Source organism: Arachis ipaensis, chromosome B2 (genome assembly GCF_059453495.1).
Source record: "Arachis ipaensis isolate K30076 ecotype BB chromosome B2, ASM5945349v1, whole genome shotgun sequence".
NCBI classification, from domain to species: domain Eukaryota; kingdom Viridiplantae; phylum Streptophyta; class Magnoliopsida; order Fabales; family Fabaceae; genus Arachis; species Arachis ipaensis.
Window position 1 is genome coordinate 79,523,741 of NC_142437.1, and position 72,089 is coordinate 79,595,829.

The 72,089-nt window shown below is 32.8% G+C and overlaps 2 protein-coding genes and 1 long non-coding RNA gene across 4 annotated transcripts in view; 1 reads left to right on the plus strand and 2 right to left on the minus strand.

The window, feature by feature from the left end:
* The window catches only part of LOC107625429 (ARM repeat superfamily protein), a 12,388-nt gene extending 1,599 nt beyond the window's left edge, over positions 1–10,789 (minus strand). Inside the window, exons 1-15 of the mRNA XM_016328060.3 lie at positions 10,140–10,789; positions 9,374–9,920; positions 7,763–8,014; positions 7,056–7,147; positions 6,330–6,540; positions 4,967–5,148; positions 4,638–4,859; positions 4,146–4,318; positions 2,076–2,169; positions 1,900–1,956; positions 1,690–1,821; positions 931–1,002; positions 715–828; positions 341–502; positions 126–254 (exon numbers count right to left, since the gene is read on the minus strand). Coding sequence (XP_016183546.1) covers positions 126–254; positions 341–502; positions 715–828; positions 931–1,002; positions 1,690–1,821; positions 1,900–1,956; positions 2,076–2,169; positions 4,146–4,318; positions 4,638–4,859; positions 4,967–5,148; positions 6,330–6,540; positions 7,056–7,147; positions 7,763–8,014; positions 9,374–9,920; positions 10,140–10,643 — 2,943 coding nt within the window. The 5' untranslated portion in view covers positions 10,644–10,789. The remainder of the gene's footprint in view (positions 1–125; positions 255–340; positions 503–714; positions 829–930; positions 1,003–1,689; positions 1,822–1,899; positions 1,957–2,075; positions 2,170–4,145; positions 4,319–4,637; positions 4,860–4,966; positions 5,149–6,329; positions 6,541–7,055; positions 7,148–7,762; positions 8,015–9,373; positions 9,921–10,139) is intronic.
* A 20,129-nt stretch (positions 10,790–30,918) lies between these two features.
* Positions 30,919–53,211, minus strand: LOC107627356 (putative 2-isopropylmalate synthase). 2 transcript variants are annotated; one of them, XM_088504918.1, is made up of 12 exons: positions 52,661–53,211; positions 45,848–46,061; positions 45,675–45,755; positions 42,637–42,729; positions 42,437–42,523; positions 35,441–35,541; positions 32,966–32,999; positions 32,813–32,887; positions 32,509–32,592; positions 32,238–32,372; positions 31,123–31,271; positions 30,919–31,006 (listed from the first exon to the last, which is right to left on the minus strand). In XM_088504918.1, exons 1-12 carry the CDS (start codon positions 53,209–53,211, stop codon positions 30,919–30,921), a joined length of 1,692 nt encoding a protein of 563 aa, XP_088361044.1. The 2 variants fall into 2 exon arrangements, with proteins under 2 accessions (XP_088361044.1, XP_088361043.1); XM_088504917.1 differs by lacking the exon at positions 35,441–35,541 and adding an exon at positions 37,384–37,496 and having other exon boundaries at positions 31,123–31,283.
* Positions 34,231–36,071, plus strand: LOC148574541 (uncharacterized). Its single transcript, XR_015905181.1, has 3 exons — positions 34,231–34,313; positions 34,447–34,524; positions 35,886–36,071. It is a non-coding gene; the product is annotated as an uncharacterized LOC148574541 (long non-coding RNA).
* Positions 53,212–72,089: the final 18,878 nt, after the last annotated feature.

Genomic DNA, 72,089 nt, shown 5'->3' on the forward strand with positions numbered 1-72,089 from the left:
TATAAAATCAAGAACATATTCTTTATTTCTAGCAAATTATACAGATGAATTTGTTCATGTGCATGTGTATGTATCTGACCACACCATGTGTACATTGGAATTTAACATTAGAAATTGCACCATGCCTTTGATCTAAAATGATGTCTAGAAACAGATGACCAGGGGACGATTGCAGTAATGATGTCTGAGACAAATTGCTGCAACTCGTTTGCTTGTAAAGAAGATACCATGACTTTTACAAAGCCCAAGACAGCCTGTTGCAGTTATAAGATTAAATTCAACAATAACGGAAAGATGACCAAAGCACAAACTGATCTTGAAAAAATAATAGAACACTTACCTTTATTATTTCCACGTCTTTGGTTTGCAGCAAAGATAAGAAAGAAGGGACAAGTTCAGGAACAGAGAGACAAAGATTTGTATCCTTATATACCAATACAGAGAGCGCAGACACTGCTCCGCTTTTAATGTGAGGGGAAGAACCAGAAAGATACCCCATGATCTGTATATTGTTGAGTATTATGTCAATATATATTCCATAAAAAAATGCACTTACTCAACTCCAACTCTTGCATCATAAAATTTTGTGAATGCAACAATTTCATCCAGCACACACAGTATGAAGGCTACATTGGCTGCTTTAAACTTTTTACGCAAGTGATTTTCTAATAAAATAAGCAAAACAAAAGTATCACTTGTATAATATGTACTTACCATGTTGACCAGTTTCTGATATGGTTCAATAGGATCAACACCTGATGTGTCCCTCAAGCTAGAACTAATATTCAAGAGTAAATCATAGGCTGCTTTTCTAGCTTCATCACTTCCCTACAGGGTTCAATTGGATGAGTTAGCACAACAGCTACCACCCCTGCTCATTGACTCAATACTGAAGTCAATAAATGTGTATGCCATGTACTTTATACTTACATCTTTCAATGTGAGAATGATTTCATTAAGAATAAGGAAAGCCTTTGAGTTCTCATCTTCCTCTAAACTAATCTGCATAATACATATATAGAAAAATCAATTTGATTCAACGAAAGTCAAAAAGAAACTTTCTCAATATGCAAGCATGACTCAGGCTTATTGGTTAAGAAATTTTCTTTATATATATATATATGCATCATGCCAATAAGGAAATAAATGTCGTCTATATCAGTTACCATTAACCAGACAAATAAACAGGGTAATTGAAAGATTAGAACTTGGTTATGAACAGAACCCAACCAACACTCTACAAATTTTATTTTCTTTTGGTTTTATTTTATTTAACTTTTTTTTTGCGTGTGTGTGGATACGTGCTTTCTTTTTTCTTTTTCTTTATCCTTTTTTTTGTGGGAAGGGTGTGGTGGGGGATTAAAAGATAAATATAATTAACAGAAGATGACAACAAATCCTTTTAATAACAGCAGAAATAAAAGCCTACATTATACATGTGGAGCCATTCAAACCAACTAACTGATGCTCTGTTCAATGTTGACTCCTTAAGATAACTTTGACATTACTGGTATATACATCCACAAGATACTAGAAGCATAACATACAAATTTTGAATAAAAGCACTATTAATAGCGAAAATTGGATAGAAGTTGGAAAAATATCATTTAGACACATCTTGAATGCCGTGCTATAATTGAACAAAACCATGAAGCCGATGATAGAAAAATAGAAAAAAGGGATTCTCACCTTCATTGTGCGAACCATCAGAGAGTGGAAACAAGTATATCGACTTCTAAGATATACAATATCAGTTGAAGGCTTTAGACTGATCAATAAATCGATCAGCTCTGTATATCGAGAAGAAGAAAAGGCATGATCCTGTGTCATGTATCAACAACACTCAGATACATAAAATAAAACATAAATGAAACAGAAAAATCTTGGGCAAATGCAGACCTCCAAAATTTTGCTCAAAGTGTTGTATGCTTCACAATGAACGCTCTCATCAGTTGCCTGCATATTAAAAGTGGATTTCCCTTTGTTCAGAAAATTATATAGGATAGTCAAATGAATAACTAAGACGAATAATAATGGAAGAAAGATTATAATGTACTGCTAAATCTGAGAATTACCTGGAACGACTGTACTGCTAAATTATATATTAACTCTATAAGATCATCCTTGGCTCCTTCAACAAGACAGGATGCTATTTCCAAAATCAAACACCTGAGCAAATAAAGAATTCTTGACTTTTACCAGTTATATAATAATAAATTGAAAAACAGGAGCTAATTTGAAGTGTATGCACTTAAGGATTCCTAAATTCTGCAATTGAAATAACAATAGTTCAATATTTCGTAATTAAACATTTTCAGGAAATGTAGCAGCTCAATGACATTCTCATCAGAAAACATATCAGGTTAAGAACAACTCCTGTTCATTCAATCCAGTTGATAGCATAAATATTGCTACAAACTGCAAAGGACAGATAACGGACGGAGTTCTTGGATCAGTATTACCAATCAATCACTCCATTGATTTCCTATGTGTTTCCATGGCATGATTCTCAGTTTCAAAATGGTTCATACATAATCTTCTTCAAAAGGGAGTATTTAACCTTTGTGGTCAACAGGACAATTGCTAGTTCATCTAGTGAACTAATTCTACAGAAAAATCTAGCTGAGAAGGACAAAGCCTTGTTTTGTGGTGGAAAAAAGAGAGGGGGGATTAAACAAGAAACACGTGAAAAAATACAATGACAAGAGATCCTCCTTATGAGAGGAGAGTAGGAGAAAAAAATTGAAATGTAATTCTCATCCAGTTAAAAGGATTCTGAGCTTTAAGATTTTGTAACCAAGCCCCGATAGTATACAAAAAAATTCAATCAAATTCATATGGCTTAATTATTTAAAATATTCTAAATTCTAATCAAGTTTCTATACTATACAAATCCAGCAAGGCTAGTCACCAAAAAAATAAAAATAAAAATAATAAAAAAATCAAGCAAGGCTAATCTATAAGAACTAGTCTAAGTTACAAGGGACACCCAGAACTTAATAATATATCAAATGAAGTACTCCAGAAAAAGTCAACAATCACAGGACAATGCTAGAAAAAAGTGATAGTAACTATGAGTTCACCCCAAACATAGCAGACATTAGGGCAAACAGCCCTTTTATGGCGTTCAAATCAGCAAAATGTCAATGATATTAATTATGTAAGGGTGTGTTTTGAACAAAATATTTTTAGAATTGATTTGATTTTATTTGAAATGAATTGAATTTAAAATGAATTATTGTGTTTGGAATCAATTATGTAAAATAGGAATTCATTTGATTTACAAATAGATGTAATGATCTGATTTTACCTCTTTATCCTTTATTTACCACACAATCATCACAACCAATAACCGCCGCCGCCAACATGGCGATAACCAGACCTCTACCACCTCTTCCCGTCTCCAAACCCTTCTATTTTATATTAATACCTAAAGGGTTTAAAATGACTACTTTTTTAACAAACCAAATCATTTTAACTCCAACCAAATTATCTCAAAAATAAGAAGATTTGAGACGTGTTATAAAGCGAATTCATAGGATTTACAAATCAGTTCAATTCCTGTTTGTTTATTAATTCCAAACCAAGAATTTAATTTTGACATCAAATTAATTCTAATTCCATTGTGTTCCAAACACATCTAAGCAAATCTGTACAGGTAAAAGATTTGTCTTTACTCATTAGAGGGAACTTTGGACTTCCAAAAGGGGTTATCAAGGTGGAATGTTTTCGTAATTAGTTAATAACTGGAGATAAGAGTTTCAACTAAACAAAACAGAGATTCCATGGCCTTTTATTTAGGCTAAACAATAAAAGAGCATTATCAAGGAAGATAAATATTATGAAAAAGTTATAATTTAGAACTAGATTCCAGCACATTAAATATTGTGGATATGAGAATTATGGAAGGAAGATAAGCAATAGAGACAAGAAAAGACCAGATTAATAGAAGAATGTCATACCCAATAGACCTACCAAAAATTAAAACAAGAACTATCACCTGGCTTCAAGGAAATAAAAGACTTAAGAAAGATAGCTTGGGTAGCAATACTAGCATCGAAGAAATACAGAAGACGAATTATTGACAGGCACTACATCATTATCATTGATATAAAATACATGTATAAATCAAGCACTAAATTCACCTCTTAGAATAATTCTCCATTTTGCCAAGTTTGCTATCTAACACTCCACTGTCGCTCGTCAGCATTTCAATGTTGCCTTCACAATCCGTAAACTTAAACTTATCAAGAAAAGAGAGAAACATCTCTTTGATCACAGAGGAATCAGTGATAGAAGCCAGGCACCCAATGGCTCCCTAATAAAAAAGAGATTAAATTAAAATTCAAACAATCCAACACTACTTTTTTCTCATTACATGAAGCAAATAATGATGCAAGAGACATACAGAAGGAATCATGACAAGTCGCAAACCAATGTAAGGGATAACAAAAGTAAGATACAAAATGGCCCAAGCCAGAGTACTGCTCAAACCAAAATTTCTCCAAAATTAATTTAAGAGGCCCAGGTAGAGTTCCGTTAATAAATTATTGAGTGAACAAATAAGTCATGCATTTTATAGGACGAACATAAGCAGAAGTGTGGGAAAATAAGTCAAATAAGATATATTGCCTGACCTTCAAAGAAAAGCGCATCTCAGGCTGTGAAGCAATAAATAAATCTGACAAAATAGAAAGCAACTGTCTTGAACAAGATGCCAAAGACTTGATGTTTCTGGTAGCAGCTTTCTTAGAATATGCAGGTTGCACACCAAACTCTAATTCAGAATCACATACTGCGTGGCAATTTGACTCGCTCTTTTTAGGAATAAGTACAGCTTTGTTCTCATTCACAAGAACCTAGACAATGTTCAGGAACATTTACAAAGATATTCAGTTAAACAAAATATAGAAATATAACCGCCGAAAGCTCACAGGTCACCAGTTGTATGCAAGAGAGATGTAACCTGTAATGCCATGAAAACGTTTTCATGCATGGAGGGCTGCTTTTTAAGAAAAGAAACAAGAACATCAGAGAGACTTGCAAAATTTTGGTGAGTATCATTTGCATGACGACAAAAACTGGGTAGCAATCCCCATAGTTCATGGGCTCGAGTCAACAGATCTTCACTAATCCGTGTCTTCTTGACTGGAAAAAATGTTGAAAAACTTGCTCAAGAACTTGATATTAGTGGTTATGTCATAGAATAGGAATTGCATAGATACCAGCAAAGGGCAAGATATATGAAGTCAGAACAACAAACCATTGAGACAAATTTAGTACTTTTAACTATGCCCCCCTCCCCTCTCTTTTTTTTTCTTTTGAAATGGGAAAGAAATGCCAGTCACTTTTTACAAACTCAAATTAGATTATCTCAAGAAACTTCTCTGATGTGAAAGCTGATGTCAATTTTTTCAATGAAGCACTTTGTCTAAATACCATACTGGGGTCCCTTTTTGTATTATCCTTAATAAAACTCTTTTTTTTATCCCCACCTAGTGGGACAAGGTTTTCTTCTTGTTGTTGTTGAAACTTTTTTTATAAAAAAAAATTACCATATTGATGTATGACAAGATGCATCAATAACAATCATTTGTCGCCAGCTGCTTCGCTATTATGGATGAGTTATTTTCAGTTTTTCACGCTATTGTAGCATGAGTGCTACCGTATCAGTATTGCCAACATTTATTGGGATTAATTGTATTGACCTCCCAAGGTACTGCTTACTGCCACCCATCTTGTTTATGAAAGTATACTTACTCCCATGCTATGCTATTTATTTTTTTATATTAAAAAAAATTCAATGAGATGAGGGGAAGGATAATACAAAATGGGGATACGGAATCCCCCATACAGAAACAAAACAAAACAAAAGATTAATCTATAAAGCATAGCTTTCCAATCTCTCAACATGTCTGAGAGGGAAATTCTGCTATATAGATCATGAGCTTTACACCAAAACCCATGCTATGCTATTTTCAAACGAGCATTGTGTAGGAAGTGTGCAAAGATTGGGGTGTAACATGTAATATCTTATACAGATTAGGATCTAAATGCTAAACAAAAAAGCTCATATGTAATAAGTACTAAACTAATGAGATGACCAATATTCTGAAAATTTACTCTAATTCATAAGATCAAGTAGCAGTAGGCTTCCAATAGCTTTTTGCTACCTTCAGTGAAGGTAACTTACGAACCACAAAACATGCTTTCAAATTTCAATTCCTCTACCAGCTGAAAAAGGAAAAAAAAAACTGCCCATAGCACTAGGAAAATTATGGCAGAACACATTTGGACAGTGGGTATAGATGCACAAGTGGGAAGCATACCTTTGCGACTAGCCTTCTTAAAGGATTTTGCAAGGGGCACAATATGCTCCATGTAGTAAGCAAGTGAGGATCCGGTAACATATCTCTTCAAGATTGGTACTAGCCAAATATTTGAATAAGCAAAGCTGCGTTCATCAAGAGTGATAGGCACAATTTCAAGAAATCTCTCTACCCCCATAACAATAATAGCAGAACCAATGCATTTCTGAAGCTGCATAAATTTGAAAAAATGACCTGATCAGTAAAGCAGCTCTAATTTAAACTGTAAATTGTATATAGTAATAACAAATTTCTGATAGCAACCAAAACAGAGAATTAATTAAACTAATGAACCACAGGGATCCCCCATCTCTTCCCCCCCCCCCCCCCCCCACACACAAAAACCCCAAAAAAAGGAAAAAAACCTAGACAGTTAAGTTTACAAGGCTTGGACAATGGATATAATAGGTTTTGAATATAAACACCAGTAATTGCAACTCAGGATGAAACAGGCCCAATACCTTTCCCACATCTAACAAAAACCTGCCCCACCATTTGGTCTTAAAGCTTGTGATCATTTTAGATGACTTTTGCTCAAACATGTAGAGAATGGATAGGTATGTTTATTGATCTTGTGTTGGTTTTTTGCTTTTGTACCTCGCATCTTAGTTATATTCTTCACTAAAAAAGTAAAAATAATAATAAAACAAAGGTATAGCCAAAATAAAGTCTTTAACCAATACTTACATGCTCATTATTAACATTTCCTCCAGATGTTTGAATCATCAATTCAGCAAGTTTAAGCACAATATTCCTCATAAAGACAACTGAGTGTTCTCCTAGAAGCAAGGATTATAAGATAGTAAGAAAGGGACATGTAGGCGGTGTAGCTCTAGTGCTCTTTTCAGATCAATAAATTTTACTGTTGATAAACCTCAAACAGCAGTATACCAATAGCAGAGGATAAGACATTATACATTTGACAAAGAACAAATATAGAGAGATGTCAACACAATAAAGAGCTTCAACCCATTAGCACAAGTGAATATGATATAATATAGTAATAATATACACGCACACAAATAAACAAAAAGGAATAAGATACAGTTAAGCACTTGACTTGGATAAGGTGTGTTGACAAAGACAGAATCTTCATTAATAAAAATATTTTCTTTAGATCACAAATGCAAAAGATAAATGAGACTCTAATGGCTTTAAAATAGAAATGAAGCTATCCAATCTCTTTGAATATCAGCACCCCTAAAACAAGCAAAAGTAACACCATAAAAGCAAAGCTATCTGAAAACCATTTTAAAGGGCAATAAAATACAACAGACAACAAAACATACTATATACATTAGAGAACAGCACAAATTGCATATATGGTAGAATAACATGAAAATAGATTCTTATATGGTAAGAATATATAAGTTATAAGATAGACAGTTCCATACCAAGCTCAAAAAATAAAACAGATATGACGGACACAAAATGCTCAGTAGGAATTCCAGCAGCAGCAGAAATGGCATTTTCAAAAACTGCACATGTTGAATTTACTGCATTTCCTTCCATGTTTTCCTGACTACAATTATCAAATCTTTGATCCCCACTACTTGTCAAACTTTGGGGACCAAGATGATGCTTGAGCACATCCTTCAAAATACTCGAAGCCTGCACTGCAGTGTTTCCCTCTAAATTTAGTAGACCTGAGCTCAACATATGCAGCTTGAGTCAACTCAGAAGACCATAAAAAATTAGAATATATATAATAAAAACAGCATTACTGAAATAGAAAAAACTTAGCAACATTAGTCTCACAATACAGTCATCATCTTAATACTGAAGGAAAAAACAAATCAACCTTCATATTCTGCATACACTTTATCAAAATGTACATTCAGAAGAAATTAAATGAAAGATAGATTGCACAACAATGTCCCAATCCCCACATGACATAATAAAAAAATTTGACACTTTGATGTTAATCAGTAAACTGTAATAAATTTGTTTGAATTTAAAGTAAAATTTAAAATTCAGTCATTTCGAACTTTGAGCACATAACAAGCTAGAAAAATCCCTGGAGAGAAAGAAAAGAAGGGGAGGGGGGGGGGCTATTGATCTACGTATATCCTTGACGAAAGAAAGGAGGGAAGAGGGGCAGAAATATTAAGGAAGATTCTGTTACAGATGATAGCGAGAGATCTAAATAAAAGGACACATGACAATTAGGGGTTGCTTAGGGTGGTGCAAAAACCATTCAAGGCAATGTGAATAGACACAGTGAGGGTACCAAGGCAAGAACCATTTAGGGAAAGTGGAGTGTCTAGGCCATATCTGGCAATGGCACAAATAGCAACTTTCTTCTCCAAATCTTCCAAATGAAAGAACTTTATCGACAAGAGGAGAAAGTATTACTACCAAAGTGGAGGACATGAGATACAAAAACCATGCACGAAAGGAGACATCAAAATAGAAAAGCTTTTGACTTTTGAGTCTTTCAACAACTGATAGGTCAGCCCCCTCTAAAAGAACCATGAAGGTGAAAGTCTAGAAGCCAAAGGATTAAGAGATTAAGATCCTTTATCTAGTCTACACACAAGACAAGGAGACCCAAAAGAATTGCTAAGTCTGAGGAACTAATCTCTATCCATTTAAATTTCTGAAAAAGTGGAAGTCCCAGAGGTACAGGAAACCTGCCCAATATACAAATTCAAGATGGGAGAAATTTGAAAAGAGATAAATGATATCTGCTTCTCACATTTTCTTTGTTCTACTTATATACGTGGTTTCTTAATCCTCATCCTACTTGTTTGAATATAGTTTGCAGTTGGCTTCTCAGTCTCTACCAAATTCTTAGTTAATACCAAAACCTAGCAAAATATCAATAGTTATATGGTCATTTTTAATTCACTGCAACATCTTATTTTTTCTGATTGAGAAGTCAGAGAAAGATTGTGCCACTGCATAAGCAGGTGAAACAAAACCGTCAAAATAAATCACCAGTACTATAGTTGATTCATTCATGATTTCTATAACCGATGGACATGAAAGAAGTATATATATACCCATTAAAGATGTACAAACTAGAGGCAGATTCTTGATCCACAAACTTGATTGTCTGGTATAAAGTGAGTCCATTGCATGTCTTAATAAGGTTGCTGCATAAACCAGAGTATCCAAGGGGTTTCTATCTCCCAGAGATACAAACGAAGCAAGAAAAACTACAATATCCTCTGTCTCTAAGTCTATATTTTGGACTCTCGAAGCTTCAAAAATAGCATCAATACTTTTAAGAACATGCCTTGCAAGCACCAAACTCTCAGCACCCAATAACTTAACCAATTCCGAAAGAACCTTTGGAATGACTTCTGCAGAAAAACAGGGAGCAGTAAGATTAACAACATTTAGTACATGAAGGACCTCCAAAAGTTCCGGTTTCAAAACTTTATCTTCTTTGGAATCACCAACAGTCCTTGTACCGATCAATTTTATCACCAAAGCAATGCCACTTTTAAGCATTGACAAAACTAACTTGCTAGCATCCTTAACAACTTTGGAGGAATGAATAGACCCGAAAACCTTCTCAAGAGACTCTTGAGCACATCTTCGTACCTAAATCAAACAAACCACACAGCAACAGCAACATAAAAATTCACCACGATAAATGGAGAAAAAATCATGGAATTATTACGATGCAAGGGAAAATGTCCACAAACAGAAAAACTATAACCAAATTCAAAATGTATTGCATGGGAAAATATCAACAAATCAATCACAAAGCACTAGGTTAAATGAAATGCAAAACCATAAGAAAACATAAGATAATTTTACCTTTGGGCGTTTGTCAACTGCAAACTTCAGCAATGTTTCAAAACCTAATTTAATAGAGTCCCAATTCTCCAAATCACAAAACCCAATTAAAACCCCCAAGCACTTCACTGCGGCCCTTATGGTCGACATACCCAACCCCTTCCCATCTCCCTCCCTGTCCAGTAGAGCGACGAGGATAGCAGCTGCGTCGCACGCCTTCGGAGCGGCGATACCACCCTGCGGAACCAAGGGAAGACCAATGGCCATGAAGGACAGCAGGGCGGAGAGCGCCGTTGGGTCAAGCGCCTCAGCAGCCAAGTCGTCCACGAGCTCAGAGATGGCAGCAGCAAAGTACGCGGGCGGCGTGAGAGGGAGGGACTCGGCGTTAAGGTTGGAGCGCAGGGCAGCGGCGGTGGCGACGAGATGGCGGTGCTGCGGCGCGGAAGAGTTGGCGTAACGGTCCATTAGCTGCTGGCAGAGGTCGGAGCCATCTTTGGTGAGTGGCTCAATGAATTCTTCTTCCATAGGTTTTCACAGTCGGTTCGGAGGACTTGCTTTGTTTGCTTACTGTGTTCGGACGATTTTGGTGCAGTTTGCAGAGCGGGAGGAGGGTTTAACCTTTTAAGTAAGGGTTTACGGCTCCAGCGACATTATTTATTCCACTACACGCAAATTGGACTAATCTTGATAAAAATAAAAAATGAGAACTTGTTATGTGTTTTAAGATTAAGAATACATGGTTTTATTTTTATTGTCTAAAATTAATCATCTCCTTTCAAATATTGTTGATGTATTATTATCTAATCTAACCTAATTTTAATTCTACCGAATATATTAACACAGTGTTTGGTTTAATAGAATATGGGGAGAAAGAAAATATAAAAAAAATGGGTAAAAAATCAAATTTTTTTTGTTTGGATCACCAAAGAAAATTAAGCAGAAATAAGAAAATTGGAGTGAAGTCCAGCCAAAAATTTTCTCTTCCCCCATAAGATGAAAATGGGCAGAGAAGGAACAAATAATGATACAATTATATATTTGTCCTTTACTTAATAGAGAAATCAAAATTTCCCATTTTACTTTCTTCCAAATTTAAAAATTCATCTCTTGTCTTCTTTCAATTTTTACTGTCGCCAGCGTCACCAAAGTCTCATCCTCGTTGTCCACAGCCATCGCAGCATCATCATCTTCGTCACAAGTCCATCACAACTACATCTCTTCCTTCTCAAGACGAAGGTGAAATTTTTTGTCGTTCTCGTCATTTCTCCCAAATTAGGGTAATTCATTTGAATCGATGATTTACTTTTTCAACTGAAGTTGTACATGTTTTCTATTATTTTTCTGTTTTTCGTAATTATGGATTCTTTTTGAATTCGAATTGGCTTAAATGGATCGTAGTAGGAAGCGGTAATGCAAACCCATTTTTGTTTTTTGGAATGCAACTTTTGCATTTTCTTTTAGTTGGTTCATTGTTTTTGACAGTATGTGAGAGAGATCTGTGTTAAGTTCAATTCATGATGCAACTGCTTTTGGGTGCAAAAAATGAATTCCCCTAATGATGTGAAATATGGAAAATTGGTACCGATTGTGTACAATGCTTCATTGGTTGTTCCAGACAAATTTGCTACTAGTTATAATGATATAGCATTTTAAATTGTGAACTGTGATCAATTAGGCTGCGTTTGTTTATAGAGATAGGGCACTGAGACAAGGACATAGACACAAAATCGTGTTTAACAGAAGAGATATGGACAGAGACAACATGTCCAGAGACACTGGATTAGTGTATTTTGTGTCCATCCTAACAGGAAAGACACGGATACACTAACAAGGGACACAACTTATTTTTCATTTTTTCTTACATTATTCTTGTTAATTTTTTTTTAATTATATATTTTTATTGTTATATTTTTCATCTCAAATCTTTTGAATGAAAAAATGAGAAGAAATTGAATTTTCATAATTTGTTCTAGTTTATCACCAAACAGAATATAAGAGCACAAAATTTTGTATTGTTTTCCCTTATGTCTTGTTGTCAGTGTCTTATCATATCCTATTCTCAGAAACAAATGCAGTGTCCTAGTGTGAAATGAAAATTCCATCACAGCAATAATAGCTATTATTTGATCATTTCCTCCTTTTACTTTAATTTCTCTTAATTAATTACTTTTGGTTAGACATTTGATTCTACGTAGAAGTATGCTGGGATCATGCTATCAAGTCCAGAAAGCTTCCCTTTGATACTCTCGATTTTTTTTCTTTAAAGATCCATATACTAAGGAGAGTCAATTATACGGAGTTAACTCTATTGAAAGAATTATTGTGATTTTCTTTTGTTTGCTATCATTGTACATAATTTGCCATTTTCATCCTTATCATTGCACATAGTTTGTCATTTTTTTTTTTGTTTTTCGAACTGAGAAATTATTGTGATTTTATATTCTATGGATGATTCTTATTTTTGTAGTGAAAAATATGAGATTTTTCCTTCTCTATTTTTAAATAAGTATTTCATTCTAATCCACAAAAATCTACAAATAGTTTATGTTATGTTTGATATGAAAAGGAGGAATTTTTAATTCAATAGCTCATTATTTTACTAGCTTATGTGAAAAAAGATCATTTGAGACTACTTATCATATACTTTTAGTTGTATAAGGTTATGTTTTGTAGTTTGAATTTTTCAAGGATTAAATTTCTGAGTTTGAATATTTCTTATGTGCTATACACTATATCATGTATTGCTATGAAGTCTATTTTTCTTTAACAAATGAATTACTTAATGTATCATGTGATTTATAGTTTATGTTTATTGTTTATGACATCGAGCTTTGAACTTGAATTTGGCATTTATGAATTGGAGATAAGTGCCTCACAAAAAAATATTTTTATATTGTATAAGGTGATACCATAATTTTATATAAAACTTTAGTTTTTTTTTTTTCAAAAAATAAATTGTTATATTGTAATTAAAAATGTAACTATCTAGTTATTTTTATTATTGATATGTCCACCGTAAATGTTATATTATTGAAAGAAGGGAGTTTGAGATTAGTTATTACATGATGGTTCTTGTATAAGATTATGTTCTTGAATTTGAATCCTTAAAAGTTCAAATTTTAGTTGCAGAATCCTTTAATTGTCCTAGCTTATATGAAAAACATGATTGAAATTTAGTTTATTACACAAGATGAAAGTGCTTTTTTTTTTTTTGTTCTTTATGATAGTGAGCTTCGGAATTGAGTTTGGTATTTAGGAGTTGGAAATAAGTACATTAGAATAAGGTACTTTTTATACTGTGTAATGTGAAACCATAGTTTTATATAAAACTTTAATTTTTTTTTCAACAGATGAATTGCTATAATCTAACATAAAATGTCACTTTTTAAGTATTTTTATTATTAATATGTCCACTCTAAATATTATATTTTCATAGATGGATACTAAAAATATCGAAGATACGAATCTTAAAGATAGAACGAACGTCATACATGACTCAGACTTTCAAGTAAATCAAATCACTTCTATTAACCAATATCATCCTGAACCAATACAAATCTTAACTAGTGTTAGCGAAGAGTTAGAAAAGAGACAACATATATGTGTCACATCTCTTTCATGTGTTATTGTAAAACCCGCAAAATTAGTAAATAATTAGCTAATAAATTAATTATTAATCAGAAAAATGAAAAAATAAAATTTTATAGTTTAATGAGATAAAGCTAATCAAAATAAGAATTTTGACTCTAATTTTAAAGAATTTGGCCTAAGATTGGGATGAACGGGTCGAACTGGTCAAACCGGGCCCGTATTGGGCCCAAGGCCCAACCCAACATACATAAGCTAATGAGCTCAGCTCCCTTTCCTTTTCCAAAACATGAAAACACGTTGGAAACTTCAAGAGAGGGAAGACGAGAGTTCCAAAACCTAACCCTCCAATCAAATCCAAATAACTTTTGATCCGAAACTCCGATCGTTGCACCGTTTGCGGCCACGCATTCACCGCGACGAGCTCTACAAGACACGTCCAACAATTTTATAGGACCAAATTGGCTTTGTGGACTTGCTGGATCTTGTTCCAATTTCGCGTTGGTAAAGTGAGACAACCTTAACCCTTGTCAAGTTACTGAATTTGTGAACCCTAAGTAATCCTAGTGTTGTTATATGAAATTTAGATAGAATTGTATACTTGGAAATAATTTGGTAATATTGGAGAAAAATTGGCAAAGCTGGGAGCTTTAGCGTGAACTTTGGGGCTATGGATATTTGTTAACGGTGGACGCTTGATGTGTTCCAGGATTAACGGAAAATCGGCTAAGGTATGGTTTTGATTTCTCGTATATAATATGTACGGTGTCGTAAAAACTTAGGCTAGACAACATAGGATAAGTTGAACTGCATGTTAGATGCATATTTAGTGACTTTGGTTAATACAATGTGTGTTGAGTTTGGTCTTGGATAATTGGGTGTTGGCTAATGATATGAATATGGTGGATAGTTGATGAGATGATGAATTGAATGAATGATAGTAATATATAAATGTTTGAATATCAGAGTTTGTTGATTATTGAAGTTGAGTTTGCTGGATTTGTATGAGATTATTTAAAAATTGAGGTATGATTGGTTGTGGTAGGATGTGGGGCTGTGTTGATGTAATATGATACGTTTTGGTGCTGATTATGGGCACAGAAAGTTGGTTTTGAGTTGTGATTTGATGAAAATAGAGGTTTGAGGACTCTAGTAAAAATATGATTTTTAGCCAAACTTCAGCGAGCCATAACTCAGCTTCCGGACCCCCAAATTGTTTCAAACTTATCTCATATGAAAATTGGGTCCGTGAAGTTTATACCGTTAGAAGAATGAATGAAAAATGCTTTAAAACAAGAAAGTTATGGGTGTTAGAAGTTCGGTATGCAAAACTAAAATTCTACAGCACTTAGCATTTTTACCCATTTTGCAGAACTTGCGTACACGACCACCTGCACGCGACGTGACCAACCCTTTCGGGTTTGTATCTCGCATACGCGAGCAAGGTGCATGCATACGCGAGCAAGAAAATCGCACCCACGCGTATGTGTGGGCCACGCGTATGCGTGACCCCTGTTTTCAGCAAAGTGGATTTTATGTTTTAAAACCCAATTTTGAACCTCTAAAGCTCTATTTTTACTCTTTTAGACCTAAATATTAGTTTTAAGTATAGTGATAAGATTAAGTTATGAAAAGGGAGGTTATTTGGAAGTGAAGAAAGGCTTGGAGTGATAAATTATGTGCGAGGAAGTGCAAAATTGATGATGATATATGATTAAGGATAGAGTTGAAAATGATAAGATTTGATTCGTGATGTGACTATATTGAGAGGTAAATATTGAGATTGGCAATGACCAAGTATGGCCAGAATGGTCGAGATGGCAAGATCTAGGTATGATCTCGCTTGCGTGTTAACTTGAAAATCTTATCGGATGGCAAGTTGAGGACGGAGGATCCTCTCTCTTGTTGTGATGGGAATTTGGGGAAGGTAGAAAGGCACTCTCCTTCGTATTGTTTTTCCCACATTCTTCTCTAGTTGCAAGGTGGAAAGGCACACTCTTTTAATACGGAAAGACATTCTCCTTCGTGATACCTCTAGGAGAAGGTGGAAAGGCACTCACATTCGTTAAAGTTCCTCCTGAAGATGCGTAACCTAGAGACCATATCCAAGTTAGCTACCGTGTAAGACCCAAAATTTTTGAAAAGTCTTATTATGCACTAATTTCATATTATATAATTATTTACAATTTTAGTTTAAAAAAATTACTTTATTAAAGATACTTAAAGTCAGCTTTGATTAAATGGATTTGAAATAAATTAAGGTTTTTATCTAAATTATATAATTAAGGATTATTTTCATATTTACAATTTAAAATTTTAAAAATTCAAAAATAATGAGGTTTAGCTATTCAAAATATAATTTTATCTAATTTTATAATTATTAAATTATGTTTTATATTTAAATTATAAATTTACTAGTTGTAAAATGATAAGATTTTTATATGATAATATTTTTATATAATTAAATACTTTAAGTTTTGTTAATAGAGAAAATTAATTATATTGTATTATATTTTCAATTAGAGTATGTGAATGAAAATCAAGTAGTATTTGATACAACAAATAATATTTTTTAAAGTAATTTTAAGGATTCAATTAGTTTTCAGATTAAACCAAAAATTTTCAAATTGAAACCCTAACCCTAATTAGCACACATTTTTTCCTTTACCCCAAAAGAAACCCTAGCCACCCTTTCTCCTTCAGTAATACACATACACACAACACAGCAGCTGCTGTTGGAAAAAGAATGAAAGAAAGAAAGAAGGAAAGAGGGAGAAAGAGAGGGAGATCCGAGGGTGAGGGAGCGCCGGTGGGAGGGCGTCGGAGTTGGTGGGTCACGCCGTTACGTTGCCTTGGCCGCCGTTGGGGAGTAGAGGCACACGCAGGGGAGGAGCAGCCACCACTGCCTTGCGTTCGTCGTCGTCTTCGTATTGATAACCTCTGTAAGCAACCTTCGTCTTACAGGTGCGACCATCCCCTAGATAGGTTGATGTATCTCTGGAAAGCAAATTTCGATGGACTCACCACCATATCTCTGCTCGTTTTCAGCAGGTAAGCAATCATCTCAGCTCGTTCTCAGTGCCAAATAATATCTTTGCTTACCTCTTTTTCTTTTCGTTCTTTCTTTCTTTTCTTTTTTATGCTCTGCCTCCTATGGCAGGGATCTCTTTGGTTAATACATTCTTTTATTCCCACTCTCTGCTCTCTTATGACAAAGGTTCTTTAGATTCTTTTAATCTTTTCTTTTCTTCTTCTTTTCTTTTTCTTGTTTTAATACCATAAATTATCTTCACACTCTTCCCTCATCTCTTCCTAGATGTTTTATGAAGAGTGAATCATAAAGTTCTCAACGTAGGTTCGTTTTTCTACAGCTTTTAAGTAGGTTACTGTTTAACTCTTCTATTCTATTATAGTACAAATTACTAATATATAATATATTTCAAAAATACATTGATAATAATCTTAATAAATTAATAACATTAATAATAATTTTTTTTATTATTCAAAACTGATAACTTAAGCTTTATTATTAAGCTTTTATAAATGATTCTAAATCTTTGAGCTTTCTAAAATATTTATCTTTTTACTCTAACATATTTTATAATTTATTAAAATACTCTTACATATAGAATAATTACTAAAATACCCTTGTATCTTTTATAAAATACCCATTTTATCCTTGAACTTCTTAATTATTACCTAAAATACTCCAAAATGTATATAATTACAAAACTAACTTCGATTTTTATTAAATTACTATTTCAATCTCAAATATAAATTTTGTTTCCATAATTATAGCTTTACCGAAGGACCGAATCCCATTCCCAAAACTCTTCAAGTTTTTGCTTCATTTTTAAGTCCATTTTCGAGCTTTATGGTTATCGACTTTTCATAACTTTTAATTTAATCTCTCGGCCATCAGACTTCATCAATATTTTTTAGTATTTTCACATAAACCAGCCCCAAAATTCACTCAAAATAACCCCAGCTGGCCTGTTCTTTATGGTCGAACCAAAATTTACAAGCAACAACAATAATTCAACAAAATTTTAACATAAACTTAATCAAACTCAAACAATAATCAATCAAACCAACATTCACTTATCAAATTCACATTAATTATTATAAAATTACCAAACCATACTTCCGTATGAAATCAAAATACTCGAAACTCTGGAGAAGTTTTTTGACTGAGCTGCCGAAGAAGAAAACGTCAGAAATCGTCTGTACCTCTTAGAACTCCAATTAGCTAAACTCAAGGAGAAGATGAGCTACATCACTGTTAACCTCTACCGAACAAAAGTAATGCCAACGTGTAGAGAAAAAAGATACAAACAATTTTATTGAATTAGATTTTTTATTGAAATTACAGATCAACAAATCGAACGCCGAAAGTTTATGGTGCCATGGCTTCTCATTCTCTCTCACTCACGGCTCTTTATTTCTTTTCTTTCTTTCCTTGGTTCGTTTGAATGAAATGAAGAAATAAAGAATGATGATGAAGTGTTAATAAAGAATGATGATGATTAAGGAATAAGGGATGTAGTAAGCCCACCCCAAGATGAGTGCTCTCCTATTCCGACTTCTCCAGAGCCTCCGGTAGCACAGCCGAGACAACGATGGGTAGGTGTTTTATATGTATAAAAAAAACGTTAACGTGGCATTAGTGTTTTATATATATAAGTTCCGTTCTCTTTTCTTTTATTTCTTTAGAGGCATCGCCAACAACAACAGTAGTTCTTTTACTTTTATTGAACTATTTTATTATAATAAAAATTATTTAAAAATTTTAATAGATTTTAAACTCAAAGTATTATAAAATTTAATTTAATTATTTTTAGGAGAATAATTTTTTTAAGTAAAATTCTCAATAGATATAATAAATCATAAATCACTTATTATTTAATTTTTAAAAGCTCAGATTGTTATATTGTCCGTGCCTACGCGTTTAGTTATTGTGTGTAAACGTTTCGCGTTTCGTAATTTTGTTTTATGCAACTTTGAGTTTTACTCCTTCGTTGGGCTTCTAGTTATATAAATTATTAGGTATATATTATATATTATATATTATATATTATAAGCTTTAGAACTATCATGATACTTTATTACCCTTTACTTTACGACTAGAAGTAAGGCTTAGAGTAACGAGATGTTATACTTGAGGTAATTGATAGAACTGATGGATTATTAATTGTATTTGATTTCATTAATTATATTTGGAATTAATGGTGATGATGACTATGGGGAATGAATAAGATTGGTTGTAGTTTCGAGTACGTTTAATTTAGCAAATTAATCCTATATGAATTAGTTAAGACTTTAGGCTTGGATTCCTGTGGAGTTGAAGGTCAAGATTGTCTAGTAGGTTTATATTTTTTTATGTAGTTTTTATTCGGAATTGTTACTCTACTGGGAACTTTCGTGTTCTCACCCGTCGTGGATTTGTTATTTTTTAGATATAGAACGTAATGCATCTTGTTGAGAGTACGGGATTTCTTATGAAGAAGTGAAGAGGATTCTTTTGAGATGTATTTTGGTTTTATAGATCTCTCCCCTTTTGAAAATGTATTGTTGTATAACTTTAGTTCCTCTTAGAGGTTTTTTTTTTAGAGAGATAGGTTTATGTTATGTATTTTTCTAATGTTATATTATTTTAGCCTGCCTTCTTTCGTGGGTTGAGACTAGTAACTATTCTGTATATATGTTATTATATATTTTCAGTTAACTTATGATATCTTCTAATTTTGTATCTGGCATTTTTACCTCTTTAATGCGTTTGTGTGTGATTAACAGTTTTTTATGTTTAATTTTTTTTTCACGGAATCCTACTTATGATATTATTTTTCTATATCTATATGTATATTTTCTCTTCTTAGAGTCATAATGCCTTACTACCATTGATTTACGACTTAAGCATAAAATTCTGCGCAGTAGGATATTACAATCATCGCTTCTAGTTGGCATTCTCCTTCTTCGCTAATCGTCATTGCTGCCTCTTGCACCCTCATTGTTGCTGCCACATCATTCTTTCTAGTAGGTCCTTTAAGTCCCTCTCTCTAATTAGTTTTCTTTGAGTGTTTTTTTTTTTTTCGGTATTTAGGAATGTTTGAGTTTTGATATGATGTACTGAGTACAAATTTTATGACATCAAGTTATATTTTATTTCTAACCATATGTTTATTGATCTCTTCAAATTTCATTAACTAATTTCGTTAACTTTATGCACAAAAATTTGTAAGAATTCTATTGTATTGTAATGGAGTAACTCAGTGAGAATTTTTTTTCTGGTTTACTTTGATCTCTTGCAAAAATTTCCTATTATTATTTTTATTATTTACCACCGCAAATTTTATTTTTAGGAAATTTCTGTTGCTGTTTGTGATACACAGGTCTCCTTCTAGTTTGTTAGGAATTTTTTAGTTATAGGTATTATTTAGGGTTAACTACAATTTTGGTCTCTAAGATATAGGTCGAAAATTTTTTTTGTTCCCAATCATTTTTTGCATATAAAATCATCCCTAAGTTTATACTTAATTTTAAAATTGTCCTTTTTACCAAAATTTTAATTTTTATTATCAAATTACTCCTAACCAAAAAATTATAAATTAAAAAAAGGAAAAAAAAAAGAGAACGGATGAGTGGAAAGGGAATCGCGAGGGGGAGGGAAGAAGAAGGAGGAGGGGAAGGGAAGAAGAAGGGAAAGAAAGGAAAAGGGGAAAAGGGTCGGCGTCGGTGAGGCTTGGAGCCGCCGTTGCCGTCAGAAATCAGAACTAGAGGAAGAGAGAGCCACTGCGACTGCGCCGAACTCAGCTCCTCTGCGACAACCTCTGCTCCATCATCCGCGTCGCCACTGCCCAGTCCCTCAACGAACGTCGCATCGTCACCGAAGTTATCCTCGACCGCGCTTTCACCCTCTTACGCTATTGCCGCCGCAACGACGGCATCCTCTGCCAGGTCTTCTCTATCACCACCACCGGCGGTTTTCGCAAGGTCTTCTAACGGGGACTTGCTCTTACTCTTAAGCATCTTTGATTCCAATGGTACCAATCTCTCTCTCCCTCCAATTGTTGAAAGACCGTGCTGAAGGTGCAATAGAACTTTAGTTAATCAGATTGGAAAACCTATCCTTCCTAGGGTTCCAATTTTGCTTCTGTCTTTTATTTTGTTAATCAGATTGTTAATTGTAAGAACCGGAGTTTTTAACGTAAAACCGTTTTAATAAAATAATTTTAGTGTTCGGAATAGATTCAAAATCTAGAAGTTTTAATTTGAAAATATAAAGGTGAAATTTTGTTTCAATGAATTTTACTGAGTTGGAAAATGTATCTTCTTCGAAAAGTTTATGTAAAAATGCGTACTGGCGCTTAAGCCGGCAGTACCGGCTCTAGTCTGTCCAGTATCGTGTATTTTGGAAAATAAGATTTTGGAAAATTAATTTGTTGTTTTGAAAAGGCAAAAATAATTTAGAATTGAAACTAGGCACTAATCTTAAAATATTTGGCCCAAAGTGGGCCAAGCGAACTAAAAACGCCATGCGGTTGGACCGGACCTAAGTTGGGCCCAAGCCCGACATATAAAAGTACCTTTTTAATGAGCATTGAGCTCATTTTCCAATCCAAAGAGAGAGAGAGGGGCGCGGTTTGAGAAGAAGAAAGGAGAAGAGGTGATTTCACTATTCACCTCCACCTTCCGGGAGCCATAACTTGAGCTACGGAACTCCGATTAACGAGCCGTTTGTGGCCACGTGAATCTCTCAACGAGCTCTTCCTTTCTATCTAAGAAAATTTGGTAAGATATCGAAATTAACTCCCCAGTTTCGTGCCCTAACTTCTGCATTTTTTGGGGTTTGGTTTTTGAGTGGATTTTGTGATTTTGCTTGTTTACGTGATCTCTTGTAGTGGGTAATTGTTGGATTTTACCCTTAATCTCGTTGGATAAGGTAAGGTTTCACTAAACCCTTGTGTTTAGTTGTTTTGTGTATCTTAGGTTTTGATTTTGATATATATATATATATGATGTTAGATTGAGTTTTGGGTGTTTGTTGGAGTTGGTTGAGGCTTTGAATCAAGCTTGGTGGCTTCATTTTGGTGTTTGGTGCGTTTAGAAATCGGCCAAGGTATGGTTTCGGTTTCTTTTATGTAATATGTAATGTTTCTGGACACTTAGGCTAGTTGACCTTAAGATAGGATTGAATTAAATAAATGGTGGATTGAATTATGTATGTGGCATGTGAATTTGCGATGAAGATTTTATGAGTTGTGTATGTTAGAGTTTGATTTTTGATGTTGATGAGAAAATTAATGATTGGTTTTGTTGATGTGAATTTATTGATGTTGTAGTGGTGTTGTGTGGAAGGAGTTGGAATGATAATAATAATGATTATATGATTGATGATGATTATTGGTATTTTAATGATTATGAAGGTTGATGAGGAATGTGAGATTAATTGTTGTTGATGAGGGTTATTGGTGTTAATGATATATTATGATATTGGTTGATGTTGGTGAGGCGTATGTTGATTGTGGTAATATGAATGTTGATAATGATTGATAATGTTGAGGTTAGTTGATGAGGAGTATGAATATTGATTTTTGATGACAATTGGTGAAGGATGTTAGTTTTATGAGCATAATGTGAGGAGTAAACACTTGATGAATTTGGGTAATGTTAGATATGGTTTGGTGATGATTCTTGAAATTGATGAAGAAGTAGTGGTTGTTGATGTTATTGTTGTTGGTTGATGATGATTATGAGTGTTTATGATGGTTTTGGATGTTGATGATTAAGTGTTTTGATGGTGTTGAATGGTGTAATTGAGGTATTATGGTTGGTTGAGTTGGGAGAGAAATGGTATCGAATTTTATGTTGTTTTGGTTTGGTTTTGGATTGGGAGTTTTGGTAAAATTAAGGTTTTGAGACTTTTGGTAAAAAGGATTTTTTGATGAATTTTGACGGATCATAACTTGTGTCTCAGTTTTCAAAATTTATTGAGATTTGTTTAGAATTAAAGTCCATTGAGAACCCTTCAAATTGATACAAAGTTTGTAAAATTTAGATTTTTGTAAAGGAAGTTATGATAATTCAAAGTTGGTGTCAAAATCTGAAATTTTGCAAAGTTGCAGAATTTTGTGATTTTTGGTATGTGCGCACGCACACCCCTGCAAAAATTTAAACCTGTGCGAATGCACAGCCCTGTTCGTACGCACAGGCAGGGGAAGGTTTCCTGTTTAGAGCGCTAGCACAGCTTGTGCGCGCACATAACCAATGAAGAATTACAACCTGTGTGCACGCACAAGTTGGAAAAGGCAGTCTGTTGGGGGCGCTAGCACAGCTTGTGCGAGCGAACAGAATTATGAAAATTTGTACCTGTGCGTACGCACACCCCTATGCGTACGCACATGTTTAAATACCCTCTTGGGCGTGCGCACGCACACGCCCTGTTTTTCAAACTTAAACTTTGTTTTCAACTATTTCACCTTTCCAACAAGTTTGTAAACTTCTGTGACACCTATTTAAGACTTTTAAACTTATTTTCGGGTATCAAAGCATGGGAAATGCCCTAGGAGATTTAATTTGGGTTTTACTTGAAAAGTTAGCAAACGGAGGCTTAGGTTCTGGTGTATTGAGGATGAGTTTGGTTGAGAGAGAATGATGAGTAGTGAATTTGGTGATTACTGACAACGAATTGAGGAACTGATGAACTTGAGAAATATGAATGTTTAAGGATGTTAATGGAAATGATAATGGTTATGATGAGTTGAGGACTCAAAGAGGAATGATGATCTTGTTGAATGTGGAAAGTGTGCCAGGCACTATATCCTTGAAATGTTGAGAATTGATAAATGAAAGTGGATTGAGATGAGAACTATTGGTGACTGGTGATGATTTAAGGTCAATGGACCTGTTGGATGTGGATAGTGTGGCAGGCACTATATCCTTGGAAGTATTTATGATGAAATAGATATTGTTGTTTTGCTTTTCTGCCGCAAGAGTGTGCCAGGCACTATATCCTCGGAATGAGCATGCAAGTGTGCCAGGTGTAAGACCCAGAATTTTCAAATAAATCTTATTATGAATTAATTTCAATTCATTTATTCATTAGAAAATTTATTCTCAGAAATTATTTTATTAAAGTTAATTAAATCAAAAATTAAATCAGGTTTTGATAATTAATTAGAATTTTACCTAATTTTATAATTATTGAATTATTTTTTATATTTAAATTACAAAATTAGTAGTTATGGAATGACAAGAATTTTTATGTGATTTAATTCAAATAATTGATATTTTTATGATTTAATACCTCAAATTTTAGGAATAAAGAAAATTAATCTTATTATCTTATAAATTCAATTAAAGAATTTGATTTCAAACCAATTAGTATTTTAATACAACAAATGATATTTTAAAATAATTTTCAAGATTAAATTAAATTTTTAATTAATACTCTATACCCTTAATTTTATTAAATATACCTAAACTACCCAAAACAAAAACAAAATTCCCAAACTAAACCTATTAACCCTAGCCACCACCGCCACACTCCCCTTTTCCAAAAAGAAACAGTTTCAGAAAAAATAAGAAAGAAAAAGAGAAGGAAAATGGAAACAGGGGAAGGAGGGGAGAGAGGGTGAGATCCGTGAAAGCAGAGAGAAAGAGAGGAAAGAGCGCCGGGGGAAGGAGGAAGACGCGCCGGAGCTGGTGGACTGTTCCACCGCTCCTCGTCGCAGCTGAAGCCGTCGCCGCCACCGATGCGTCCACGCCGTCGTGTGTCGCTGATAGAGGAAGAGGAGCGCGAACCAGAGCCATGCAAGGGAGGAGCAAAGTGCGCGCAGGAGAGGAGTCACCGCTACCATGGTTAAGGTCGCCAACGTCGTCCTCACCGCAAGCCAGAGTCACCGTCATCCATGGTGGAGCCGAGGAGAGAGAGAGTCCGCAGGGAAAGGAAGGTTGTTCGCGTTCTGCCGCCGCTGTTGGAAGGATGGCCGCCCTCGCCGATCTACCCGCCGCCGTTTATGCTTGCCGCTGCGCCAGAGCTCCACGCCGCCGCCGGAACTCCTGTCTTCTTGGTAAGCGTTTTGTTTCCAAAACCCCTTGAGATAAGTGTTCTATTATAATCTGTTAGAGATTCTGAGATGTTGGTATCGTAGGTTCGAGTTTCGGTATTTGCGCGTCGAAATTAAGGTTGTTGTTAAACCACCGGAGCTTCTGGTAGCCGCCGTCACTAGAGGTAATTGCCGGAGCGGCCGCCTGTTTGGTTCAGAGGGTCACTGCGGCTTTGTTTCTCGTGGTGAGATTATTTGGTTCAGTTTCAATTTACCGTAATATTCCATTACTAATTTTGTTCTAATTTCGCTCAATATCAATTTCGCGTTAAATCCCAATTTATGTCAGAAAAGTGTTGTTGCTGCTATTCTTGATGCCGCTGTTGATATTGCTTGAAAATAAACAAGGTTGCTGCTGCTGCTGTAAAATTAAAAATAAATAAAAGAGGAATTGACATGTTTAACTACTGAGCTTTGACTAAATCGAGGTAGGAGTTTTCCTTAAAATCTAATTTATATTACAGAGTTGTGATAAATAGATATTAAAGTGAGAGAACATATGCCTGTGATTATAATTATCTTCTAAATGAGGTTGTTTGCTAGACTGAATGACTGATTGCTTGATTGCTTGAGTAGTTTGTGATTGCTCAAAAGAAATTAGTTTGAAAGGTTATTTAGTTGATTATTATGAAAAATGGCTTTTCTTGGTTTTGAAGCTATTTTTGATGATGTAAAGGAATTGGCTTTGGAAATGGTTTAATTTTGAGTTAGTGACTTTATAAATGACTTTATAAATGATTTAGTATTTGAGCTTGTTTGATTTTAAAAAGAGATTTATTATGGGCACTGATTCGCTTTGAAAATAATTTGATATTGGAACTAGCTGAATCTTGGAAAATGATTGAGGTTTGGGAAAGGTTTGAGAAATGTTTGGATGGGACCTGAGAAGGGTGGCAGAATCCGAGTTTTAGAGGAGATGCTGCCGAAATTTTATAAAATTAGAAGTTTCATTTGAAATAGTTATTTTAAAAGGTTTAATTTTAAGCATTATATGATTTAAGATTACTTCATTTATCAAAGAAAAAGTTATGTTTTGGATTGAGAATTGTTAGTGAACGAAACGGAAAAAAAGATGATGAGGATTGATTTGAAATATGATTTTTGAATGAATTTGGAAATGGGATATGGATTGACGAATGATGATGATATTGAGAATGGCTCAGATATTGATGAATGATGAATGAATTATTTATATGGCTTATGAATTTGAAATATCTGAAATACGAGGTTCCCTGGATTAAGTGCCGTGGCTTGCCACCACGTGTACCAGGTTGAAGACTCGATACTCTGTTGACCCTACGACGTAAGTGTGTGACCGGGCACTATATAAATTCCTGGGAATGTTACCCCATTGAGTAATATTGATTATTTGAGAAAAAGCTATGCATAGACTCTTGGGGATGCACGTCGGGGGACAGTCTAAGTACAATTCAGACTTGTCGGGTTGGCTGGATAACCGACAGATGAGCCTCATCAGCCATAGGACAGGCATGCATCATATGCATTTGTATACTTTGCTTGAGTTTGAACTTGTTTTGGTTTGCCTAATTGCTAAACTGTTCGTAACTGCTACTTGAACTATTTGCTGTAACTGCTGCCTACTTGTGCTTTCCTTGTCTGCCTTGCCTGTGTTTGTTCTGGCGTGCTACATTTGAGATTGAACTTTGGTGCTGAATTAATGATTGTGTTGTTTGATTGCGTCGTTGGTTTCTGATTGAGATTTTCTTATAAGAAAGGAAAGGTTTCGGATTTCTGAAAGATTAAACATTGTTTCTTTGAAAAGGTTTTGAACGATTACCTATTGGTTTTTTTAAAAGATTCATAAGGTAATGATAATCACTGAGCTTGAAAACAGTTTTCCTATTAAATATCTTCTTATGACAACTTTGAAACTCCATGGTGAGGCCGTGTGGTTAGGTTCTCACCCCCCTACAGCTCTACTTTTCAGGAACCGAATGAAGAAGCACTAAGAAGAGTTATACTGCGTTTGGTTTATATATTGTTGTATTAATTAGATTATTTTCTTCCCTCGTCTTTATTATTACAATTTTGTGAGAGGGATAGAAGTTGTATGTTTTATATATATATATATATATATATATATATATATATATATATATATATATATATATATTATATTATAAAATATTATGTAAGAAGTCTTGTATATGAATATATGCCTGCTTTTTTATTTTAGATGAAGTATGTATTTCCGGTTTATAAAGTGATTAGCGAAACGGTGTTGAGTCAGAGGATCCTATTTTAATATTTAGTATATAAAGTAGTCGTAATACTTCTTGCTATCAGAGTAGCGCAGCCGGAAGCGTGACTTCTGATAGTGAGGATGTTACACCAGGCACTATATCCTCGGAACGATAGTGTGTCAGGCACTATATCCTCGAAACAAAAGCGTGCAAGGCGCTATATCCTCGGACGTGGCAGAAAGGCGACATCCGGAAGGATGTGTCGAGTTGGCATTCATAGACCGACAAGTGATATCACGAACCAATAGGACAGGCATTCATCATGTGCATCTACTATGTGTTTTGTTTGCTTTGCCTAATTGCATATCTTGCCTAAATGAATAATATGCTTATTTGCTAGTTGTTTTACTTGCTGTACATGTATATTACTTGTGATTTACTTGCTTGTATTAATTGTGATTGTCTAGTGCTGAGGAGGAAGGTAGGCGGTGGCGATGGGATCGCACGGAGGTTAGGTTGGTGAAGTCTGTGGGATACAGCGGTGTGTTTAGCATTAGTCAGAAATCCTCTAAGTTTAGATAACCCTGTTTACTGTATATGGTTTACGTTATTTATTCTGTTTTAAGCTTGAATATCCGTATGCGATGTGAAGTTCTAGGATTGCCTTCGGCGTCCCGAATCTTTACATCTTACATTATTGGGCACTATTACCATACTGAGAACCTCCGGTTCTCATACCATATTCTGTTGTTATTTTTCAGATGCAGGTTGCAACCCACGTCGGTGAGTTATTCTGGTGGTGACAGAGTGGAGGCTCTCTATTAGTTTTGGAATCGTTTTGCTTATTTTGTATTATCTCTCACTTTTATATTTACTTTTTCCTAGAGGCTTATTTTGAGAGAAAAACTTGTATAAGCTATCTTTAAACCTCCAATTTTCTGCATGGTCTGTATGTAGCTAGCCGTCTTAAACTCTGCAAGCCGTGGCTAGATCCTTATGTTACTATACCCTTATTTTTGGTTATATCATCTCTATATCTTGTGCGTTAAGTTTGTAGCTTCGTGAGTATGCTTTGTGCTTTTCAAATCCTGTTTTTGAACTATATCCTTCATCGGGCTTCTAGATTATATTAATTCTTTCTATATAGTATATGTATGAGCTTTAGAACTATCGTAACCTTTGATTAACCTTTGCTTTACGACGCGAGGTAAGGCTTAGGCTAATTAGGGTGTTACATTAATCACATGTTTCTAATTCTGATTTTGTTAATCATATTGTTTCCAATTTTGATTTTGTTTCTTATTTTGTTAATCGATTGTTCTTCTACTTCTATTTCTTCTACTTCTGATTCTGCTTCTGTTTTTTATGCTTTTGATTCTGCTTACATTTCTACTTCTATTTCTATTTCTAATTTTGCTTCTAGTTTTGTTTTCAATTCTGCTTATGCTTTTGTTTCTTCTGCTTATGCTTCTGTTTCTTCTATTTTCAATTCTGCTTTTGTTTTTGCTTCATGGTTGTTGCTGAAGAAGAAAAAAAAGAAGAGATGTTTTTGCTTCATTGTTGTTGATGAAGATAAAAAAAAGAAGAGATGGCTTCATTGTTTTTGCTTTTGATTCATTGTTGTTGCTGAGTATTTTGGTGAAAAATGAGAAAGGTATAATTGTCCGAAAGACGATTTTGTATGCAAAAAAAGTTAGAGACAAAAAATTTTTTGACCTATACATTAAGGACCAAAATCGTACTTAACCCTATTATTCATTTGTTTTTCAAATTCATGGATATCCGCAATCCGGATATCTGGCAAAAATGGGGTCTTTGTTATCCGTTATAGGTATGGTACGGGGTGGGGGTGGGGACGGGTAGGGTTTTTAGCAGGGGTGAGGGCGAGGTATGGGGACGGGAGGCATGTCCCTGTTGCATGGGTCCCATTGTTATCCCTATCCTTATTCATTTTAAGCTCACTAGTATGTTTAAGAATTTACAGTTTTTTTTTATGAAATTGATTTGTTCGAAACAAGTTACAATAATTTGTTTCATATTTATATTTTGTCTATGTAGTAATTTTTGTTTATCTTTATAAATCTTTGTGTCCAACTTTACAGATTTTTGTGTTTTTCACTTTTTGCATATTTATAAACTTTTTGTTTCATTTTTTTCTCTTTGACAATAAACACATAATTTTATAAACAAACAACCAAAATTTGTGTTTTCCTTTCTTCTTCCTCTTTCTTATACTTCTTCTTGTATGTTTGTGTGGCAAAAATATTGTGTTTGATAATTAATTATTTCTATATTTTTTATTTTATATATGTAGTTTTTTATTTATGTAATTAAAAATTGTGCTTAACTTAAAGAATATTAATTCATAAATATTTTTAACTTGAAAAATGAAGAGTTAGTTCATACACTTAAATTTAATTAAATTTAGATTGATTAAGTATTTTATTAATAAAACAAGTATAATAATAATGTTTATTCTTTTTTTGTTCATGAAGTACAATAATATTTATTGTTGACGAATGTCTTATAATTGTTGTTTTCATAATCGCCCATTTTTATTTTTTGTTTGAGGATCTTCAACTTAGATTTCTTAGCCTAAGTCAAATATAACAATAAATATTATTTTTTATATTAGTTACTTATATTAATATTTGTTGTTAACAAATTCAATAAAAAAGACAATTTTTTTGGCAACTATCTTTTCATTTGTATAATGAGATCAACACTAACTACAAAAAATAATATGTGTCAAACTATTATGCATTTTTTCATGTGAACATGCACAGGAACATCATCACAGTAGGATGCACCATATATATAAAATTTATTTTTCTTTAGAATTGTGTGATTAATAAATAGTACATAAAAAGATATATGTAACTCAATATTTATATTAATATTTCATATTATTATGATTTGTAAATTTTGAAGAAAGTCTCATGATAGAATATTTCATATATTTTATTGATACATTTATATTCAAAAATAATTTTTAATTATAGCTATAATTATTTGGTGTAGGGGTGCACATGACCCGGCCCAGTCCGAAGGTTCGGCCCGGTCCCGAACACTTTAGGGACTAATTTGGTGTGATTTCATCGGGTTTAGGGTCGGGTACGAGTCTTAAAAATAGACCCGGTCATTATTTCGGGTCGGGTCCGGGCCATAGCTCGGGTCACCCGAAGTCGGCCCGGTGGCCCGGTTATCATACACAATTAATATTTTGTGTTATTAGTGATGGATCATGACTATTCTTATGTGGAATTTAAGTATTGTAAACCTTAATATTTTGTGTTATTAGTCATTATAAGACTATAAGTTAATGTTTTATGTTTAGAATGCATAAGACTTTAGACTAATACATAAGATTGTGTTATTTGTATTGATTTAAATATTTGGTATTATTAGACAATATTAGTATTGATTGTGGTTATGCTTTAATTTTGAAGAAGGGTTGGTTCTTGTTATATTTTTCTAAGTGAATTTTACCATGTTAACTAATGGTTGGAGTCTTGAAAATTTGGATATTTTTACATGCTAGCTTACAAGAAGGTATCAACATAATATAATGTTAACGGCCCGGTTTTCACCCGGTTTTTACCCGGTATAATTGTGGCCCGAAAGTGTATTGGTTTCATCGGGTCTAGGGTCGGGTTCGGGTCTAATAAATAGACCCGGTGTATATTTCGGGCCGGGTCTGGGTCACATCAAACCTGGCTTCACCCGGCCCATGTGCACCCCTAATTTGGTGTAGCAATTTGTGGAAAGTAATAAGAAAATTGTAGTTTAACTAGCTAGAAGGTTAGAAACTACAAAATAAAACAACTATAAAAAATAACAACATTGATTTTCAAATCTTTCAAGCATAAATAAAAATGATTATTATTTTAACTGATATATAACTTATTCTTTAGAACCCAACATCTTATTTAATGCAGCAATGTAAGCCTCAACACTTGAAACAACTACATCTGTTCCTGCTGCAGTACCACTATCACAAAAAAAAAAAAAAAAAAATTAATGAATGGCTTCGGAATTGAGTATTGTAATAAACATATGTTGCTAAAGCAATTAAATTCTATTTATACTTTATAAATATAATTATACCTAAAAGTTGGATGAACATTTTCTTGTGATAAGGTAGAAGTAGATTCATAATTGCTGTTTTCTCTACAAATGACAACATATGTGGTAACAATACCATCAATCCCATTTTTTATTGTAGTGACTGAATATTCAACAAGTTTTATGGGTTCCTGCATTAATTCCTTCTTCAACATATTAGTATAAATATTATAGATTAAATGCACTCAAAAGAGAAAAAAAATGTATTCATATAGAATAGCTACAATCCAAGAAACTTCCAATTGTTTACTATGATTATAGTGCCCAATATAATGATACGATGGTAACAATAATTGCAAATTATCTCCTATATAGCTTTACAATTTTCTAAGATATATAATAAAATAATACATTTATGTATAAATATATCATTTTTTAAATGTCTTTTTTATGATTTATTATTTTAAATCGATTAACCAGCCAATTCGATTTGATACTCAGAACGATACAATTTTCTTTATTATTGCAATGTAATTATGATTGCAACTACATAAATCTATATTTAATCCTATAGACTTTATTTTTCATGAAAACTACAATTTCAAATACATGAAAAAATCCATAACAGGATGAATATTTTTTTCATGCTGCAATTCGTAGTGAAATGAGGCACTAATATAAAGATAGAGAAACACAAAAATATGTTTGAAACTAGATATAATTACAATAACAAAATGTGTAGGATACAAATTTCTTTAATTCTCTATCGTTTTAATTGGAAGAAAAAATGATATTTTTGTTTCTCTATCTCTATATTTGTATTCTGGCTCAATTGCCAGATTCATATTAATTATATATTAAGACCATTAAACATGCTAACCTGATTTGTTTTAGCTAACTAGTTAAACAGGTTAGTATCAATCATATATCAAGTGTTTATTAACCAATGAATAAAAGTCGAACCCATTTAATAAAATTTCATTGAGCAAAATGAGTGGTACCATTTTTTATTTTTTTTTATGACAAAACCAACAAAATAAGAAGTTTTGGGTCGAAAATACAAAAAAAAAAATTAAAAGTTAAATTGTGTCAAAATTTATAAAATTCAAAAGATCATGATCATTATAGCAACAAGTTAGTTATTTTTGAATTCAAACCTTCACAATAAAATTAACTGCTTTTAATGCTGAATCCACTGATCCTTGACCAATAGAACATGCAACATGTGTGCTTCCATTCATATTAATGAGTCTGATTGTTGTTGATGGAAGACCTAATGTTCCAGAAATTACCTGCATTAACAGATAAAGTTTTTTTATTTTTTTGTTTTATAGTCACATGCCAATCCACTACATTAAACATAAAAAATAATTCAAAATCATCCTTTTAAAAATGTAATTACCTATAAGTTATCATATCAATATTTACCTGTAAGTCACCAAGTTTCCAAATAGGTTCTATATGGGTAACTTCATTTGATACTAATGTTCTAAGGTCTTCATCAGTAACTCTCTGAGAAACCAAAGATCAAATAAATTAATACATAAAAAAGTTAAAATTCTATCAATATTAATCAAATTAAAATTTTACATAAACAAAAATAATACGAGTAGTCTTGTAGTAAAATGCTTTGACAAATGGATGACATAAACAAAAATAAAAATAATTAATAGTTGATTATTAAAATCAAAGTCAGAAAGATATATAAGTTGAATTAATAGTTCTTAGTTACCTTTTTCTTATCACCTAGGGCTTTGAAATTGAAAAACACCCTGTTAATTTCATCATCTTTAAGTTGAAAACCAAGCTGAAATAAAAGAGAAAAACTCATCAAATATAGTGAAAATAGTTAATATACTATCAAACTTATATGACTATTTAATACCTCTTCAAGACGCTTTCTTAAGGCAGCTCTTCCACTGTATCAATAGTACAATAATTAACTCAACGTTATTTATAGATATAAAGACAAAAAATGAATTAGATAATATTTTGGAGGATTAAAAACAAGAAAATTCACCATTTAGGGTACACTCGATTAGCAGTAAAAAGGAGATGAAAAATTCCACGAATACATTTAATATGTAAAATTATATAATCTATTATAAAACAATAATGCTAGGGAACCAAGAGGGTACTAGCAAAAAACCAGTCAAATGCCTCTGGGTGAATCCAAAACCTCTACGTGGATGATGCTTATGCTAGGCATTAGGATGTTTTTTCTACTAAGTATCAGAATGTTTCTTTTTCATACTAAATGGATGTTCTTTTATATATTTTATAATTTTTTTTATATACTAAGAATCGGAATTGTTGGAAGTTCCGTGATCCCCGCCCCTATTTCTCTAACGTATCATTTAAAATTTTAATTTAAAATGAGAAGCAATTAATATCAAATATTATAAATTAAAAACAAATAAAATTAATTAAATATAATTATAAATTAGTTAAATTATTTACTTTTGGCTGATCACCTCTTGATTTCATATACTTTTTCATTATAAAAATGTATGGTACATTTTTATCCTAGAACAAAATATATTCTAATTAGACAAAACAACAAAAGATGACAATGATATGAATATTACTTTTTTTTTTACATTTTAAAAATAGCAGGTGATCTTAATGAATATCACCAAACGATTAAACTTTTAGTGTGATTTGTGCTTAATTATATCATTTATGTTAGCAATATGAACACTTTAATTGCCTACTAGCTAATGCATTAAACATCCAATCACTATTACACATCTAATGCATTACACGTATAATAATATTATTGATGTCAACACGTGTAATAATATTTTTTAAGAATGCAAATTTAATTTTATTTCTATTATCAATTTAGTAAATAAATTATTTTAATTTAAACATTATTTTTATAATTAACTACCAACAGCCAAAGCGTCGATAAGTTTTGATGGAAGTTTTTTAAGTTAATTTACTAACAGCCGAAAATGAAATTTTAAATTATTTTAAAATTAAAAAAATAAAAATACATGTGTTGATCAATAAAAAAATGAAATTTTAACAATTCACACTCCATTAATATTACTAACAGATTAGCCGTCGCTAAAATGACAGTAATATCCATTTAAATTTAATAAAACACAGCATTTCATGTTAGAAACACACACACTCTCTCTCTCTTTCTCAACCACCAAACCTTCTCTCTAGGTTTTCTCCTTTCTCAAAGCTTCGACCAATATTCCGTCAATGTCATTATGTTTGTGGTAAGTTTTTCCTCAATTTAATCAATTTGGTTTTTGCGGTCTATTAAGTTTTTTCGATTATTTTTTTGTATCCCATTTTTCTACACTTTGAGTTCAGTTTTGATTTTTGCATATTTCTTGTAACCTTTGGGAGATTGTGGCTGTTGCTAGAGTGAAGATGGTTCATTGAAATTATTGTTTTCAGAGGCGTCTATAGATAAATTTGCATAAGGTTAGTATCTACTTATCTAATTGTCTTTCCATTGTTATTAAACTTTAATTCAAACTAAAAATAATAAATTAAAATAAGTGAAACTAATATGTTAATTGAAAAAGTGTTTATTTTAGAAATTATTGCATGTTTAGGATAGAAACTTGAATCCCCTATGACAGAGTTATAGGGTGGGTAAGGCGAAATGATTTTGTGTGGACGTAGAGATTTGTTGTTTGTTTGTGTTTTCTCTGTAGTTCATTTGTGAGAAATAAGACGATTAGAAAGGCTAGGATTAAATAATGTAATTACAAATTATTTATCTATATTATATAAATGTATTACTTAAATATTGAAATACACAATAGACTTGAAATTTGGTAAATTAGAGGGTCTTAATTATTGAAAAAATTCTGGCAAAACTTTTAACATTTTTTAGAACTTAATACAAATTAAATTGCAAATTCTTTTTGGCAAATATAGGTGGGTGGATGGTGTAGATGGCTCAAAATCGATTTTAGACATATGAGACACTATTCAAGTAATGGCAATTACAAGAGATGAGGTGTTCCTTTTCTACTAAACTATGTATGGGTGTGAATGATAATATGTAATTATAATTATACAACAAAGCATGATCATGAGTATCATAGTAATACAACAATAAACGAAAACATGTTTACTAATTTCATGTAATTTTGACTGAAATATTCATACTAGAGGCATTACTCTAAATTTAATAGAAGATAATTTGAATTTTTTCGGAAGCATATATTCATAGATGAATAGGCCATGAAAGATCCAATTATATGTTTATTGGTAATGTTATGAAGACAAAAAAAAAATTAGTTTTCTTCGGTTACCAAATATTTTTGTATGTTTATAATAGCTAAGACAATTAAAGACAAAGAATGAGAAGCTAAGTTTAATTGCTTACCTAAGCTTTCCTAATACATAACCATCACCTTTAGATCTTTTAATCCCAATACTCTCTGGAAGTATTATTTCATATGTAGCTTTATGTTTTAACCATCCATCCTATAAATAAGTCATACAATAAAAATAAAAAATAACTTCATTGACCAAATTTAGAGGATTATTTTGTTGAGCGCTTAAAGTTAAACCAAAAAATTAGTTAAAATAATTATATTGTTGAATGTAAAATGTATTCATGTTAACCCAAATAAAATATAGGAATAAATATTGTTTTGGTCCTTAAGATTTAAGATCAAAATCAAAATCTTCCATAACCTTATTTTTTATTCAAAATCATTCATAGCGCTTCATTTGGTATTAAAATCATCCTTTTGAATAAAATATTTTTCTAAATAACGAAGATACCCCTTATCATCCTCTTTGTTTGGCTGTCCTCTCTTTTGCAGAACCCTCCTTAGCAGTTCCAAATGCACATCTTTGAGCATCATCCACTTTAAAACTTTTGCCCTAATTTTGGTGCTCTTCAAAACGGTGTCATTTTCGAAAGTAGTGTTATTTTGCCCTTTTGTCCTGGTGCTCGTTGTTCTCTGAAGCTTCAGCGACTCCGAAACCTTCTGGTTGTGTTGGTAGTGGCGCCCTTGAAGATAGTGGAGCTTGCAGAGTTTGAGGTTGTCCATCACGCGCCGTCGGCACCACCACTTTGAAAACCGTCAATGTGGCTACATTGCAAGGCGCTAGTCCTATGACCTCTTCTTCTAGGTAAATTTTAGCTCTTGGTTTTAATTTTTTTTAAAATTTATCTTTTATTTATTATAAATATTTTATGAAATTGAAGAAAATTTCTGATTTTTTGTGATTTTAGTGATTTAGGAATTTTAGATTTTGTTGAAATTTGTTATTGATTAAGTAACTGTTAGTGATTTGTCACTAATGTGTTACTTATTGATGAAAAAATTTGATTATTACTGATTTCAGAGAATAAGAGCAACTCTCTCTTTCTCCTCCTTCTCCAATCGACACAACGTGGTTCCCTATGATCCATGATCTAATTATTGAATGGAAGTAAGTTCGAAATATTTGTGAAGGAATATGGTACAGAAAGTCGAAAAACCGACACCATGAAGCATAATCGGGCTGATTTCATTAATTTGGAGGCCATTGCTGCATCTGAAAATGCTTGTGGTGACCAACCAAATTTTCAAACACATGGACACAAGGTTAGGGAAGATGATGTGGCATATTGCATGGGAAAAGACAAGTGCAATAATGAAATAGTGGGTGATCTTAATGATATAGAGGTTGTTGTGCATAGGAATGAAGAAAGAAATAATGACAGTGGCACGGTTCTAGATATGCAATCACTTGAAGTGGTCAACCACCAGGGTGATTCAAATTGTATAAAATGTTGGCATGATGATCGAAACACCAAGGAAATCATTCAAGAAACACAATTGGGCCTGCAGGGTGGGCTAGTAAATAAAGGGGAGAAGGAGGAAATGGGCTTGATGGTGGGTAATAACTATGTGGTGAACTCTGAATCAAACTCTGGCCCTATGGTTCCACCTGGTTTTGAAGACTTTGTTAATAATAACTCCTTGCAGATCAAGGCAAAAAAGAAGAAACAATCATTTTGCATGAAACTGGGATGGTTAGGGCAGACCCTAAAAAACAAAGAAGCCTCTATTGGCCCCAACGCTAAAAGAAAGAAGGTTACACTCTTCCAAGTATGGAGAAAAATCGAAGAAAGTGCTACTATCAATCAAATCACAAAAAAGAAAGAAGAAATGTGAGAATAGTGCTAAAGTAATGAGGCAGAGGAAGAGCGATCTCAAAATAACAAAGGAAAGGGGCACAGAAAATCAACATTCTGAAAATAGTGATGGTGAGGAGAGTGACGCCATAAGTGAGGCAACAAAAGCTTGGATCTTGGGATCGCAGTTGAACCTGGAATGCAGTGATGAGGAAGAAGCTATGAGCTTCATCAGGAAGGATCTGAAGGGAGGAAATGTGATGGAAGATATTAATGTCACCAAGAGAATAAGAGGAAGAAAGAGAACCTACAAAACAAAGGTAGGAGCTTCAAATCACAATCAATGATTTTATGCTGGAATTGTAGAGGGTTAGGGAGTAGGGGAAATGTGGGATGCATCAAAGAATTTGTGAGAAAATTTAATTTGATAATAGTAGGTATTGTTGAAACTAAAAATGATAGTATTTCTGAGAATATAATAAAAAGGATGTGGGGAAATTCTGACTTTGACTGGGAATATTTTGGGGGTGAGGGGAGTAATGGTGGCCTTGTATGTATATGGGATAAGGAGATGTTGGAGGTAATTAGAAGAGATAAAGGTTATAGATAGATCTGTATTATTGGTATGCTGAGACAATTTGGTAGAAAAATTTCTATTGCTCTTGTCTACGAAAATCATTCGGTCAGTGAAAGAAGAGAGTTATGGAATAAACTGTTGGCTTTAAAGAATAGCCTGATGAGGCCCTTTATTGTATTCGGGGATTTTAATGAAGTATTATGCTCGGAAAAAAAGGTGTAGCGAAAGAGGAAGTATAGCAGGGATGAGGGATTTTGGCAACTGGATTCAAGATATGAACCTGGTAGACCTTCCTCTCCAGGGCAGAAAATTTACTTGGAGGAGGGGAAGCCAGGCCAGTAGGCTTGATAGAATTTGTGTGGATCCTCAATGGCTACAAAAGTTTCCGGAATTAAGAATTGATGTGTTAAAATGTTCAAAGTCAGACCATGTACCTTTATGCCTGATGACGGATAGATTGCAATGGGGTTCGAAATCTTTTCGTGCTCTTGACATTTGGTTCTCTAATCCAAAATTTTTACCAATGTTAGGAGAAGAATGGAGGGCTTTAGGAGAGTTACCGAAGCATGAGAAATTAAAGCTAATAAAGAAGAATATTTCAAAATGGAACAGGGAGGTATTTGGCAACATTGATGATAAAATCAGGAGGTTAGAAAGTGAAATTGCCAAAGTGGAAGTCCTCTTAGAAGAAAACATTGAGGCAGAAATAAACTTGAGTAGAAGGAAGGCGTTGGTAGGCCAGCTTGATATATGGTATAAACAAAAAGGAGAATATTGGAAGCAAATGTCAAGGGAGAAATACATCAAGGAGGTAGACAAAAATACAAGATACTTTCATACCATGGCAACAATCAGAAGGAGAAAGAAGCAGATAAAGGAAATCAAGATCGGGAACAGACGTTTCAAAGATCCAAGAAGGATTAAGAATGAAGCAAGAAAATTCTTCAAAAATCTCTATCACCAGGATAGGATGCTGGTTATAAGAGTCCAAGAGGGATTGGTTGCAAGATTATCTGAGGAGCAAGAATGCAACTTGAGTTGATGCCATCCTATAATGAAGTAAAAGAAGCTGTTTGGTCGTGTGGTTCTACCAAAGCACCCGGCCCTGACAGATTCAACATGTTCTTTGTGAAAAATTCCTGGGAGATCATTGGGATGGAGTTCACAGAATCAGTTTTAGACTTCTTCAGAATGGGATCTCTACATAGGAACTTAAACATGACATGGGTGATCCTACCCTCAAAGATAAATGTGCCAGAAGAAATGAAGGACTTCAGACCAATAAGCATGGTGGGAAGCATATATAAGGTAATATAAAAGGTTTTGGTCCTAAGGATGAAGAAGATAATGAGCTCTTTGGTAGGGGAAGTGCAATCTGCTTTCATACAGAATAGGCAGATTCTTGATGGTGCATTAATCGCGTCAGAAACCATTTCTTGGTTGAAAAAAGGCAAGAAGAGTGGGGTAATTATTAAGCTTGACTTCAAGAAAGCATATGACACTGTCAGATGGTCATTCTTGGATCAGGTTCTAAAAATTATGGGTTTTGGTGATATTTGGAGGAAATGGATTAGTGGAATGCTCAATACAGCGGCCATGTCGATCATTGTAAATGGATCACCGATAGAGCCTTTTGCCATGGAGAGGGGATTGCATCAGGGGGTTCCAATTTCGCCATTCCTCGTTATTTTGGTGGCAGAGGTTTTGAATCAGATGTTTACAAGAGCAAGGGATATAGGAAGCATCTCTGGCCTAGAAGTTAGTAGAGACAAGGTGCTTCTATCGCATTTACAGTTTGCCGACGATACAATTTTGTTCTACCCGCCAGATAGAAAGGTTTTACGAAATTTCAGAGGCATATTAGCTTTTTTCGGGATGATGTCGAGACTAGTGATTAACTATTAGAAGTCCACCCTCATTCCTATTAATGTGCATGAGGAAGTTGCATATGGTTTGGCAGAGGTTATGAACTGTCAGCTTGGGAGACTACTAATCACTTATTTAGGTATTTCTCTGGGTGCAAATCCCAAGCGTATTAAAACTTGGAAGCCGATCATTGAGAAGATGGAAAAGAAATTGTCAAAATGGAAATCAGGATTACTGTCAAGAGCGGGTAGGTTGACAATTATTAAATCGGTAATTAATAATTTACCGATCTACTACTTAAGTTTATTCAAACTACCTAAGGCGGTGGCTAAGAAGATCATTTTCCTACAATCAAAATATTTTTGGGGTACAAAAGAAGGGCGAACAAAGTTACTAACTGTAGCATGGGACACTATACAGAAGCCAAAGGAGCATAGAGGGCTTGGAGTGGAAGATATCACTATTAAAAATGCTGCTTTGCTGTTTAAATGGTGGTGGAGATACTCAACAGAGGATAAACCAATGTGAAAGAAAATTGTATCCTCGTGTAATGTGGTACCTTTAGATGAACCGATCAATGAGCATAATGTACCTAAGTCTAGCGGACCATGGAAGGATATCATAAATGGAGTTAAAAGTAACCAACTATGTAAAGAATTAAGTTCAGCGGGCCTTAGAATGTGCGTTAGAAATGGTGAAAAATCAAAATTCTGGGATGATAAGTGGTTGGGTGATTTTAGGCTCAGAGAAAAATTTCCAAGGCTGTATTTAATTTCTACCCAACAAGCAGAAACTATTGTTAAATGTGGTTTTTGGGACGACTTTAGGTGGGTCTGGAACCTGAGATGGAGGAGACGCTTTTTTGAGTGAGAGTGTAAACACTGTGAGAAATTACTAGTATTATTACAAAAAGTTTGTTTAAATGCAGGTACAGAAGATAAGCTCATTTGGAGTTGCTCCAAGGATGGAAGTTTCTCAGTAAAGTCGTTCATCACTTCAGTGGAGTCAAAAGCATTGGGCTTTCCTAAAACATGTCATACTTTTGATAATATCTGGCGGGAAACTGTACCTCTAAGGGTGGAGATGATGGGCTGGTTTCTGATCTTTGGCAAGCTCAACACGATGAAAAGGCTGGCACAGATTAATGTGGTGATGGAAATGAGGTAACATATACTTTATGTGGTTTAGATGATGAGGATATAGATCACCTATTCATCCATTGTAACTATGTTTCTCGTTTGTGGTATAAAGCTATGGTTGTAGGGGGAATTACATGAGTTAGGCCAAAGAGATTGAGAGTGGGAAGGAGAAGGTGAATAAATTGTTGGTTTGTAATAGTAGGGGTGATATGGAGTAGGAACCAATTTATTTTTGAAAGAAAGGATGTATCATGTGAAAATGCATGGGAGTTTATTATGTTCCAGCTAAAAGAATGGAAAATTCTTAACAAAAAAAGGAAGGAAGAGCAGTCAACTATTGTTCAAGGGGCTACAAGTAGTCTAGGACCGGCTGTGAACATTGATTATGAATTTTCTTGGTGGATTTGTGCTGAATATGTTGCTTCAAAATAATGTATGGCAGTGGATGGCTATCTTGTGAATGCTAAAAATAATATTATTGTACTTTTATGTGAGTTTTTGAATGCAGATTCTAGAGTTAATGCTTTGGCAGAATGCATTGAAACATCCGTTCAATTCTTGCTGGAAGAGTATAGTGCAGTTTTAGAGCGGGTGGTCTTCAAAACCAATGAAGCAATCTTGGTGAGATGGACCAAAGGACAAGGAAATAATTATTGGAGGCTGAATTTTAAAAGAAATAAACTGAAAAATTTCCTACAAAGTTGCAATAATATTAAGGTTCAATATGCTTCATATAAGGAGTTCAAATTCATCAACAATTGAAAAAAAATGGTCAATAATCAGAATGAGAATAGAAAAGTCTTGTGGTGCTAATGAAAAGTTGCGTGATCACCAAAATAATTTTCGTGTGCAACTGGGGCAATGATTATAGAGAAGTTGTCTTATATACAGTGCTGGAGATGGAATAATGCAATAAAAGATAGAGACAAGTTATCAATAGTTATTCTAGCCTTAGTATTTAGTTGGAGAACTTTCTTTTTGATTTGGTATTAGTCCTTATATTAGGTGTGATTTTCTTGTATTTTGGGCATTTTTATATTAGTAGTGTTATCCTATTCTTGATCATTATTCTTGATGGCAATGCCGAAGGGGATATAACTGAGATGTATGATTTGTTTTGTGTCTTTTTTTCTTATTTTGGGTCGAGTTTGTAACTCAACAATCAAAAAAAAAAAAAAAATTGATGGTGGTGATGGTAAAGGTAATGATAGTGGATGATGAGATTAGGGCCAGAATTAATGCAAGGACATTTTTGTTCGTAAAATGTCGAAAGGACGATTTTAATACCACATGAAATATTGAGAACGACTTTAAATTTAAAAAAAAAAGTGAGAAACGAATTCGATTTTGACCCCAAATTTTAGGGACTAAAACAGTATTTATCCCTAGAAATATATTTTAAATTTTAGCATAATATAAAATGATAAAAAAGAAAAATTCTAATGTATGTAATTTTGGTTAACTCTCAAAAATTTTTTAATTTGATTGAAATTTTAAAGTTTTTTGGCATCATTTATAAAAATTTTCATTGTTTTATGTTGTAAAACTATCGAATATATAAAGCAGTTAACTTTATGTCCAAGTTGAAAATTATAAACTTTGATAATACAATTAATACTTATTGTATTGTCCAAATAATATCATTAAATTTTTAACAACACTAACCTGATGAATGCCACTTTCATGAACAAATGCATTAGCACCAACAAGAGCCTTGTGTGGTTGTAAATACATACCAGTGTACTTTTCGACCTATAAAAAATTGTTAAATTTATAAATTGAATAAAGATAACTTTAGTGACAGCAAAAATAGAAAGTTAAGAATAAAAACAAAACAAAAGTAGTATTAGTTTGAGTTATAAAACCATCTTGCTTGTCTTTAATATGTGTTGTGTGTTGATTCCTGTGTATAATCCATCAAATTGATCGTATCTCTTACATTTTAAGGCCATCACAATCTTGAAAAAGATAAAAATAAAACAAATTATTAATTTAACAATAACAATGAATAAATTTTTATTTTTATTTTTAAATAAAAATAATGCATCTAATCTTTGATTCTTAGATGATAATTAGTTAATTGTGTTATTTATTTTTTTTCCTTGGTTAGGTGTTGCCTAATTATTGTATTCTCCCAATGTTAGTAGCTAGTTGTTTGAAGTTTAATTGTTTTTTGGGTAAGTTGACTTGTAAATTTGTTAATTATCTAATTTAAAACAAAATTGAGACTTTTTATATGATAATAATTAAGGCAAATAAACCTAATTTGATTTTAAGATTAGGAAAAGTATAGGTAATCAATAAGATTTTTGAACAATGTGTAAATAATATGAATTAATAGGATTAAAAGAGTAAATTTAATTAGTAGCATTAAATTAAGGTGTAATGTATTTTCATTTGATTGGTAGTTGTTCATGTTATTCAAAATTTTCATTGTTCTCCTAGCACTCCCCTTAAGATTATTAAGGTGAAGAAGTATAAGATTATAGAAGAATGAAATGCAACTAGTGAACTCCTCTACTAATAAATACATATGTGGAATTGCTTAACATTCAAAATACTTATACTCACGTATTTATTACATTTAAAATTATATCATTATTTTAATAGTAATTAATAAACATTAAATAAAATTATTTTAGATTTTTGAATTGATATTTTATTGTCTCCCAAACATTATTCTTACATTATTCTTTTTATGGCAATGTCAAAGGAATTTAAAAAGAACTAATAATGCCATTTATCCTTTAATTTAAAATTTATTGTGGATTTAGTATTATTATTGTTATTATTATCATTTATCTAAAAATAAAAGATTAATTAGATAGGACAAGTTCATTCATTTTGCATCCATAACAGGCTTTATAGTTATATTAAAATTAAGTGAAATTAATTAAAAATGGCTAAGTAGCTAATTTTAAAGATGTAGAAAATAAAAATAATGGATTAGAGTTTTTCATTGGTTAAAAAAGGATAAAATATATTTTTAATCTCTAAAATTTGGACAAAGTTTTAATTTTGTTTTTAATATTTGAAATATCATATTTTTATCCTAAAATTTATTTTATCCAATTTTATTTTTCTGGTCAAAACAAAAGTTTTTTCTTCTGAAAATACTATTTTTTTTATTATTATATTTTTTTTCTTATTATTATGTTACTTTCACTATCAAACCACTACAACTACTACTAGGATTACAATTTTTACCGTTACTAAGAAGAAAATCATAACAGAAAATAGTGTTTTATCCGTAAAAAAAGGTAAATAGTAACTATGTATAAGAATTTGATAAACCTTCATGTCACATCTAATTCATTTCTATTTAAAGACTTTATATATACCTACAATAAATACTAGAGTAAACTACTATTTGTTCATTTCTATTTATGAATATTAAAATACTGACAAATTTATACATAAAAAGATAAAATTAATCTTGTACTTATAAAAGATGAATTTTGGTTAACAAAACTATCTAAACTTCAAAAAATTATCCTAAATTCCTAAACTACCCTCCTTGGGGAAACTTAGTCCATCTCCAATCCCAACCTCCAATCCCTACTCCATAATTTCCAACCACTTAACTCTTCATGACCGCAACTTCAATCACCGGTCTTTACCACCGCCGCTGCCATCGGCCACCTCTTTCTCTTTATCAATAGAAAGAGAAAGTAATAATGTCATTGCTGTAACTAAACTTGATTAAAGAAGCATATATAAGCCATGTCTGATTATTGAGAACCTTAAGTGTATTCTAGGTTAATGAATATTTGAAGTAAAAAAGGAAAAAAAATTGTGGACGGTGGCTATGGAAAATGGTGTGTGATGGGGGATCGAGAGAGTAAATTAGGATTTTCCCCAATTAACAAGGAAGAAAGTAAGATTACTAGAAGGAATATCCAAGGTGACACTGAGAACTCGTTGGCGACAAGCGCGTCCGCGAGATGATCCACAACATGCCCCGGCCCTCATCCAAAACGCTTCTTCTTCTTCATCAATGTTCTTGTTCTTCTTCTTGAGCTTTATAATGCCTTTTTTTCTTTGCGGATTTGCTTCTTGTTGTTGAATTATCCTTTACACGGTTGAGCTTTAGTTTTGTCATAACAGACAATGACAGTTGTTTGTTAGTGTTTATGGTTGTTGAGAAAATTCCAAAGAAGCCACTACAAGCTTCGGTTCCTAATGCCTCCCTCATTTCCTTGAGATTTTTTAGATCAAGATTTTAGAAAGTGTATGTGATGGTGGTGATTGCAAGGAGAAGGATGCAACAGTAGCCGTAGTAGCGACGGGCAAAGAGAAAGAGGTGGTAATAGTGGTGGTGGTGGTGGCAACAGCAATAATAACGGTGGTAGCTAAGATAAGAGTTGGATGAGTGAGGATGTAGATGGGTAGTAATGGTAAAAGATTGGAAATTGGAAGTGGCATAGGTTAGGTTAAAAGAGATCATTTATAAATTTTGAATAATTTTTTAAGATTTGGATAATTTTATAAACTAAAACGTATCTTTCGTGTATACAATATCAATTTCATTATATAGTATTTTAAATATTTGTGGTTAAAAATGATAATTTGTTCGTAAATACTAAGATACTAAGTACTACATGTCTAAGTATACATGAATCTTACACTTAATCTATTATGAATCTCTTTATCTACAAATATAAATATTTATGATGTTTATATTAATTTAACCATAAACCTTACTACCTGCTTAGTACGATGGTTGTCAAAATAATCTTACTATAATTAATGGACATGAATGTAAATTGAAAAATTAAATATTTAAACAATTTAAGATTATGCAAGTTACTTAAATCGATTCTTGGAAAAATTTGAATGAAAAATAACTTATATTATTGGTTAAAAAAACGCATTAACTAAATAATAAAAAATTAACACTCACCTCTTCTAATGATGCGTTACCTGCCCTTTCTCCAATTCCATTAATTGTAACTTCTAATTGTCTTGCACCAGCACGTACACCCTAAAAGTAGTCAAGGCTCGAAAAAATTACAATATATATTTTTATATTATATTATTATATTCATTAAATGATAATGTTATTATGGTTATCACCTCTAAGGTGTTAGCAACAGCAAGTCCAAGATCATTGTGACAATGTGATGAAAGAACAACATTTTCAATTCCAGGAGTATTAGCTTTTATATCAGCAATTAATCTTCCATACTCCCATGGCATTGTTATGCCAACAGTATCAGGTATGGCCACAGTTGTAACCCCAGCCTTGATAACTTCTCCAAGAATTTGATAAAGAAAATCTCTCTCTGATCTGAAAATATAAAAATAAAATTAATTGATTTTTAAAAAAAAAAATACAATTATACAAAATTAAGTGTTATTATTAGAACTTTAGGAATGTAGGACTTATTTATTTATTTCTTACTAGAAATATAATTTTTTCATGGAAAAGTCTAGGGAACCAGCAACTTTGTTAAATTCTGGTCAGCATGTAACCAGCAAAGAAAAGTGAGCCATTAGATAAAATCTCATACCAATCTCACACCATTAAAACCATCATTAATGGCTATTTGATGGCTACATATCACAAAAGTTGCTGGCCCCTAGCATTCCTCTATTTTCATTATTTAAACTAATTATTTTATTTGTAACATATTTTTCACAATTATTAATTATTTACAAAAATAGTTAATATTTTAAACAACAATTTGTGTGAGTAATTATAAAATAAGTATTTAAATGTATTTTTTACACTGTATTTATAAACTAAAAGTATTGTCAAAAAATATATTTTTGCATGTTATTTTTTTATTAATTATTGGTTCGAAGAATAATGCTTTCAAATATTCTTTGACAATTTAATAATTGTATAAAGATATTATTAAAATAACTGTATTTAAAACAAAGATAACAACGAACAAAATTTGCTCCTTTAATTTTTCTTGTAATGTTATTTTGTAAGACATTAAGAATGTAGTGTTATACTTAGCTAGGTATGACTAAGAGAAGAGAAGATAAAAAATGAGTTATATATATAGTCCTATAAATTAGTATTAACAGAGACAGAGACAAAGATAATTTTCACTAAGTTATCAACCGAATCAGGTATTCGCACCTGTCACTCAGCCACTAGACCTGTTTGTATCGGTCATATAAAGGAGGAAATGCGTCATCAAGCCGGCAAAGTGTGACATTGGATCACACATGTGTTAGTTGTTGGGATCACCTCTATTATCTGACTTTTGTTATAATTTATCTATCTTTAGACTTTTGATGTAGCTTATCTATTTTAAGACTTTTGTTGGATCTTATCTACCTTTAAACTTTTGTTTATGTTTATCTATCTTTAGGGTATTGTATCTTACTTTGTTGCTTATCTTGCATTGTATTATTGTATGCTATGTTATGTATGCTGCGCATGCTATGTTTTGTTGTATCTTATCTTACGTGTCTCAAAAGTAAGATTCAACACATCATAAATGTAAGTCCAACAAAAGCAAACTTAACATAAAATAACATAATACAAAATATCATAGAATTAGGCCAATTTAACAATAATATCAACCTAACATAAACTTAAAACAAATAACATAGCATAAAGACACATGAGCAATAACAAATACTAATAACCTAATGGGTCAATCACTGGCGGCTATGTGTTGCTTCCTTCATGCAATCCGGAAGCACCTGGGCACTGTGGACAGTTTCTTCGAGTATGACCTGGGGTCCTACACATTCCGCATCTTTTTGGTTGATCCGACTTTGTCTCATCCAAACTATTCCTTATCCTGGTACTCCGAGGTCTTCCGACAGCAGCCCGGATCAGGGATCACATGAGGTCCCTCATATACGGGCAACAACTCTTCCTGAATAGGTGGAGAGAAACTCATCTTGTAAACATTGAACACGGTGCTGAGGCGGTACATATCATCAATGTAAGTCCTCCAGTCCAGTCTACAAAACGAGCATGTTGCAAGCACATGACGACATGGATAGTGGAGGGCTTGAAAGTATTCATAGTCACATGTGCAATCAGATAAAGAAACCCGACACTCATTGCAATTTTTTCCCTGGTCGCCGCAAACTCCTTAACAACAAACTCAGAGTTTTCCCTGTCATATAGATCTACCCGCATATTCCTGGAGGCATGTAGATTCTTCTCAATAGCCTTTACAAGGGTCTGACAAAATTCTTGCCTATCCCCGAGCTGCGAATCGGCTTCCTTTTCTTTCCTCACAAAGAGCTCGGCCAGAAGCCCATATGTTGACTTAACTAGTGAACCCACCGGTAGGCTACGTGTCATCTTCAACACGGCATTAATAGACTTAGAAATGTTAGTCGTCATATGACCATATCGACGATCTCCATCTCAATATTGAGTCGATAACTCCAATCCAATCCTGTCACACCAATCAACCATTGCAGGTCTTCCTTCCGCAGGAAGACCATGTAATACCGATGCTCCTCCTCAGTCTTTGCATATGCGGCATTCACGAGGATCTTCCGGGAATCCTTAGACTTAAAGGATAGCGCGAGGTTAGTGGCAATGTGTCGTACACAGAATGCACGGTATGCCGTTGGCCGGAGCCAACCACCGTCTTCCGGAAGCAGGGCAGCCTTGATGGCATTGTGCTGGTCAAAGATGACTAAAATGCCGGGCTGGGGGGTGACATGCTGCCGAAGGTGACTAAGAAAAAACTTCCGTGAATCTGTATTTTCGTCTTCGACTAACCTGAATGCTACTGGGAGAATGTTCGAGTTTCCATCTTGGGCAATAGCCATTAGCAAAGTACCTCCATACTTCCCATATAAATAAGTACCATCGATGGATATCAGTGGCTTGCAATACTTGAATGCCTCAATGCACGGAGGAAACGTCCAAAATAATCGATGAAAGAAAACCTTCGTTCCATCCACCGTATTACCTGCCCTCGCTGGTGAAGTGCGCAACACCGCTATAGTGCCCGACATATACAACTGAACCCCGGTGATCCACTTTGGTATGTGGTTGTAAGACTCCTCCCAAATCTCCATATATCTGAGCAATGGCCTTCTGCTTGGCCATCCAAACCTTCCTGTAGCTGGGCTTGAAACCAAACTTTTACGACACCACATTCTGTAATACCTTAATGGAGACTGATGCATTCGCCAAGACCAACTATTGAATTGAAGCGCAGATGACATGATAATCGATCTGCCTGTGATCTGTCAATATCTCAGTTGCTAAACATGTGTGTGGTCTGTTGTACTTTCTAACTTTCCAGTAGCCTTTCCTCTTCCTCATAGTCACATGTATAAGCCAGTTACATCTATTTCCAAACTGGGCACACTTCCCATGATACTTCAATTGGTCAGATTCAAACACTTTATATTTTACACCACGACGAATATTATAACTCTTGATTGTCAGTACAACTTTGTCTTTGGTTTCAAACCGTTGCCTGATTTCAAACTCGTCTGTGCCAATCATGCTAGGCCTGTCTCCGTGAATAGTAGGGTGATGTTGATCTACAAATGTAGGCTGGTTCATTACATCAAGGTCCAAAGTGAAAAAATGTCAAGGGTACTGCTGTGTTTGACTACTTGTATGGGTTTGTGCTCCCCCAGCATGTGCGGTGTCTTCTTCTTCATCGCTCTCATCCCCAATAATTGGTGGCTCCAAATCCGACCCATCATTGCCTATAGCCTCTGCAAATGGATCTCTCTCTCTCTTATCTCCATGAATGCCGGTGCACCGTCTACTATAGGTGCTGCTCCCATTGCAGCTGCAAGCTGTCCAAAGCTACGCCCATCACCCAAGTCATCTATCGGAACGGGTAAATCAGCCGCAAATGATAGGGATGAAACAAAGGGAGTCACTGGTTGCCCAGTTGGAATAGTGGTGGAACTCCCTTCTATGACGCCAGTTGGCGGATTCGGAGCGGATCTACCAGAGCTACCCTCTATATCAGCCATTCTGGCAAACAATTCCATAGCACCCAAGTCGGAAAATCTTGCTTGACTGTGAAATATAACTCGCATGTCGTCATTGTCCAGCATCTCGTACTTCCCAAACTTAACATAACCTTGCCTCAATGATATAGGAATACGAAAAAATAATTGCTTCACATGTTTTTTTCCGCACTTTCCTGCCTTCTGTAATATACTACTATGTAATTCTATCAAAGTCGTTGACAGATTTACAAATATACCTATCTGCTTTTTGTTAGACAAAGCTACATTCTCACTTGTGTTTTCATCAATTTTTTCTCGGTGATGCACTAACAAAAAAATACTCTCAGCCATCTCTCTCTATGCTCAATAAATCTCAAGTGTGGTTCGTTACATTCAGACTCGTTTATTTATAGAGTTTATGCCCTCGTAAATCGTCGTTACCACCTTAGGATTACTAAGTTGAGCATAAATCGTGGGACACTAATGAGGGTTACTGAAGCAAGTATAAACCGTGCTAGGCTGGGTCGGGTCCTCTTAGAGCATAATTCGTGGCATCCTATTGAGGGTTGGCCAAAATTCACGTGAAACCTAAGGGGGTGGAACGATTTATGCTTTATTACTAACCTTAGGCACTCTAGCACGATTTATGTCTTCTCCATGCATGTATTAATCGTTTTAGGTTGACATGATTCACATATTATATACCCCTACATAGCTTAAGAGTAACAGAGTAATCACATTTCAAAATTCGTTTCAGGAAAATCCAGTAATTTTATCTTCCATAAAATTTATTTAAATAAAAAACCCAAATTATTATTTATCAAAAAAGATTTTTTTATTTTTATTTATTTGTATACACTACCTCCTACATCTAGGACATATCTGTGAAGTTAAATGTTTCCTCACTTTGATTAGTAAAAATTTCTAAATTAGATAAGTTATTTAATTTTGATGTAAATATCTATTAGGTTTCAATACAAATTTATTGAATATTTTTTAATTTATCCATTATATCGTTTTATGAATAATAAAAAAAAATATATTAATGCAACTAATAAATGATTAAATAAGCATAGTTAGCAAATTAAATACTAGCTCCTTAGCTAGTTCGTTTGTAAATATCTAAATTAACATCTATTATGAATAAGAAATCGAGTGACATTCGATTTTGATCTCCGTAGAAGATTTTCCTTTGATATAAGTCCAAATATTTCTAAAATATTTGGTTTTATATGAGTACTTCCAAAATTATGATAAATTAATTTCAAATTAAATGCCTCACATTATTATTTGAGAGAACCTGAACAAAATCATTGTACATTATAAGAAATGTGTTATTTTAGGAATTTCAAACAAGCATATAGCTTTTATATATTGTATATGGGTGCAAAAACTAAAACATCTTTAGAATCATCTAAACCTGATAATTGTGGGGACTTAATGCTAGATATAGTTAAAAATATTTAGATTCTCACAAATACAAAAAACATATAGAGAGACCTGGTCATTACCAAATTTTACAATATTTGTAAAGATAAAAATCGTATTTTAGCATTTTTAAATCCTATGTTGTAAAATAAACCCATGTAATCTAGGCTAGAGTGTTTATGAAATATCTAAAATTATATATAAATCATTATGCAAAAGATTTTTATTATTATTACAATAACTATAAGATTTATCTAATTTCCCACCCAAGAGGCACATTGAATTATTTTAATTCTTATGGAAGTTAAATCATTAAAATAAACTGAGCTGTAAACCGTAATTCATATATACTTATTTATTCACAATATATATAGATTTTGGGACACAAAAATAGATCAATTTGTTATAAACAAAGTTGATGATGATATACTATTTTATGAACAAGTACTTCAAATATAGTGTTAAAAGTATATCCATAAAAATCATTTATAAGAGTTTTTACTTGTCCACAAATTTAAATGGATATACATTCTCGAAAAGCATTATCGTGCCGACATCTATTCCTTGATGCTAGATTTATGATGCGTTACTTGTGTTCTAATAATCAAATATTAGTTTTTCATTTTGAATTATTAGTTTATGAGGTAGTAGTGGACTTTTGAGTTTCAAATGAATAACAAATTTAAATCTCATGCTATTTTATGGTTCTTTTATGTTTTCATTATCTGTTAACTGTTCTATATATAATAATTTAAGATGTGATATTTGTATAACAAAAAATAAATTGTCCTTTAAAAAATACTTTTGAAACCACTAAAAGACGTCCTTTTTTTATTTTATGTTTTAGGTATCTAACACATTTCGAGATTTTCAAATACCATTATTTTATGAAGTTATGCTGAGCTAACCCAATTTTTTATGGAGGCCAAATTAGCTTATATATTTCATGGGTAAACTATTAAAATTATTATATTCCTGATTTTTGAATACGTCGGCAAAAATATCTTCTACTTCTATTAATAAAAAAATTGTCTTAAAAATATTTTAAAATGTGATAAAAATACCCAACTTTAAATATATATTATAAATAATGTTTTAAAGATTGAATTTTGATATTGTTTTTAACAAATATGATTAAAAAATAAAATATTTTTATTCTTAAATTTTGGTAATTTTATGTTAAGTAGATTTTTTTATTTATTTTTGTTAATAGTTAAAAAATAAAAAATTTTAGAGATCAAATTTTTATTTTTTTTATTGTACTTTTAAAATAGTTATCTAAATATTTTTACAAAATTTTGAATCAAATATTCATTTGTCATTTATAAAAAATAATATCTTTTTAGTTATTTTTATTACGTTTAATAATATATATTTAAAGATATTTTTATCGTTAAGAGTAGAAGGTATTTTTTTCAATATATTAAAAAATCGGAGACAATTTTAATGGTTTACCAATATTTCGTTGTTAGAATAGCCTGGCACTAAGATCATTAACAACCAAAAGTAATAATTTAATTTATTATTTATAACATCAAATTCTAATACCTGGTAGCATCTTCAGGAACAAATTGTATGTCATGGCAACCCAAATTTCTAGCAAACTTCACCATCTTGCATGCAATCTGAAGAACCTCTTCCTTGCTCTTACCCAACTTATGCTCCATATGAATTGGGCTTGTAGCAATAAACGTGCTAATCTTTGGTCTCATGGCATGTTTAACAGCCTCCCATGCAGTTTCAATATCCTTCTGATTACATCTAGCAATACCAACAATAACCGGAACATATCCATTGTCATCAACATCGTTTCCGACCTCTTCGGCTATCATCTTGACAGCCTTGAATTCGTCTTGAGACGAACAAGGGAATCCTGCCTCTATGACATCCACGCCAAGCTTCGCGAGCTGGCGTGCGATGTCAAGCTTCTCCTGGGATGTCATTGCAGCCCCGGGAGACTGCTCCCCATCGCGTAGTGTCGTGTCAAAAATGCGAACATAATAAGGGTTAGGGATATAATTGGGAATGTATATTGGGCGCATGTCAATAGAATTTTTAGTTTGTTGTGGAGAAGGAATCATAGAAGGGATTGTTGTCATTTTACTTAATAATAATTGAATATGTGATGCTTTTTAAATTATAATGGTTGGAATCAGCAAGTTAGAATGTTTAGCGTTTGTAGAGGCAAGTAAAGAAATATTTATTAGAGCGATTCAGAGTGCAAATGCACACACTGCATATGCATATATATATAGTGACAACACAAGTTGTTTGAGGAACAAAAAATAAACCTCATTATAATAGTAGCTTGGATTAGTTAAATAGTGTGTTTTTCTAATGCAAAAAAAAAAAAAAAATGAATATTTTGAAGTAAACTTGTGAAGGAAAATATAAAGTGAAGGAGTAATACATATATTTTAACAATTCCGTTAGCTAATTAACTAGGGGTGATGCTACTAATTACAGCTAATTAGTAATTTTTTTAATTTTTTATGGAAGAATGTAAATTTAAATTATCATAAGAAATATTCAAAATTTAATAAAAAAAAATCTAAAATCTAAAAAAATATCTAACACCAAATAATAATAAACATCCAAAATCATTATAAAATCATAATTCTAAAATCTATTTTAAAATTTTCAAACATAATTTTTAAAATTCAAAATTCATTTAAAAAATCTAAAATTCATTCTAAAACTTCCAAAATTATTTTAAAAATTCCTAATAAAAAAAATCATTCAAAACATAACAAAAAAACCATCTAAAAAAATCTAATACCAAATAATAACAAACATCCAAAATAATCATTTTAAAAATTCATAATAAAAAAAACATCAGAAATGTAACAAAAAACATCTAAAACCTGTAAAAAAATAAGATATTCAAAATCTTTTTAAAATTCTAAAACTTAATAAAACGAGACATACAACAAAATATTAAAAAAAACTAAGAAAAAATCGAAAACTATTAAAAAAAAATATCCAAAACCCAAAAAAAAGAATATTTAAAACATAAAATGAAAACATCCAAAATTTAAGAGAAAGAAACATTCAAAACTAATAAAAAGAATTATCCAAAATTATGAAGAAGTATGACGAGATGGAGGGAAGAGGCCAAAGTGTTCTTGCGTGAAGAGATGGAAAGGGTGGCTGCGCTATTGCGTTTTGCGTCGTCGTTGTGGCAATAGAATTCCCACGGGCAGCACCATGACAACGCGAGAAGATGTGGTCAAGGGTGGTCCGACTCGGCGACTCCACGTGCTGAATAGTTGGGAGTGCATAGATCGCAACTCTGCGAGAAGAGTTTTGACGTCGATGCGCATAAGCGGTGCGGCATGAGAGGATCCCTTTAAGAATGGCGGCGTGACGTAATATGGAGACGGCGAATCACGATAGGAGAAAAGAAAAAATAATGTCGCATTAGGAGAGGAGAGGAATGACGCTGCGTCGTTTCTTATGAAAAGAATTTTTTTAATGCAAATTTAAATTTTAAAAATTTTAAAATTAAATTTTTAAAAATTTTTAAAATTTGTTCTAGTTAACTGCATATATAATTGGTCACCAATACTTTTTTATTTTCAAGTAATTTTATGAGATCAATTTTTAATTGAAGTCATTGATCCAATTATAACTTTACAAGCGTCTTTGAGAGTAGTAGTATTCAAATTGAGAAGTTTTAGAACTTACACTCAGTCCATGCATAGTAATTCAGGTCAATTTTATCTAAAAGTTTGTCTAATTAATATAAATCATTTAATTTATTTAAGGATGTCCTGTTTCTCCTTTTCCACTTATATCCTTATTCATTATAAATTATAAAATACTTAATTATGCACTAAATATTTAAAACTTTCAAAGTTAAATTATTCTAAACACGTTAAATACTTTTGAAGATAACGACTTTTTAATTCATGTACTTTTATTAAAAGTGACCTATACAGCTATACTTATAGACAGAAAGACTAATGTATTTATTTATTGAATTTGTTAAAAAAAATTCAAGATTTTTTTAATATCAAATTTAATTATTTTTTAAGATAATATTAAAGAATTATTAAAATTTATTATTTTTGACCAACAGCTAACTAGTAATATTTAAAAATATTAACTAAAAATATATTATTTGATTATTAGATTAAAAATATTAGACTAATAACTAAATATATTGATTAATATAAAATAAAATTGCTAATGCTTAAGATTTTGTCTCTCTTTTTGTTTTCATTATAAAAATTTAAACAGAAAAATGGTGAAAACACATAATATTAAATGTTGGCTACAAAATATGCTCAAAGGACAAAAAGATAAAAATTCCCTTGGCCCACTTAAAGAAAGAGAACCCTATGACCCTTCTTTCTAATTCATCTCCATTTGGATTTCTTTTTCTTCTTGGAGAAGAGAACACAATGTTGAGAGAAGAAAGAAACGAGACACTAGTGCTCCAATCAAGATTTCGTTTCGATTAAACATTTATTTGCATAATGTTCAAACAAAAAAACATTTATTTGCATTCTTCTCTACATAACCATTAACCATGCCTCATTTTATAACAAAAAAAAAATCATTTTTAACGGATATTATTTATTTTATTTTTAATAATAATAAAAATAACCACCAATATATATTTATGATAATTAGACATTAGTTATCTTATATTATTTTATTAAAATATGTTGACAACAGTTATACAATTGTCGATAAAGACTTTTTTAATGGATATAAAAATTATATAATTGTTATTATAATATATAATAATAATAACAAATATATAACTGCTGCAAAAATATGGTTAAATAAGACATATAATTATCATTATATTATTAACAATAAAAATGATTTTTGTTGTAATGTTCATCGATAAGAATTTGGAAAAACCCTCCTCTTCTCTATTTTTCTCTTCATTTTTGGGTAAGAGTTTCACCCAAACTAAGACTTCTAAATTTGGTTCTTGAAGAGAGTTATGGGTTGACATTTAGAAGTCCTAAGCATTAGGTTGTTAAAGTATAAAGATAAGAAAAACATTTTTTCTGATTCTCCCTTAATTTTGGGAATCCTAATAGTTAGTTAAGCTTAATTGAGTTGTTTAATTTGATAGGGAGCAACTAGAGCTCAAATTTAACGTCTAAGGAGCTACGTTAATCGAGACTAAAGATAGGATTTGATTTTGGATAAATACTCGTTGTTTGGTGAACTTTTAAAAAAATATTTTTTTGAGTTATCTTTTTTTAAAAGATTTTATGAAAAAATAAAAGTAATTTTATGTTTGGGTATCTCATACAAAAAAATTTTTTATCTATCAATTATGTTTGGGTATAATTTATAAAAGTACTTTTTTGTTTATTTATTACATGAAAAACATCTTTTTTTAAAGAAAAAAGATCTTTTAAAAAAATATATAAATTATAGCTTCTCAAAAAAGATATTTTTTTTTATTTATTTTTCTAGTGTTTTTATACTTTTACTATTAGAAATTTGTCAAATACATTAAAAAATAAAAAAAATATTTTTTTATTAAAAAAAGATCTTTTTCTTATCAAAATAATGACGCCCAAACAAGCACAATATTATATTAAAATCTAAGATATCACGAGAATTATATATATATATAAATAAAGTGAAATGTAGAATTAGTTTGAGCTTGAGTAAATTGAAGAAATTAACTGAGGAGGATAGAAAAGAAAATGAAAAAAGGAAGGCCTAATCTTGTAAAATCTGTGCGCCATTTTGGCGAGCCATAAGTTAGTTCTCGGAGCTCTATTTGAGGTGGATTTGCCTTATTAAGATATTCATTATGTCTTGTTTCATGTTTTTGAAGAAGGAGACTATACAATTTTTATGTAAATTATTGTGAACTTTGAAAGTTGGGTTTTGAAAGCTAAAAGGTGCAAGGGATTAGCATAGGTGATCTGCCATGTATGTGAAGGAATTTCATATACGGGAATTTTAGCAGAAGGCCGCTTTCGCGAGCTTAGGGCAATCACTTAATCATCAAAAGAAAATAAAATAATCTCACACCATTAGAAGAAATCTCACACCATTAAAAACACTAATAATATAATTAATTAATAGTTACAAATTACAAAATTTGCTGTCCCTAACACTCCTCTACCTTCACCTTAGATCCTCAAATTGTATCTAACAGCTTAAATCACAATTAATGGTTATTGAGAGTGAAGTAGGGTACGTGTGATGAATAAATATGAAATGTTTAGATGATGTTATGATGAGGGCCTAAGGTGGCATAATGATGACACAGGAAACGATATTGACAATGATGGTCTATTGTAACAAAATGATAGGGAATGAGATGATAAGGTTGATGCCGAGATTCACTATGGTCTTATAATGATGTTTGATATGATTATACTAGACGATTTATGACACTTGATGGATTGTATGTGAATTCTTTTATATTGTAAGGGTGATTAAGCACATAATCTCTGAATAATTTTTCTCTAAGAAAAAGAGACATGATACTCTTTTTCTAAGGCAAATTTTTAAAAATTTTTGGTTGTTCCTCGTGTAAGATGAACGACAAAATAAAGTTTAAGAATGACTACTAGATTTGATTAGGTCTGACTATATAATCGATACATGAGTTTATGATTAATAGAAAAAATATTCATCATGTGAATTTGTGCATATTATTTGGATATGCATTTGATTGTGATTGCTATGAATGTAACTATGTGCTAAATGAATTATATTATCTTTTTTCTTTTTTGTATGGTAAATTTGTATAAATTATTTGTGTTTATCTGGTTTGTAGAGATAACAGAGGTTGAGGTACTGTTGGGTTTTAAGAAAGACCCTAGACTGAGATTTTATATTTTTAAGATAAGAAATAACATTGTGTCAAGTGAATTAGGTGAACCCTTACGCGATGAAGACTTGGGATGAGAAACTTGGATGTTAACAATTTTATGTTTTGTTATATAACTTTTATTCAATTTGAGTTCTTGCCCCATAGATTTTTCATTTTTTTTTTTAGAGTAAATGAACAAAAGTATAAATAAAAAAGTTTGAGATGGACAAAAACACAGTAAAAAGTTATAAATATTAAAATACACTTAAAAGATTATTTTTATTGAATAAAAGTACACTTCAAATCTGACGCACCTACTATTAATTAATATGACACTTTTGTCCAACGAAATCAATCTTTAGAGTGTACTGTGTATTTTTATTCTCGACAAACTCTTTTATGTATATTTTTGTCTATTTATTTTTTTTTTCTAAATGCAAATTATAGCATGCCATGTTGATAGGTGGAGCTAGTTTTGGTGGAATGAAGACAAATTTTTTATTATTGACTGGGTAAGTTATATTTTTCTTTGTTTTATATAATCCTTGCTAGAACATGAATTGAGAGATAACACTTTAATTGTTTTATTTTAGTCTAAGATCCAATCTTAGTGAGATTTGAATGTCACAATTATGACAAATATTTTTTTTATCCGTTCATTGGCAGAGTCTAAGTAAGGTCAAATAAAAACAAGTTTAAATAGATTTAGGTTGGTGGAATAATTTGTTCATTTTTTTATTTAATAAGTATTAAAAGTTTTAAATTTTGTTTTATATATACATTAATTTATTGACTAACAACAAATTTTTAAATAGAACTAAAGATCTGCAGTAAATTTATTCTTAATTTATCTGATTAAAAATATTAATATAAGGTTAGATGCATGAACTACTGTAGAAGGCAAGTTTTGGGGGAAGGGATTGTAGCAATGGGCTAGCCCCAAATTTTGGCAAGGCACAAAATAGAGTTGAAGTCAAATCATACTAAAATGCTTGATTATAGACAAATGGGTTAAGATTTTAGGATTTAGAATGTAGGGATTAGTCTTTAACCATGAGGACAAATTAGTCTATAACCAATAAAAAAAATACAAAAATGCCTTGGACCATTTAAAACATGAGACAATTAACTCCGTCCCTCTGTTCGTTTAGCTCTCTAAACCTTAACGACATAGGCTGCATGGCTGCTAGAATAGCCACTTGTCCTTAATGCTTTATACGTGGCACATGTAAAAAAAAACATCTAGGTTTTTGTCTTTTTTTTTTAATGTAAATTCTGTAAAATTAATAAATAATTAGTCAATAAATTAATTATTATTCAAAAAAATTAAAAAAATTAATTTTTATAATTTAAAAGAGTAAAAATATTAAAAATACGAATTTCAATACTTATTTTAAAAATTTTGATGTAAAACTGGATCAATAGACCGAACTGATTAAACCAGACCCAACTCATAAAACCACTAACTAAAACGAGCCCTTTTTTCATTATTTCTTGCAAACCCTCGTTGAGAAGAGAAGATTAACGTAAAACAACCCAAATTTTCGTCAAGACATTTTAATTTTATGTAACTTTTAATTCGGAGTTTCGATTGACGAGCTATCAGCGGTTACGTATTTATCTCAAAATTCTCTTCAATTCTATCCGAATAAAGTGGTAAGAAATTTGAATTTCTTACCCAATTCTTCTCCTTCTCAATTTCGTGGGTTTTGAGTTTGTGTATTGAGGAATTGAATGATTTTGATGGTTTATGTGAACTCTAGTAACAAAAAATCACTGAATTTTCTCTAATTGATTCATAGATAAGGTAAGAAACTGTTGAACCCTTTTGAATCATTGAGTTTGTGAATCATATGATAATTATAGTGATATTATATGAATTAGATTCTGTTCTTGTTGATTTGAAGTTCAATTAGGCGGTTTGAAACAAAATCCGGGTGGTTAAACTTGAGGAATTGACGTTTGGAAGCTTGGAGCTTGTGAAAGGAGAGGTTTTTGCGGTGTTTCAAATTTAGGGATGAATCGGCCAAGGTATGATTTTAGTTTCTCGTAGTTAATGTTTAATGTCACGTGAAAATTTAGGCTAGATGACCTTAAGATAAGAACGAACTGAATGAATTATTGATGAATTGTGTATATGGTATATGATGTATGGTTTGGTTTTTGTAAATGATTTGTTATTGGAGTTGGTTGGTTTTGGAAAAAGATTTGATATTGGAATTGGTTTGATTTTAAAATGATTTGATACTGGAAATGATTTGAGTGATCGAGAGGTGTTTAGTTTGGTGGTTGGGACCCTTGAGGAGTGGCAGAAATTCAATTTAGAGGAGATACTACCGAAATTTCTATAAAAATTGGAGTTTTGATTTGAAGTGTTGTTATTTTAAAAAGAAAAAGATTATTATGTGGCTTGTATATTTGAGACAATTTGTTGACCTTCTGTTGCAAGATGTGACTAGGCACATTGACTTTCCCAGTTCCCTATGGACATGCATATATATGGATTTTGAATATTATATTATTGAGCTTGGAGTTTGACTCCATGGAATATTATATTTGAGCTTGAAATTTGACTCCATGGATATTATTTTTGAGCTTGGGGATGCACGCACAGATGGACTGTCTAATGGTTAACTACAGGATATGTTGGGTTTGCTATATAATCGATAGATGAGACTTATCAGTCATAGGACAGACATACATCATATGCATTTGTATGTTTTGTTTGAGTGTGCATTGTTTTAGTTTGCTTAACTACTTAACTCTACTTATCTGCTACTTGTTCTACTTGTTGTAATTGCACTTCTGTCTGTGTTTTTTTTTGTTTGAATTATATGTGTCTGTTTTCTGAAAAACCCCTCTTGACGGGGGTGTGAGGAAGGGGTTCGAAGGATTGGAGGAGACAGAAAGTAAAGTGTTAGGTTAAAGTTAAATTCAGAATTTGAAATACCTTAATTTCTGGTTTAGTTGAATCTTTAAGCTGAAATCTGATTGTCGGAGTTTTAGTAATGCTTCTGGCTTTTTCGAAACTTTTTATATTAATTATGCGGACACCTTTATCATACTGAGAACCCCCGATTCTTATTCCATACATATTTCTGTTATTTTCAGATGCATGTTGAGAGGCACCTCGTTGAGCATCTGGAGACCTTCCTTACAAGCGAAGAACTATCTTTTGGACTGTTATATTTTGTTTAGGCTATGTATATATGCTTATAGAATCTCCGCATTTAAATTTTGTATTTTGTCCCTCCTAGAGATTGACTTGAAAAAACAGGTGTTTATTCTGTAGTTTAAGTTTTATTGAGTTGTATATATATATAATTATATATTCTGGCTGGCCTTAACTTTACAGGTCGAGTTTGGAGTTTGATATATGTGTTTTGAAATTCTGATCTGTATATTATATTTTTGCCTTCTTTTGATCTTATCTATCTGTTTTATGCTTATTCGTACGAATGTGATATGATTTTCTATTTTTTGTTTTTGCTTAGTTTTTTTTCTTTTAAGGTTTTTAGTTATAAAATTCTTTTTAATTATATTTATATAAATCTTTTTTTTGGAGGTCATAATATTTTGCCACTTCTACTTTACTATTTAAGCGTAAAATTCTATGTAGTAGGAGGTTATATTTTACCTTTTCTTACACATCACCATTTTCATGTGTCTCAAAAACTACTGAACCTCTTATTGTTGTTATTCTACAAATTTCAGTCAACGACATCAGGCATAAGCCAACCATAAATTGACATGTATCCTAACATTGTGAAGTTGGAAAATCAACCGGAGCGGCAATCTCAGGTAATTTGACATGTGGCCATTAATTTCTCTGTTAATTATGGTAGCAACCTAGAATTATTACTTAGTAGTTAGCACATATTCAATTCAATATTAAAAAAGACTCAATATTTGGCTGCTAAATTTCTATTTTTTATTCAATATATAAAATACACTTAGAGAGAGAGAGAATGAATGGATACTTTTCAAGTTGTCCCTGCTAAGCCGAACCTGATGTTGAAAGCTTTATATCAAGCTTTATCTTTTTCCCTTTTGAAGATAAAATGTTCAATAATTACGTAAACACATGAAATCCTAACTCATTTTGACAGTCACCCTCAATTTCTATCAAAGTCTTTACATTCCTCCTACTTACCAATGAAATAAAAGGATTACAAGAATAGCAAATAGCAGCGGCACAAAAAATAAGAAGTGAATAAAAGTGTGTTGAATAAAATAAAATCCCTCTTTTATGTTTTGTTTCTAAGACAAACTTCAAAAATATTAAAGAATTAGGAGGTTTTGCTATTTTTGAAAAAAATAGAAATGATGATGGGAGAGAGGAGGGGGAGAAAAGAAACAGGAATCTAAATGTCCTTTTATTTTTTTTTACCCTTTTTGCGTGCATCATCGTGGACACGTGGTTATTTTAGCGGCCACATCAGTTACATTGTTAAGTAGCGTTTGGAAAAGAGATAGAGACAAATAGATTGAGATTGAGAGACAAAGATGGAGAGACAGAGACTGATATAAGTTTTAGTATTGTGTTTGGTATAAAGTGAGAGACAGGGATTGAAATATAAATAAAATTTTAATTTAATTTGCAAAAAAGATAAAATTAGAATTAATTAATTGAAATGAGGGTATTTTAATTATAAATTTTATTAAAGTTTCAGTTTTTGTTTCCAAAAATTTCAGTCTATTGTGTCTTTATTTTTTGGAGGTATTGAAATACTAAAATTTTAGAGACAAAAACTGAAATTTTAATACCAATCTCTAGATCAACAAATATAATACTGAGTCTTAGTCTCTCTATCTCTGTTTCAATACCTCAAAACAAATACTACCTTAAAATTTAGAGAACAAAACAAATGGAAAGACTCAAATGTTTTACATCTTAAATAGTTAGAGACGTTTTCGTATTTTTTAATCTTAAAAGATTAATTAATTTTTGTGATAAAAGGTCAATGACTTATTATCCTTCTCTCATAAAATTAAAAGAGTTGCATCTTGACTAGCATCTCCCACTTCTTGCACAATAATAAAGACTCAATTAAATGAGTACTCTCACTTGTTCTCCTCTTATACTTGCTAATCTGGTTTAATTCCATCATGCTCAATTTATATTGGACATTGTCATTGAATAACCTCATTTATTAATTTTAACTATGCCATGTCTTGCTCACTTTAGTGAATTCATTCACTAATCACATTCAAGCAAATCAATCAATCTATTTATCTAGTAATGAAAAAGTAGGGATAGTTTAAAAAAAAAAAGCATCTTCAGGGCTATCCTAAAATAGGAGAAATGGTTACGAAGAGGAAAGTTCAATCGTAGTAATATTTTTTTAATTAAAAATATTTTCAAACAAAAATTATACATCAAAGCATGTATGCAATAGAAACTTGTTAAAATTTCAAATGCATAATTTGATTAATTTAGAAATACTAAATTCAAAACCATTTTAAATAAATATATAGTAAACATTAGTAAATTAAGTTAGTTGAAACATAATATAATCATGTTATGTCCATTGACCCTTTTGAAAAAATATAATAAATTAATTAATTCTCACACGCTAATCCAATTGATGATGCAACAAATTGCTTATATGGATCAGCAAAGATTGTTATGTTTGTTAACACCTCCTGAAGGTTGCCAAACTTCGGTGCACTTTTTAAGAATTTTTTTTCATATTAAAGTATAATTTAATGGGAGTTAGCCAATGCCATTCCCAAATTGATAAAATTTTGTTTTTGATGTGTTTTTGTATGGAGAGTAAAATTATTTGATTGGGGATAATAGTATTATCAATTTAAGAGTGATGATATCCATTTTTAAATCAATTTAAAATTAAAAAAATCGATTAAATAGTCATTTTTGACAATAAAAGATTGAGAAGTCGACAATACTATCTGTGACTAATTTAAATAAGCGTTATAACCAAAAGTTAATTTGGTAACAGACGCTGTTAGTTTTAATCCTAGGTGGTTGTTAAGTGTCTAACGTGACAAATCATAATCTAACACGTTAATATTTTATTTTAATTTAAAAATTAAATAATTATTAATAGAATTTACATATTCAACCTTTTGTTTTTAGCCCATCTTTTGCTTTGAAACATAAGAAGAGTTACGGAAAGAGTAGTTTTGCGAGAAGAGAGGATTGAGCTTCCCAACAATGGTGATTTCCAAATCAACCCAACAAAATCGTCATTCTGAACCGTTGTTCATCGTTTACGAGTCAGGTTTGTGAAGTCACAGGAGGACACTTGCGAGGAAGGAGACCCATCGAGGAGGATCAAGAGCCAATGTTGGAAGAGAAAACACTTGTGATTGTGTAAGGTGTAAACCCCGAGTAATTAGGGGTGGCAGTGGAGCGGGTAGGGGCGGGTTTTTGCCCTACCCGACCCCGCCCCGCCGTCCTTGCACTCCACTACTACCCATCCCATCCCTACCTGCGGGTAGTAGGCTGCTCTACCCTAACCCGCCCCCACGGGTACCCGTCCCGCCCCTACCCGCCCCTATAAAAATTAAATAACATTCTAATTTTTACACATTCATATATAAATTAAGATAAAAACTTAAAATTCATAACTAAATTAATATACAAACATAAGATTCATACAATGTCAAATAACTTGAAATTAAAAAAATATTAATGTTTAATCACTACAAATTTAACATTATAATAAAAAAATTGCATCAAAAGAGTCTTCAATCATTATTGTTGTTCTTCCACCATTTAACAAACCTACATTAAAAACACAACATATAAACTTGTTAAGTTAAGCATTATGATCAGTAAACAGTAAACACAAAGTTTTACCAAATAACTTGGCACCATTTTTTAAAAAAAAGTTGAAATAATTTTTCAGAAATAAAAGCAATACCATTGAGATGAAAGCAACACCAAATTAAAATTTCAAAGTAAAGGTAACAAAAATAGAAGCAGTCAACACTTATTTTAGAATTGAACAATTTGCATAGGTATAGTTTTCATGGTCAACCAATAAAATAACTCTCATGATAATGCAATTAAAAATTACTATATAACTATGTAAAAATATTTACTCTAACTCTAACTCTGTAAAATAATAAATAAAAAAAACCAATCTCAGTAATGCCTCATGCTAAGAACATATAAAAAATGAGTCATATTAACCAATCTCACCACTCTTTACCTATTAACCACAACCAATCAAGTGTTATCCCAGCAAAAATTTTTTAGTTATATCGAAAGACCAAGTGCAAACTCTACAAGACTAGTTCTAAGTTCTAAGTTCCAAGTTCCTAGTCAATCTTTTTAAAAGTAAAGCCAAAATCAAATTTGGGTGGTTCTTCATTCTTGTTTAACTAATTTGCTAGTTAGTTGTTAAGGGAACATGGTCTAAACTAAATTAAAAATTGAAATTAGAGTTGGTCCATGGCAGCCAGTAACTTCAGCCATTCATCAAAGGAGGGATTTATCTTGGTCAATATAAATCTTTGGGGGCCGACATGTGAGTTTGAGAAAAACCACTGTAAGATTATCAGCAATTATCAACAACAATTAACATCACAAAATCATCCATCAACAACATAAAATCAGATTATCAGCCATCAACAATAATCATAAGTAATATTATGAATTTAGTTTAACTATTTTAACATAAAAAATAAATCATACAAAATTAACTTAAAATAAAAACTGAAGAAGCGAGCCGGAAACAGAACACAATGAGCCAAAACAACTTCTGCATATAACAGCATATTTCCTTAATTAAAATAGAACACCATGAGCATATTTCCTTAACAAAGAAAACAGAACACCATGAGCCAAAACAACTTCTGCATATAACATCATATTTCCTTAATTAAAACAGAATAACAGCATATTTCCTTAATTAAAACAGAACACCAAGAGCATATTTCATTAACAAAGAAGACAGAACACCATGAGCCAAAACAACTTCTGCATATAACAACATATTTCCTTAATTAAAACAGAACACCATGAGCATATTCCTTAACAAAGAAAACAGAACACAACAACTTCTGCATATAACAGCATATTTCCTTAATTAAAACAGAACACCATGAGCATATTTTCTTAACAAAGGAAACAGAACACCATGAGCCAAAACAACTTCTGCATATAACCAATCAACAAAGAAGCCAAAACAACTTCAATTTTTCAAGCTTTATTCCAACTAAGTATGAGAAATTAAACCAACAAACATACTGTTCCTGTTATCACCCAAAAAACAAAAGAGCTTCTTCTTGTCTATTCTCATCATACATCCAAAATTAGCCAGAGATTAAACATATCAAATCATTCAAAAAGAAAAGAAAGGCTGGGATAGAGGCAAGAACAGTACCGATGCTCGATGCGGGGAGAATCTGGTGGAGGTTGTGCGTTTGGGGACCAGGAGAGGCGCGGACGAGGCTCTATTCTGATGCAGAGGAGGCACGGGGGTGACTCGTCTAGTGCGCGACTTGGAGACCGGCGGGAGCGCAGAGGATGTGGGACTGAGAGGCAGCGCGGAGGAGGAGCCGGACGAGGCTCGATTCCGATGTAGAGGAGGCACGGGGGTGGCTCGTCTAGTGAGCGACTTGGAGGCCGGAGGGAGCACAGAGGATATGGGACTGAGAGGCGGCGCGGAGGAGGAGCCAGACGAGGCTCGATTATGATGCAGAGGAGGCACGGGGGTGGCTCGTCTAGTGCACGACTTGGAGGCCGGAGGGAGCGCAGAGGATGTGGGATTGAGAGGCGGCGCGGAGGAGGAGCGACAGGCGGCTTGAACCTTGAAGGAGACGCGAAAGAGACAACGAGGGTTGGGACTGGGAGAGTGGGAGTTCAGTGACGGTGGGTGAGAATCAGAAGTGAGAACCTTAACCTACTAACCCTAATTGCTAAAAAGTTATATATATATATATATATATATATATATGTACTCCGGGGCGGGTTTACCCTGAACCCGACCCCGCCCTGCCCCGCTCATCAAACCCGCCACGGTTCAGACCCACCCCGCACCGGGTCGGGTTTAAACCCGCCCCGACCGGGTAGGGCGGGGCGGGTACCCGCGGGTACGGGTACTGCTGCCATCCCTACGAGTAATTAGTAAATAATTAACCAATAAATTAATTATTATTTAAAAAAATTAAAAAATTAAATTTTATAGTTTAATGAGGTAGAAATAATTAAAATATGAATTTTGACACTAATTTTAAAGGTTTTAGCCCAAAACTATGCTGAACGGACCGAACCAAGCGAACTGGGTCCATAACGGGCCTAGGGCCCAGTCCAACTCACGTAAATGAAAGAGCTCAGCTCTTTCTTCCCTTCCATTTAATGAAAATCGCTGAAGCTTGCATCAAAAAAGGGGAAGAAAGCATGTGAAACCTAAACTCTCACCCAAATCTTCAATTCAACATAACTTTCAATCCGGAGCTCCGATTGACAAGCCGTCAGTGGCCATGCATTCGACTCGAAATTCTCTACAAAACTCACCAAAAAATTCAATAAGAGAATCACGTTTTCTCACCTAATTCTCCCCTCTTCAATTCATGATTTTGAGTTTTAGTATTGAGAGATTTTGTGATTTTGATGGTTTAGGGGTACTCTAGTGGTGGATAATCACCAAATTTTATCTATTTGACTCGTGGGTAATGGTAAAAAAATTCTAACCCTTGTGAATTGGTGATTTAGTGAGCTCAATATTGATTATTGTGATATTGTATGAATTAAATCGTGTATCTTGTTGAATTGGAGTTAGATTGGTGGATATTGGAAGCTTGGAATTGAATCTTGGGAGCTAAAAATTGAATTGGTGAGGAGTTAGAGATTTTGAGCTCGAGGAACGGTGGATAATTAAGGTGTTCCGGGCTTAGGGAGGAATCGGTCATGGTATGGTTTCGGTTTTTTGTAACTAAAATATAACATGTCGTGAAAACTTAGGTTAGTTAACCGTAAGATAAGATTGAATTATTAATGATGTTGATGATTGAGATTGGTTGATATGTATGAGGGTTAGTGACTTTAAGGTTGTCGTTGATGCATTATGATTGTGATATTTAATCTTGTATATGAGATGGGTAAATGATGATAAGATTGTGCCATGATTAATAATGATTATGTTGAATGCTATGAACTTGTTAACATGAGTAGTTTGGTAAAATATTGAATTTGTTATGAGCTTGTGATAATGAGTGAAGAGGATGATGATGATTGTGAGTTGTGACGTTGATGAATATGTATGTATATATATGAGTTACGTTGTTTTATTTTTGAATTGTGTGGGTTAGAATTGAAAAAAATTGAGTCTTGGAATGTTGTGGGGGAGATAGAATAGTTATGAAATTGTTTGGAATACCATTAAGTTGTTTTAAAGAGTGAAATATTGGTTTGGAAGTGAAGAAAGCTTGAGACATAATGAATTATGAATGAGAAGTGCAGAAATGTGATATGAATATGATGAATATGGCCATAATGAATGATTATGAATGACTTATGATGAATTTGAAACTGAAATTGTTTTGGGCTTTGACCTGGCAAGGATCGTGGTGGTTTTCTGCTTGTCCAGTGTCGAAATGTCTGTGAGGATCGTGGTGGTTTACCGCTCATAGAAGGTGGGGATCGTGGTTGTTTACCGTCCACGTGTGTGTTATTTTTTCCAATTGAAGATCTTGCGACGTTTGTGGTGGTGTATCGCTCTCAATGGTGGGGTTTGTGGTGGTGTACCGTCTGCCAGGTGGGGTTCGTGTTGGTGTACCGCCCATCGGTTTTCAAGAGGATGATATCCGAGTTAGCTACCGGATGTGTCAGATTCTGGCAAAGTAACCGACATATGAGCTCACGGCCAGTAGGAAAGGCATGCATCATATGGATTTATGTGTCTTGTTTGGTTTTGCATTCTTAGGCTTGTGTAATTGATATTTATGCTTAACAGCTATATGTTTTATTTGCTGTATCTGTATCCTACTTGTATTTGCTTTGTCTGTATTGTTTGTCTGTGCACCGGAGCTTTGAAAGATTGGAGGAAGGCAGAAATTAGGGCTTAAGTTAGAAAGGCATTAGAAATAAGAACTTTAGATAGCCTACCGTGTCTATGGTTTTCAATTTAGTTTTAAGTTTGAATCTATTGTCGGAAGTTCTAAGATTGCCTCTGGCTTTTCCGGGAGATTATATGTTAGTTATGTAGGCACTGTTACCATGCTGAGAACATTCGGTTCTCATTCCATACATATATTTGTGGTTTTTCAGACGCAGGTCGAGAGGCACCTCGCTAGGCGTCTGGATTTACTCAGCAAGCGAAGTTGGGGTGCTGGTTTTGATATTTTTCTATGTGTATATAAGTCTAGACAAGTTCTCTGTGTATATTTCTATATATTTTGAATCTGATCCTCTTAGAGGCTTTTGGGTGGAGAACTAAGTGTATGCTTATGTATTTTGGTTTTACTGTGTCATATATGTATAAATATATTTATGTAAATATTCTCCGGCCGGCCTTGGCTTTGCTGGTCGAGCCAGGAGTTTGATATTATGTATCTTTTGTCCCTTTACTCTCATTATATTCTTGTGTTGTAAATTTTCTCCGTACGCAAGTTTATGTTCACGCGAGCGATGCACTTTTCTTTTTGCGACTTGTTGCTTAAGCTTTCTTTCAAGGCTCTTCAAAAATAAAATTTCCTTCCAACTTTTACTATATATATATTTTTTATTTTTAGAGGTCGTAATACCTCACCACCTCTGTTTTATGATTTAAGCGTAAAGCTTTGTGTGGCAGGGTGTTACACTATGGTATCAGAGCAGTTCGTTCCTGTAGAGCCTGAGGAATGGACTGACTATGCTTCTGAGCATACTCTGGGTGTATGTATATGCTATTTAGGATGCCTTCTTGACATATATAGCACAAATATTTATGAGCATAATTTTGGAGATTCGAACCACTAGACTTGTGATATTAATACTGATTACCTTAATAACGATTGTTCGGTGTGGACATGACCCAAAGGGTGTCTTGTGAACACGAGTGAGGTGATACGGTTGACGATAGGGCTCCTGCTATACAGGCTATTGCTGACAGGTTGAGACAACAAGCTAGAAACGGTGATAGAGGCGGTAATGGACCTGGTGGTAAAGAAAACCAAGGAATTAGAACTCGTGCAACTAGAATAAAGGACAATGCTGTTTAGTTAGAGAGGTAAAAATATTCAAGGAGATGTTCGGTGGAAGAGAGTGAAGGATTAAGCTCTTAGTGATTTATAATTTGAGTAGCACTGCAGAAGCACGGTGATTTGGTGGCTCTAGAATTGTAGTGACGTGAGAAAAGAGTCTTGGGATAGGAGATTGTTTCGAGGATTGACGTAGGATCAAGAAATAAAAAGTGTGAGTGTGTGATTTAGGTTATAGCGGGTTGAATTAGACTAAGAGATTGAGGAATTGTTTAGTGTTTGAGATAGTGAGAAGCATTTGAGATTGTTTTGATTTAGATGGAAACCTTAAAGGGTAAGAGAAAGTGTAGTTACTGAGAAAGAGCTAGACGAAGCTAAGAGTGAAATAAATGGGCATGACTTAAGGTTGAATTTAGTTAAGTTTATGATCTTGTACATGAGAATGGAGATTGTGAATTAGTATTCGAATTGATTTTGGAGAATGGCAGAATGAATGACATAAGGTCGGTTGAATTTGAGGAAGCATATATGAAGATTCGAGAGCAAATTTTTTAGGGTGAAACTTTTTGTTAGGGGGGTAGTATGTAAACCTCGAGTAATTAGTAAATAATTAATAAATAGATTAATTATTATTTAAAGAAATTATAAAATTAAATTTTTATAGTTTAATGAGGTAGAAATAATTAAAATATGAATTTTGACACTAATTTTAAAGCTTTTATCCCAAAACTGAGCCGAACGAACCGAACCGAGCGAATCGGGCCCATAACAGGCCCAAGGCCCAGCCCAACTCACTTAAATGAAAGAGCTCAACTCTTTCTTCTCTTCCATTTGATGAAAATTGCTGAAGCTTGCATGAGAAAGGGGGAAGAACGCATGTGAAATCCAAACCCTCACCCAAATCTTCAATCCAACGTAACTTTCAATCCGGAACTCCGATTGTCGAGCCGTCAGTGGCCACACATTCGTGTCAAAATTCTCTATAAAAATCATTAAACAATTTGGTAAGGGAATACATTTTTCTCGCCTAGTTCTCCCCTCTTCAATTCATGATTTTGAGTTTTAGTATTGAGAGATTTTGTAATTTTGATGGTTTAGGGATATTCTAGCGGTGGATAATTACTGGATTTTATCCATTTGACTCATGGGTAAGGGTAAAAAAATTCTAACCCTTGTGAATTGGTAACTTAGTGAGCTCAATGTTAATTATTGTGATGTTGTATGGATTAGATCGTATATCTTATTGAATTAGAGTTAAATTGGTAGATATTGGAAGCTTGGAATTGAATTCTGGGAGCTAAAAATTCAATTGGTGAGGAGTTGGTTCTTTGGAGCTTGAGGAATGGTGAATAATGGAGGTGTTCTAGGCTGAAGGAGGAATCAGCCAAGGTATGGTTTCGATTATTTGCAACTAAAATATAATGTGTCGTGAAAACTTAGGTTAGTTAACCGTAAGATAAGATTAAATTATTAATGATGTTGATGATTGAGATTGGTTGATATGTATGAGGGATAGTAACTTCGAGGTTGTGGTTGATGCCATTACGATTGTGATATTTAATCTTGTATATGAGATGGGTGAATGATGATGAGATTGTGCCATGATTAATGATTATTATGTTGAATGTTGTGAACTTGTTAATGTGAGTAGTTTGGTGGAATATTGAATTTGTTATGAGCTTGTGATAATGAGTGAAGAGGATGATGATGATTGTTAATTGTGACATTGATGAATATGTAAGTATATATATGAGTGACGTTGTTTTGTTTTTGAATTGTGTGGGTTAGAATTGAGGAAAATTGAATCTTAGAATGTTGTGGGGGAGATAGAATAGTTATGGAATTGTTTGGAATACCTTTGAGTTGTTTTAAAGAGTGAAATATTGGTTTGGAAGTGAAGAAAGCTTGAGACATAATGAATTATGAATGAGAAGTGCAGAAATGTGATATGTATCTAACGAATATGGCCATAATGAATGATTATGAATGATTTATGATGAATTTGAAAATAAAATTATT

What these genes read in the sequence shown, in the direction of transcription:
- LOC107627356 (XM_088504917.1), bottom strand. Translation starts at nt 53,211, where the DNA reads ATGACAACAATCCCTTCTATGATTCCTTCTCCACAACAAACTAAAAAT. An exon ending in CTGTTGCTAACACCTTAGAG is followed by an intron (nt 45,756 to 45,847) that starts GTGATAACCATA and finishes GACTACTTTTAG; the next exon opens with GGTGTACGTGCTGGTGCAAG. An exon ending in GTAACGCATCATTAGAAGAG is followed by an intron (nt 42,730 to 45,674) that starts GTGAGTGTTAAT and finishes ATCTTTTTCAAG; the next exon opens with ATTGTGATGGCCTTAAAATG.